This window comes from Echiichthys vipera (assembly GCF_963691815.1).
Source record: "Echiichthys vipera genome assembly, chromosome: 20".
NCBI lineage: Eukaryota > Metazoa > Chordata > Actinopteri > Perciformes > Trachinidae > Echiichthys > Echiichthys vipera.
In genome coordinates this window covers 21,668,057-21,740,145 of record NC_139845.1, presented here as the reverse complement: position 1 = coordinate 21,740,145, position 72,089 = coordinate 21,668,057, and the positions used below count along the sequence as shown (strand labels likewise).

At 42.2% G+C, this 72,089-nt stretch overlaps 9 protein-coding genes and 1 pseudogene across 10 annotated transcripts; 5 read left to right on the top strand and 5 right to left on the bottom strand.

Annotated features, from left to right (window-relative positions):
* Nucleotides 1-31,355: 31,355 nt before the first annotated feature.
* LOC310962916 (histone H1-like) lies at nt 31,356-31,935 on the top strand (annotated as a pseudogene). The gene has a single exon. The product of its transcript is annotated as a histone H1-like (transcript).
* A 1,819-nt stretch (nt 31,936-33,754) lies between these two features.
* LOC310962923 (histone H2B-like) lies at nt 33,755-34,129 on the top strand (the record flags this gene model as incomplete). Its single annotated transcript, XM_083935536.1, has 1 exon — nt 33,755-34,129. The coding sequence occupies one exon, from the start codon at nt 33,755-33,757 to the stop codon at nt 34,127-34,129; it is 375 nt and encodes a 124-aa protein (XP_083791662.1).
* Nucleotides 34,130-36,989: 2,860 nt separating this feature from the next.
* On the bottom strand, nt 36,990-37,373 carry LOC310962921 (histone H2A; the record flags this gene model as incomplete). The annotated part of the gene is made up of 1 exon (XM_083935534.1): nt 36,990-37,373. The coding sequence occupies one exon, from the start codon at nt 37,371-37,373 to the stop codon at nt 36,990-36,992; it is 384 nt and encodes a 127-aa protein (XP_083791660.1).
* A 382-nt stretch (nt 37,374-37,755) lies between these two features.
* Nucleotides 37,756-38,166, top strand: LOC310962918 (histone H3.2; the record flags this gene model as incomplete). The annotated part of the gene is made up of 1 exon (XM_083935530.1): nt 37,756-38,166. One exon carries the CDS (start codon nt 37,756-37,758, stop codon nt 38,164-38,166), a length of 411 nt encoding a protein of 136 aa, XP_083791656.1.
* A 2,443-nt stretch (nt 38,167-40,609) lies between these two features.
* Nucleotides 40,610-40,921, top strand: LOC310962924 (histone H4; the record flags this gene model as incomplete). The annotated part of the gene is made up of 1 exon (XM_083935537.1): nt 40,610-40,921. The coding sequence occupies one exon, from the start codon at nt 40,610-40,612 to the stop codon at nt 40,919-40,921; it is 312 nt and encodes a 103-aa protein (XP_083791663.1).
* Nucleotides 40,922-43,538: 2,617 nt separating this feature from the next.
* LOC310962920 (histone H2A) lies at nt 43,539-43,922 on the top strand (the record flags this gene model as incomplete). Its single annotated transcript, XM_083935533.1, has 1 exon — nt 43,539-43,922. The coding sequence occupies one exon, from the start codon at nt 43,539-43,541 to the stop codon at nt 43,920-43,922; it is 384 nt and encodes a 127-aa protein (XP_083791659.1).
* A 1,505-nt stretch (nt 43,923-45,427) lies between these two features.
* Nucleotides 45,428-45,838, bottom strand: LOC310962917 (histone H3.2; the record flags this gene model as incomplete). The annotated part of the gene is made up of 1 exon (XM_083935529.1): nt 45,428-45,838. The coding sequence occupies one exon, from the start codon at nt 45,836-45,838 to the stop codon at nt 45,428-45,430; it is 411 nt and encodes a 136-aa protein (XP_083791655.1).
* Nucleotides 45,839-47,214: 1,376 nt separating this feature from the next.
* Nucleotides 47,215-47,589, bottom strand: LOC310962922 (histone H2B-like; the record flags this gene model as incomplete). The annotated part of the gene is made up of 1 exon (XM_083935535.1): nt 47,215-47,589. The coding sequence occupies one exon, from the start codon at nt 47,587-47,589 to the stop codon at nt 47,215-47,217; it is 375 nt and encodes a 124-aa protein (XP_083791661.1).
* Nucleotides 47,590-49,380: 1,791 nt separating this feature from the next.
* Nucleotides 49,381-49,971, bottom strand: LOC310962915 (histone H1-like; the record flags this gene model as incomplete). The annotated part of the gene is made up of 1 exon (XM_083935528.1): nt 49,381-49,971. One exon carries the CDS (start codon nt 49,969-49,971, stop codon nt 49,381-49,383), a length of 591 nt encoding a protein of 196 aa, XP_083791654.1.
* A 2,439-nt stretch (nt 49,972-52,410) lies between these two features.
* LOC310962498 (histone H4) lies at nt 52,411-52,722 on the bottom strand (the record flags this gene model as incomplete). The annotated part of the gene is made up of 1 exon (XM_083934975.1): nt 52,411-52,722. The coding sequence occupies one exon, from the start codon at nt 52,720-52,722 to the stop codon at nt 52,411-52,413; it is 312 nt and encodes a 103-aa protein (XP_083791101.1).
* Between the last annotated feature and the right edge of the window lie 19,367 nt (nt 52,723-72,089).

Below are 72,089 nucleotides of genomic sequence, written 5' to 3'. Positions count from 1 at the left end.
CAGCATCATTTATCATGGACACAAAGGCATTTACCGCTATGATGCCGTGGAGCAGCCTCCACTGTAAGTCTCCGTGTTTTTTGCACAGTGGAGGCTTATAGAGAGACCTCCACTGAGGCCTGGATCCCAGGTCCAGCTCTAAAAAAGTCCTCCAAGGAGTGTCTGTTTGTCCATCGAGTTTATTCCGGTTAAGTGTCTTTACCAATAGTTTATAAAGCGTTTTTCCCGGTGCTCCCTCCAGGGAAACCGGGTGTGCTGCCTGCAACAGAGGCCCAGAGCAGTCTTTTAAGTCCAAAGCCAGAAAGGTGGCAGGAAAAGGGTCCTCCATGCTGGGGGGGGGGGGATCTGTGTGTGATGTTTTTTAAAAGCAGGGTGTCTTGACTGGTCAGTTTGTTTCTCCAGTGGTCAAGAACTTTTTGTATTACCCTGGTGGATCTCAGGCCCAGCTTAACAGCCAGCCCAGTAGGGTCCTCCAGCTGGGGCCCAGCTAGCTCCACCACCTGACCCAACGTGGAGACGCCTGCAGTCTGCAGCAGCCTGGTCAGGGAGGGTCCTGCCCAGCTTGGGTGGTCCAGCACCGCCCCATACAGGACGGGCTCCTGCAGTAGCCAATAAAGGGAGTCCGCCTGCTGCTGCCTCTCTTTTTTAAGCAGGTTCCAAACACTAAAAACACTTTTATAAAAACCAGGAAGAGATGGTGAAAGGACCTTTCCATCATTCATTAAAAACAAATTAAAATCAAGACCCAGGCTGTTAAAATGTCTCAGGATGCACCGGGATAAAGGTCTCCACAGAGCAGTGACGTGCAGTGAGGGTTGGGGTTGGGGAGGCACTCACTCACAAGTCAGATTTACAAACATACAGTAGAATGCCAATAGGATAGGATGAGAGAATAGGAGAGAATAGGAGATAATGGGATGCTGAAAACCATTTTAAAACACCAGTGCCACTGTATATTGCAGTATGTCTTACCTTTACTTGTAAATGACTTCTTGCTTTGACTGAAAGTCCAGCTTTGGACTTAGTATATTTATTATTTTCAGGGCGAGAAATGACACCTTGTCGCTAAGCTCTACAGCTTCGCACAGCACACTTGTGTTTACTTTTTGCACACAGGTTAGAGTTCACCGTGACCTGCTGGCTATTAGGCTGCTCACTATCGCCGCCTGCCTTGAGGCAGAGGTACTGCCTGCCTCAAGGCAAGCATTTTCCCTGTGGATTTATGTCACATCAATAAGATGTAAATATTACACACATACGTAAAATACATCACTGAACACCATGGAAGAGAAGACGTATACTTTTATTACATAAAAGTGTCCTCAACCATCATATTGGAAACATACACAGAAATGGGAACAAGCACGCGCCGTTTGCACGCGCTCAATCCAGTTTGTGAGTGATTGCGCAATCTGGAGGGAGGCTCGGCTGTCCGTGCCTCACCTCTCGTCTCCAAAGTGACTCCGTTTATTTAAGCAGGAAATACAGAATTTTCTGCAATTTTTACTATAAAAATGGTGAAAATACATTAAGAACCGCACCAAAATCATAGTCCAGAGGACAAATATTAATACTTGTGTTATTTTATTATTTTGTTTCTTTTTCCTCTCATGATGACAGGGGAGGCACAGCCTCACCTGCCTCCCCTGACTGCACGTCACTGCCACAGAGTATCCTCTGGCCCAGTCAGTAACCTTTGTATGAACTGTAGTCTGAAGGCAGCGCCTCTGCTGGCCAGATGGACCAGGCCCTGGCCACCCTCCTCTTTTGGAAGGAAGAGGACACTCTGTGGGACCCAGTGCATCCTGTCCCAAAAGAAATCAACTAAAACACGTTGTACCTCTGCCAGGAGAGAAACTGGGGGATCGACACAGGACAGCCGGTGCCACAGGGCAGACGGGACCAGGTTGTTCAGGATCAGGGTGCGACCTCTGTATGACATTTTTGGTAAAAGCCATTTCCACTTGTTGAGGCGCCCCTTCACCTTCATGACAACGTTCTCCCCAGTTTTTCTTTTTATGGGTCTCGTCTCCCAGAAAGACCCCAAGATACTTGAGTCCTCCTCTTTTCCAGTGAAGGCCCCCGGGCTGCCTGAGCCGACCCCCCAGCTATCAGTTAAAACATCAATGTCTCTTTGTGTATTGACCAACACGATAAGGTCATCAGCATAAACAGACAGTTTAAAAGACACATCACACTGGGGGAAACACACACCGTTTAAATTATTCCTAAGTTTATGGAGCAGAGGCTCGATGGCCAGAGAGTACAACATCCCAGAGAGAGAGCAGCCCTGCCTCACCCCTCTCTGGACGCCAAACGGAGCACTCAACCCGCCATTTATCTTCAGGACACTCGCAATGTCATTATAGAGAACCCGGATCATGGCTATAAAGCCTTGGTTGAACCCAAAGGCAGCCAGAGTCTGCCATAAATACTGGTGTTCAACCCGGTCAAAAGCCTTTTCCTGGTCTATGGAAATAAGACCAGTTTCTACAGCCAATGAACTGGAGAGGTCCAAAACATCCCGAATTAAAGTGACATTATCACTTATGAGCCTGCTTGGCACACAGTAAGTCTGGTCAGGGTGGATGACGGACGCCATCACCTCCCTCAGTCTCAGTGCCAGAGCTTTGGACAGGATTTTATAATCCGTGCACAGCAGCGAGACCGGCCTCCAGTTTTTCAGGTCCTGTAGGTCTCCCTTCTTCGGCAGTAGGGTGATGACGGCCCTCCTGCAGCTCAGAGGGAGTCTTCCAGTCAGGAGACTTTTGTTTATAACCTCCAGCAGGTCCTGTCCTATAATGGACCAAAAAGACTTATAAAAGTCAACAGGAAGGCCGTCCATCCCCGGAGCTCTGCCATTTTGTAAGCTGGTCAGCGCAGTGAGGAGCTCCTGCAGAGTCATCTCTGCTGCCAGCTGGGAGTTTGTGTCAGCACTGACCTGAGGGAGACCACTGAGGAAGCTGGTGTGCACATCTGGATTATTTGTCCACTCACTCTTAAATAGGTCTCTGTAGAAACCGGCAGCAAACTTCCTGATCTCAGAAGAGTCTGAGACTTCAGAGCTGCCACCCGTGCGTAAAGAATGAATGGTCTTCCTTTGTCCGTTTTTTTGCTCCAGCCCAAAGAAAAACTGGGAGGGCGCGTCCATCTGTGAGATGTTCATGAAGCGAGACCTGACCAGAGCTCCCTGTGCTGAGACACCCAGCAGGTTGGCTATGGCCGATTTTTTTAACTTGAGGGAGTCTAAATGCCCTCGATCTCCTGTAGAAGCTGCTAAAGACTGCAGTTCTCCGACCTGTCTCTCCAGATCCTTCATTGACCGGGTTAAATCTCTCGTGACATTGCGAGTGAACTGCTGGCAAAGTTGTTTGATTTCGGTTTTCCCAAAGTCCCACCACTGCTGAATGCTGGGGAAGGCAGGCCTGCTCTCTCTGTGGGAAAACCAGAACAACTTAAAAGCAGTTCTAAAAGCCTGGTCTTTTAAAAGGTTCGTGTTAAAATGCCAATAGGCGCTCTTTAAACGAACATTTTTAATAAGAACAGAGCAGGAGACAAGACAGTGATCAGTAAAACCCACAGGCTGAATAAAACACCTTTTAAAAATATTAAAATGGTGTTTAAAACAATAGAGGCAGTCCAGTCTGGCCAGAGATAAAAGGTTTCCCCTTGTGTGACTCCAGGTATACTGTCTGTGATTACTGTTAAAAACCCTCCAAAGGTCAGACAGCTCGTGCTCTTCTATCAGCTGTCTGAACCTGTGGGATGAAGCAGGGTGTGGTTCCGGATGATTCCTGTCTAAGGTTGGATTAACCGTACAGATAAAATCCCCCCCTAAAATCATAAAATCATCACTACCACCAGCTCTAACAGTATCGCTTAAAATGTTTAAAAATGCCACCCTATCCACCCCACTGGTGGGCGCGTAGACATTTAAAAACACAAGCTTCACACTATCAAAAACAGCAGTGACCTTTAATAAAACACCTGGGATGATTTCCTCAGTCACACACGAAACAGGTAAAAAACTTCTGGCAAATAAAATCCCCACCCCTCCACTAAGACTGGACTTATGACTTAAAATCACCTCCCCATTAAAAGCCATCCTCCAGTCACTCTCGTTATCTGCTGTGCTGTGGGTTTCCTGTACAAGCATCACATCAATTCTCCTCATCTCCATCAGTTTAAAAAGAGCAGCTCTTTTAAAATCAGCCCTGGCTCCGTTCAGGTTTAAAATGCTGATGTTAAAATCACACATTGGTGGAGAAAAGTTTAAAAAGAACAAAACTGTGATAAAAAACGTCAAGTAAAAGCACCTATGTTTAAAAATCATCTTCATCATCAATGATTTTTGCTTTCACTCTGACTAATAATTTTCTTAAACGATAGATTTCCTTGTCTGTGAGCACTTCTTCCGACTTTCCAGACTTCCTGGTGAGAGGCCGAGCTGACTGAATGAACAGTCTCAGGTCATCAAAGTGATCCTCCACTGCAGGAAGTCTGGCACCTTTTGTAATCTCTAAAAACTTTTTTATATTGTCAGGAGTGTACAAGTGAGTGTGCTCCTCCTCCTGAGTGAGGCAGAAGTCACTCTCTGCCTCTGCTGCAGCCTTCACCTCCTTCCCCACTCTCCTGTTCTTTGATGCAGAGGCTACACACTCAAGACTTTTTCTTTTTTGTGAGATTTTAAAAATCTCCTCATCAGACATTTCCTCATCATTAAATTCCATAATTGTTGTGTTATTATCACTGTTTTCAATACAACTATCAGTTTGTTTGTTTTCTTCACTTGTTATTTGTTTTTCACTTTCGGACTTTTCATTTGAAGCAAGATCAGCGCTCATGGAGTCCACCTCGACCGGGGCAGCCTCCGCGGGCGTCGGGGCAGACTCCGCTACCGCCGCGGGCAGCGGAGCGCCCCCCGGCTCCCCGGTAGCCACCGCGGCCGGCGCCGCCGTCTCAGACGGCGGAGCACTCTGCGCGGCAGTCCCGGGTGCCGGCCGGCGCTCCGCTCCCGCAGCGGCAGCCGCAGGCCGCCGCCCCGCCCCTCCAGCCGGGCAAGAGCGGACTAAATGCCCCTCCGCTCCGCAACCAAAACATTTCATGGTCTCCGACGAAGCGAAGACCATGTAGTTAAAGCCCTCCACTTTAAAAGAAAAGCTCAGGTTGAGATCACTTGTCGTGTCTTTGAGGATCATGTACACCTGTCTCCGGTGACACACGACATGCTTCAGCTGCGGTGACTTGCAGCCCAAAGACACCATTTTTATCGGGGAGACGAGCTGGCCATAGCGAGACAACTCTTTAGCCAGCACTTCATTCTTAATGAACGGCGGAGCATTGGAGATTGTTATCTTCGTGGACGGACTAACGAGGGGGAGAACGGGAGTGAAGGTGTCGTGTAACACTACACCGTTCTCCACCACTTCGCTAACCTTAGCGGTGCTATCCAGGAAGATAACAATGGCTCCGTTCATACGGGAGGCCGACTTAATACTACTATATCCCACCACTTCTCCCACTGCAAGCCCAGCTTCCTCCACAGAACATTGCACAGCCGGGATGAGTTTGACGGCATGACGACGGGTCAGCCGTTCAAACTCCGAGGCAGCCGTAGCTACCACCGGCATTATATTAAACAAAAATCCAACCACCAAACACCACAAAAAACACCTCTAACTAAAGACAAACTGTGAACACATAAACACACCAAACAAAAAGAAGGAATAAAGTTAGAAAAACTCACTCACACCGCTGAAAAAGTTCAGCACGCACCACGCTCTCAGCACTCACCACGCTCCCAGCACTCCGTCCTCCATTCACACAGAGAGAGAGAGAGAGAGAGAGAGAGAGAGAGAGAGAGAGAGAGAGAGAGAGAGAGAGAGAGAGAGAGAGAGAGAGAGATTCCATGGGAGACAGCAGCAAACAACATGAGCTCCTGAAGATTATCTCTTCTTTTTGTCTTGAAATTAGATAAACTTTCAACTTTTCCTTAAATTCTGAAGAGGAAACACTTCTAGAGGAATTACCTCCCAGAAAGAAGAAAAACTGAACAGGAAAACACCAAAGAAAACTTGAAAAAGCCATCTGAACAGAGGAGAGCATCAGAGAAGTCCAGCCAACTGACCAACTGACAGTTGGCCAAAGTGTCCAGAAGACAACAAACAGGAAGAGGAACACAGCCAGAGCAGGAAGTGAGTGAGGGCACCAGACACAACACAGCCTGCACCAGGACATAGAAGAACAAAAAATACCTACAAACTAATTTAAGTTAGTTTGGAGTTAATGCTAAAAGCTAACAACTAGCTAAAAGCTAACAAACAAGTTTGAAAAGCCTTAGCAACGGTTACTAAGGGATTGGAACAACAGCCATGCAGCCTCAGCATAGTCCTGGAGCCTCAGACACAGCTCACATAGAAGCAGTTCCTCTTATATACCCACAAGAGCTCAAAAATGAAAGTGCCAGGAAGGCACACAAACAGAAGACATTGAAGGAAAGACCAGAGACACTCTTCTCTGACTCCTTCAAGAATGGAGACACCAGCAACCTGATATTCTTCACAGAGCAGCCACTGGCATGGCACTCTGCTATAAAGACCCACTACCCCTCTGTGAAGAAGGAGGGCATCTGTAATGGCTGGAAGCTGAAGGTCAAAGAAGTGAGCTTGAGAGAGAACTGGTCCAGCTGAGAGAACTAACCAGCCATCAGCTGAGCCAGGAGGATGCCTACAACCTCAACACGGAGCTGAGCAGACTGAGACAGGACAGAGAACTGAACCAGACCGCGCTAAACACCCTGAGGTCTGAGATCAGAGAAATACAGCAGCACCAGGCAAACCACGTGGTAGCACTGAGCGCCCTGACAGAGGAGGTGAAGGAGCTGAGACAGGAAAGACAGAGCCACAGGAGAGAACTGGCATCTCTGTCACAGAAACACCAGGAGACAGACAGAGTCACCCCAAACCTATCAGGACAGCAGGACTCACAGCAAGACCACAACCAGGACCCTGGGAGCCCCACCCAGAGACACCAGGACAGAGAGACTCCACCCACTCAGAGACAACAGGACAGAGAGGCTCCACCCACCCAGAGACACTTCGACAGAGAGGCTCCACCCACCCAGAGACACCTGGACAGAGAGACCCCACTCACCCAGAGACACCAGGACAGAGAGACTCCACCCACCCAAAAACACCAGGAAAGAGAGACTCCACCCACCCAGAGACACCAGGACAGAGAGACTCTATCCACCGAGCAGCTCCACCCCAGCCAACTGGTGGAATCCACCCGTCCACCCAGACCGGCACAGCAGCCAGACATAGCCATCCTAATTGACTCCAATGGAAAATTCTTAAATGAAAAAAAACTTTTCCCCAACCACCAAGTGGCCAAACTCTGGTGCCCAACCAGCCAACATGCCATGGAGATGCTGTCAGAGGAGTGTCATTCACACCGGCACCAACGAGCTGAGGACGCAGCAGGAGAGAGTGTCAGAGTCACTCAAAGGAGTAATAGAGAAAGCCTCCAACACGTTTCCCAACAGTAGAGTGGTGATATCAACCCTGCTGCCCAGGAAAGACTTCCACCCTGATACCATCCACAGGATCAACAGCAGCGTTTCCAGAGACTGCGCCCTGAGGCCGAATGTCCAGCTGGCCCACCACCCCACCCTGGACATCAGCTGCCTTCATGACCACGTCCATCTGTTAAAAAACACAGTTCCAATCTTCGCCCGTACACTGAAGGACGTCGCTCTCAACCGAGACCAGTCCACCCCCCTCACAAGGAACAGGTCGGTCCGCAGCACCCCAAGACTGCCAACCAGACCATCCAGACCATCCAGACCACCCACACAGAGACCATACCATCTTCATACCCCTTCACAACGACCACACCAGGAGAGCTACGGACCCCCTCACACCAGACCAGGGCCCCTCCTGCCCCCAGGAGCCCCATCCCGGCACCGTCACCAGGAGCCACACCCTGCCCCACTGAGCTATGCTCAGGTGGTAAGGAGAGCAGCAGACCCCCCACTTACCCTCCCAACCTCCAACCTCACCCCCACACCTCCACACAGCCAGCTGAGAGACATCCATCACATGCTCAGCCTGCTCAGTAGACAACCCTAGAGTGTCTACCCACATATTTACTAAATTATAGATGTTAAAGGGTTATAATATTATTAGGTCTATTAACAATAAGGATTGGAAGTTTGTCTCATTTTACCACAGAAAGCTACATGTTGAGTTTAATACCTAATGATATCTAAGTCGTTTGTTATCTCACGTTGGAACATCCAGGGTCTGAGGTCTTCTGCTTTTGGCCTTAAGAGCAAGACCCCAGACTTTAAGAAAGAGTTGAAAAACGCAGATATCATTATTTTGCAGGAGACTTGGAATAGAGGAGACATGCCCACTGGTTGTCCTTTAGGATACAGAGAAATAATATTCCCATCAACCAAACTGAGAAGTGTAAGCCAAGGCAGAGATTCAGGAGGGATGTTGATCTGGTACAAGACGAACCTCACCCACTCAATTGAATTGCTCAAAAAAGGAGATTTCTCAATTTGGATCAAAATAAAAAAAGAGGTGGTCTCCACAGACAGAGACATATTCATGTGTACAGCCTATATCCCCCCACCAGAGTCCCCTTACCATAATGAAAACAGCTTCTCCATCCTTGAAGATGAGATCAGCTTCACAACATTAATTTTAACTCTTCATTTACTGATGTCTCCATGACATCTGAGCAACAGAGTCCCTGAGGGCGGCCCAGGTTGTGATGGAAAGCTTCAGAAACAACAACTTATTTGGAGCTTGTGCAGTGGTGGAAAGTAACTAAGTACATGAACTCAAGTACTGTACTAGGGTAAAATTTTGAAGTACTTGTACTTTACTTGAGTAATTCCATGTTATACTACTTTAAACTTCTACTGAACTATATTTCAGAGCGATTTATTCCACTTCATTTGGTAACTTTAGTTACTTTACTTGTTCCACCTCTGAGTTTGTGTAATTAAATGGTTTGAAACTTTTGTTTCCGAAGTTTAAGATTGAACATTAAAATTAAACGTATGTTTTTATTTTCAATCATTCGTAGAGTTTTCTGAGTAAATATATGTGGCTGGAGTTTAATTTTGAAGCACAGCTAATACGCTGTCCCGGAGGCTTTATTCTTTGCTGTGGCGAACTTCACACATTGAGCAAGATTTAAAGTTTTGAAAAAAACAAAACTTGTCCAGAACAAACTTGTGGCCACTGACTTCTGTGCTGTATTGTATATCAAATTGGAAAGTAAATGGCGCTCTACAAAATTGGAGGAATGTCGCTTAGTTTGGCAAGAAAGTCTAAAAACATATAGGAAGGCCCTCCGTAATGCCAGAGCAGCCTATTACTCATCTTTAATAGAGGAGAATAAGAACAATCCTAGATTTCTTTTCAGCACAGTAGCCAGGCTGACAGAGAGCCAGAGCTCTATTGAGCCATGTATTCCTATAACCATCAGTAGTAACGACTTCATGACCTTCTTTAATGACAAAATAATAACTATTAGAGACAAAATCAACCCGCTTGGCACCAATTCTTCAAACCCAGGAACCTTAGAAACAACTGTACGACCTGATATGTTCTTGGACTGCTTTTCTTCAGTTGACCTTAACAAATGTACCTCTACTATTTCAGCATCAAAGCCTTGTCTCCTAGACTCTATTCCAACTAGGATACTTAAAGAAGTGTTACCTTTAATTAGCACTCCTGTATTAGATATGATTAACATGTCTTTATCAGCAGGTTATGTACCACAGTCTTTTAAAATAGCTGTAATTATACCTCTTCTTAAAAAGCCCAGTCTTGATCCAGAGGTACTAGCCAACTATAGACCTATATCTAACCTTCCTTTTCTCTCTAAGATCCTCAAGAAATTAGTCGCCAATCAGTTGTGTGACTTTTTACATAATAATGAGTTATTTGAGGACTTCCAGTCAGGATTTAGAATGAATCATAGCACTGAGACAGCACTGGCAAAAATTACTAACGACCTTCTAATAGCTTCAGACAAAGGACTTGTCTCTGTACTTGTTTAACTAGATCTAAAAGCGCATTCACACTGTCCATCCGTACCGTGCCCAAACAGGCTTTACGGGTAAAGCCTAGTTCTTTTGACCATAGTGAGTGCAACCGCACCGCGCCTAGCGGCAGCCCGCTTGCCAACCACGGACCGTTTAGGAGAGGTGGGCTTTTGTAAAGCACATTTGCACGTGTACGAGCACGGGCGTGCGCACGTGTACGAGCACCAGCACGAGGCCTACAGCAGCTCTAATGTCATTTTATGTGCACCTGTTCGGACATAGAAAAAAAAAAAAGACGGACCATGCGCAGACATTTAAAACAATGGCGGCGAAAGGTTCATGTTGGTGTGATGTGGAGGGAGGGGTTTACTGCAGAATTGGTCGGATGAAAATATTCAAAAACAGTCGGAAAAGACGCAAAAAAACTCTGAGGTCTATGGAAAGATTTGTAAACAAAGCGACGCATCGCGATGACGTTGATCATTGCGTGTGCGTGTTACGACATGATGACGTATAGGCAGCAAGGAAGCATTCGCCGAGGTCCAGGTAGTGTGAGTACAAACGGGCCTGGCCCTGGGAGGGAGAGGGAGGGGGGGGACAAGTACCCAAAAGCCCGGGGCATGGTACGGACGGACAGTGTGAGTGCGCCCTTAGTGCTGCCTTCGACACTATTGACCATCGCATCCTGCTACAGAGACTGGTGCATCTAACTGGCATTAAAGGAGTAGCATTAAGCTGGTTTAAGTCGTATTTATCAGATAGATCTCAGTTTGTACATGTTAATGACAAATCCTCCATGCACACCAAAGTCAGTCATGGAGTCCCACAGGGTTCTGTCCTTGGACCAATTCTATTCACCTTATATATGCTTCCCTTAGGCAATATTAAAAGGAAGCACTCATAATACTTACTAATGTCTTTCTATTTATTCTTTGTATTCATACTTTTGATATTAGTAGCCTTAAGCTCTTCTTTACTTATTGTGTAAATTCTATAATATAGCATATCCTTCTGCCAGTTAAACTATTCATTTTGAAAAATACAAAAACATTTCCCCATAATTAGGCATTAAATGACTAAAATAGACCCACTGTTTTGTTCATATATCAAAAACACAACATTTTATTTATTATTCTATTTCTTTTACCCTCCTGTTGTCCTCATTTTCTGTATACACCCTGTGTCCTCCGGGTCAAAATGACTAAACCCCTAATATAAGCAGCTTAATTGAATTTAAACACCAAATTTCATCCTGCTTGAAGAAACAACTTGTCATTCACCACAAAATGTGTGAATAACTGCATTTTCCCTCTTCACTTCATTTCTATAGCTTAAGAAAAGAAAAAAAATGTGCAAAAAGGAGTTTTGAATGCATTTTTATTTATTTTATTTATTGTATTTATTTTATTTATTACTGGTCTTCAAACGGTCATCGGTCATCAAATGGTAGCAGTCTTGAGTAGGTGTGAAAGACTTTGAGTGGCATTGTGGCTCGGAAAATTGGCCTTCCACTCTCTGCATACCATAGACTAGCTGCAGCCTCACGTTGGGACCTGCACACCGGCTAAGATTAGCAGCCCTAAGTAGGCCTGCAGGTCAGTCTCATCCATCTTTTTCCAGCTGTCTCCGTATTTGCGAAAACCCTCAAGATTTTTTATCTCCAGGATTATTTTTTCTATTGCTGGTGTGATAAACAGGTAGAATGTAGAGACAATGTCATGGGCATGAGAACAGCATACCTTGTGGGTCCTGGGGTCATCTTTATGACGTTTTGTTCTGTAGCCTGCCGTGTTGGTCATATGCTGCTGAGGACCATGTTATCTTGCCATTTTTTGAAAGGAAAGTCTCTCTTCCAGCTTCAGGGTTTTCTTCTTCTTCTGAAGATGATTCATCATGCTCTGGGTTGTATTCCTCCCCATCAGCTTCTTCTGATACATCCTCCACTTCTTCTTTTGAATCAGAGTTGTCTTGCTGGACATCTGAAAAAATCAGCTCTAGAGCCACTTCAGCGTTATATCGCACACTCATGGCTTCAGCCCAGACAGAGTTCGGGGCCCTGTCATCTGCAGCACCTTTATAATCTCTGGAAATCCACAGAAAAGGAGCTCTGCAGTCTGCGATAACGCCTTTGTGTTGTTTACGTCTGCTACTGTCTTGTTCACGTCTACTACTGATTGATCTGAGACTGATCAAAGGCACAGCAGTCCGCGAGAAGACCACATGATTTGTCTTGTTTACGTCCGCTACTGATTGACTAAAACAACTAAAACATTCTGTGGTTTGTAAATAACTCTGTGACCTTGATTTCAACTCTTTTTGCCTCACAGGTCATTTTGACCCGAAGACCACCTTTGTACCTTTTTTTGTACAGTTTACATGGAAATGTGATTGAAAGCAACATTTCACTTTTTCTACTGTTGGTGCTGAAGAATAAAAAATCTTGTGTTAGTGTGTGTATTAGTAATGATTCAATTAATAATCATGTGTTAGCGTGTGTATTAGTAATGATTAATAAGAGTGTGATAATCAATGATTCAATTAATAATCATATGTTAGCGTGTGTATTAGTAATGATTAATAAGAATGTGATAAGTGTGATTATTAGGTATGATCATTTAAAGTGTGATAGTGATTAGTTCAAGCTCAAACTTTTCTGTTCCCAGCATAGCACATAAACTTTTGATTCAATCTGCATCTGCTTTCTCTGCACAGGAACAAGTCAAGGTCACAAAGACAAAGAACTAGTCAGCGCTCGAACAGGCATCTGGCAGATAGCGTAAGAGTTAGGAGAATTGCTGTCCGTGTTTTGTTTCCTTCACAGATAAAGAAGAAGACTCCTGTGGACACAGAGGGAACCCCTACGCCTGGGAGTCGAGATGGAGGTGTCCTGACGGCTGTTTCAAAAATACACACATGCACGCACAAGCGCACACATAACCACGCCTTTGTAACAAGTTTATATGCTGGAGTTTTTAGAATAGATATCAGAACTTCTTGCCTCTGATCACGGGTACTGTGTGCTCACAGTCACTCTAGATAGAGAATAGAACATTTCTCCAGACGTCTGTATCATCCGATGTCCTTCTGCTAATAAATGCCTGCTGGCGCACTAAACTACCAACGACTCTGCTGACTCCAGAAAGCCTCCTGTAGAATTTGAATTACGCAATATTTAACTCTGTTAGGTCCTTTTGATTGGTGTGAAATTCTGAAAAGTATTGTGTAAAATTCCTACAGAGAAACTTGGTGACCCCGGACGTGATTCTAACAAGGAGGAGCGGGCAAAAGGAGCTGCAGAGGTTGGACCGGTGACCACGCGGAGTCACTGGGAACCTCCTGGGGCCGACTGAACTTCTCCACAAGGGCGCCCACCACTCAGAAAGGTAAGCAGTCACCTATTCTTCTTAAGAAGTAAAGACTGTGATTCGGCCTATAATCTAAATTGGTGGAGAATGTCAGTATGTTTCCTAGAGGTTAATTTGATCCAAATTTAGCCGGGGGACTGACGATTGAAAAAAGGCCTGTTAAACTGATTTGGAATCAGTATAAGTAAAAGGTAAAGGAGTGTTGGGATCATAAATCCTGACAGGTCCTAGGCGCATAAACGGTGCTCAGTAAGACGTTCAGGGAACGCAGAAAGGCCGGAGGCTGTAGAGACCCTCGAATATACATTAGGCATTAAGGACTAAAAGCGCCACAGGGGGATAGCCCCTAGGTGAGCCTAGAAAGCCACCATAGGTCTGGGACCTAAAGGTTCTGGGAACCAAAGAAAAAAAAATGTAGGTCTGGGACCTAAAGGTTCTGGGAACCAAAGTATAAGAAATACTTAAAAACTGTGTTTATTTGTGGGATTGTTGTGTGGGAAGTTTCGAGGATAATAGAGAACACAAACAGATAAAAGTGTGAGTAGGTTTCTGTGATGGTGGATACACCCAGTCTGTAGCCGCTGATGGTGAAACACTGTCAGTAGAAGCTTGTTGCAGACATCACAGAAAAGCCTGACGATTAAACTCACCACTGGTCTTCTCTTATCTGGGGGTACATAAATAACAGGGCTGTGACACTCGGCTTTTGGTCATTAAAACCAGTGATTAACATCGTCTCACTCCGCTCTATCACGGTAGAGTAGAAGCTTGAGTGAGGGGAGGATCACTGGGGACTAGATCCACTGACCGGATAACGAGTGTGTGTGAATAAATAATAAATTAATACCTGTGAATAGTACTTCAACAGCTGAAATAACTATGACAGGCCCAGGATTAGGCTGGGATGAATACTGGCAGCGAGTAGTAGGCCAGGCCATTTCCGGATGGCCTACTCATTGTCGGGATAAAAAGAAACAGGAGACCAGATTGATAGATTTGAAGGAGTATTTAAAGACGTGTAAACGTTGGGGTGAGGGCGACCCAGAGAATATGATTGAAATTATACAGTTAGAGGAGGACAAGGCACGTGAAAAAGTAGTGGGAAATAGAAATAATAGTCTAAGTAGGTTGTGGCATAAGAGAAAACAGGAGGAGAAGGAACAAGAAAATAGGGAGGAGCGAAGAGCAGATTTGCATATGGCCGGAATGGCAGCGGAAGTTGTACAGAGACAGCTGAGAAATAGGGTAGAGAAGAAAAAGGCAGACGCAGGGCCTCCACCCTATCCAGGTCCAGTCTCGGCACCGTCAGCCCCACCCTCAAGCAGCATTTATCCAGAGTTGTCTTTACAGTTACCTACAATTGAGGCAGAAGGAAGTATGAAGGTAAGAATGAGAAGAAACGCAGATCGTGAGGATATTAAAAAGAGTGATAAAATGGGAGAGGAGGATTATAGTATAATAACAGGTGAATCTGAGAGGGTGAGACTTCAGACAGAAGAGGAGAGACAGTGGGAGGAGGAAAAGCGGAAGGAGAGACAGCGTCAGAGAGGAGCGCGAGATGAGGAAGGGAGGGGGCATGAGAGGGCACAACAGAAAGGAGGGGCCTTCGGAGAGCAGCTGGAGGAAGAGACAGTGGGAGCAACAGGGGGGGTAGCAAGACTGCCCTTCAATGAAAAAACACACACGAACATTCACAGACACCAAGCATGCAGACCCAAACATGAGACTGACTCAGACCATTCAGATCATGACTCTGACTATGACCATAGGAGTCAGGAAAGTGATAGACATGGGAAAAAGAAAGGGGGATTTAAAGATAAACACATTAGTTTGAAAATAAGCGTGGCTAGTTCAGATTCAGAGGTTGAAGGAGAAGATGAAGATATGTGGTCAGATTGTACGAGCCAAGGATCCGCTGCCTCACCAAAACAGGAGGCCTTGGTGAGAGAGAGAGGAAAAGGTGGGGCAGGAAGGCCCAAAAGTAGTGTAGTGGATGTGGAAGCTTACGTGAATAGGTTAGAGAAAATGGTAATAAGAAACAAACATGAATTAGAGTTAGCTCAACAGAGAATAGAAGAACCAGTATCATGTAGAACGCGTAGCGGTGTTGCTAAAGCATCCGGCATGATGCCGCTGGTGCTTTCGAAAGAGTCAGGACCACCAGTATATAAACCATTTAGTTTAGCCGACAAGGAACACATGAATGCACAACTACCACCACTTAGTGACGGAGCTGGAATGTGGTTACAGAAATTAGCTGGCCTAACCGTAGGCACAGAACTTACCATAGGCGATGTGAGAGGATTAATTGGACAGAAATACGGATTGGGGACAACAGACCAATTGGATAAAGATGCAAGGACCATCAACGTTCCTAACGAAGACCCTTACAGCCACCACGCCACAGCATACGGAGGAGCCCTGAGGAAAAGATTCCCACAGCAGGGTAGTCATCACACCGTAGCATTTGTGAGGAAAGAGGGAGAGGGACCAGCAGACTATGTGGAGAGATGCAGGAAAGACTGGCAGGAGAGATCAGGAATGAATCCAGGGTCAGATCCATTACAGGGATCGATGTTTAAAGCAGCCGTTATGAAGGGAACAGATAAGGAAGTACAGGCAAAGATGGAGGATGACCCCAGGGCAGACACAGAGCCACTACACATATGGATGAGGACACTTCAACATCACATGCGCAGAGCAGATGAGAGAAAAGAGGCAAGCAAGACAGAGGTAGAGAATTTGAAAATACAACTGACTAAATTACAGTTAGCAAAAGCTAGAGAGGAAGGCGCAAGTCACAAACAAGCAGCCAAAGCGAAGACACAAGCACAGATGAGCCAACAACAGGCCGAGCCAGCGCCAATGGGAATCCCCATCCCTGTTACCCCAGTTGTGGGCCAATTCTATGCAGGACCCCCTCCCCAAGGACCATGGAACCCGCCAGGACCATGGGGCCCACCACAATCACATTATAGAGGAGGAAGAGGACGAGGCTTTAATCCTCGAGGAGGTTATGGAAGAGGCAGGGGCGGACCACCGGGGGCCAGGGACAATGGGTGTTTCGTGTGTGGAGGTCATGGACATTGGGCACGAGACTGTCCACAAAACCAGAGGGGGCCACCAAGAGGGGGACCACCACCACAGCAGCAACAACAGCATGTGCCACCACAACCACAACTGGCCCCAGGTAACCAGTTGCCCCAAAGCACCGGGTATCCAGACCAATACTAGGGGTGCCCAGGGTCAAGGGCGAGGGGAGAGGCTGACCCCTTGCTACGGGGAGAAGTGAACGAACGAAGAGTGAACTTTTTAGTCGATACAGGAGCAACACATTCGACTCTGATACAACCTCAGTTCGGTCAACAGCTCTCCAGATATTCCATAGACCTGGTGGGATTTGGAGGACAGCCAATGCCACTCCCTTTCACAGAACCCCTCCCCACGAAAATAGCTGGTTACCAGTTTCATCAAAGCTATGTATATTCGCCACAATGCCCAATCTCACTGCTAGGAAGAGACGTCCTAGTCAGATTAAAAGCATCTATCCTATGTGGCCCACAGGGGGTGCAAGTTCATTTCCCTAATGGAGTAAAAATAGACTGTTCAGAGACAATTACTTCAAGATGTAACAATGGACAATGGATCCTAGGGGAAGATCCTGATCAGCAGCAACAGTCGGCCAACGTTTACTGGGCTCAATTGAAGGAAGACCCAGACCCGCCAATCACCAATGTTTTGAAACTGTATCAACAATGGACACCGTGGATTCACTCAGTGCACCCATATGAACCCGTCCCTGACGTTCCTCACTGTACTCTTCTCTATGACCGCACCCAAACTGAAGAAGTGTATGAAGAAAAATTTAGGGAAGTGGAGGGTTCCCCTTGGACACTGACTTCGGACTGTATATATGTATCAAAGAAAGGAGTAGTAGCACAAGTCCTGCTCACTGCAGAACAGGCAGAGTGGTACAACATGGGGGACACTGCAGCACCCCATATTAGCTTAGCATTAGGAACAGGAAGTCAAGCTAAAGATTTAGGGCCCATGGTAAAAACCGCCTCTCAGTTACAGGACTGGGAACAAACCACAATCCCCGCAGTCACATACTCTAAAGAAGGACAGGTGTATAAGATCACTCATCACACCACCTCACAATCAGAATTAGAGAAAAAGGTAATTACAAGAACACATGGCAGGGAAAGTACAGATCATGAACAGACAGAAACCATGTTAGGAAGAATACCTAGCACAGTGTGGGCACAGGGAAAGAATGACGTGGGACGATGTGAACCGACGGAGCCACCCAGATTCAAGGTAAAACCAGGACCGCCAGTGTGGGTACCCCAGTACCCTACAAATGTAAAAGCAAAGGAAACCATAACTAAAACCATAGAAGAACTCAAACAGAATGGAGTGTTGGAACCCTCCGACAGCAACTGGAACACTCCTATTCTACCAGTCCCAAAACCAGATGGCACTTTCAGGATGGCACATGACCTTCGATTAGTCAACAGAAGAATAGAAACCCCTCCTATTCCCGTTCCAAACCCACACACAGCACTAGCAGAACTCACTAGGGAAATGTCCCATTTCTCAGTAATAGACTTGGCTAGTGCGTTCTTTTCCATTCCCCTGGAACAAGATTTAAGAAAATACTTTGCATTCACATGGGAGGGACAGAGATATCAATACACATGTTACCCACAAGGAATGAATCTCTCACCCGGAGTGTTCAACAAAGTGTTAAATCAGCATTTAAAGAAGGAGGTAGCACTCCCAGAGAATACTGTTTGTCTACAATATGTAGATGATCTGTTGATAGCATCAGACAATGCAGAACATTGCCTACAAGCGACAGAATCAGTGTTAAAAGCACTAGCTAAAACAGGCTACAAAGCCTCGAGGAAAAAACTCCAGTGTTGCCGAACACAGGTGCAGTTCCTAGGGAGATGGATAACCGGAGAAGGAACCAGTCTCTCAGGAGCACACAGAGAGACGATTTTAAGACATCCAAAACCAGTGGACGTGAAAGGAATGTTGAGCTTCCTAGGACTGACAGGATACAGCAAACATTTCATCCCAGACTATAACAACAAAGCAGGCCCATTGAGAAGAATGGTCTTAGAAGCAGGGATGAGAAATCAGAAGGAGATTTTGAACTGGACTATGGAGGCCGAAGAAGCGTTCATACGACTCAAACAAGAGATGGCGTTAGCATCATCTCTACAGACTCCAGACTACAAAGAACCATTTTATCTAGACACATCAGAGAAAGACGGGACAATGAATGCAGTACTATACCAGAAAACACCACAAGGGAGAGCAGTACTGAGATATGTAAGCACACCATTAGATCACATGGAGTTGAGACAGCCTCCGTGTGTGAGACATGCAGCAGGATTAGCAAGAGTCCTAGAGAAAGTAGAACACCTAGTGGCAGGGCATCCACTTAAAATTTTGACCAGACATAGTGTAATAGCGTTAATCTCATCATCCGTTTTTACTCTATCAGGCTCTCGACTGAGGAAAGTAGAGGACAGCTTAATTGCGCCAAACATAACGTACACACACGAAGGAATTAATGCAGCGAGCTGTTTAGCAGTTCCAGATGACAAAAACCCACATGACTGCATTCCACTGACAGCGCAAGCCATTAAAGTGAGACCTGACTTGCATGCAAGACCATTGGACCGACGAGACATGGACTTGTATGTAGACGGCTGTTGTTTCAGAAAAGATAATGGAGGACTAAGCGCAGCATGGGCAGTGGTTACCAAAGATCAGGGAAAGTTTAAGACACTGAGTACAGGAGAAGTGACAGAAAAACCGTCAGCTCAGCTAGCGGAAGTGATGGCAGTGACAGCAGCTTGTAACCATGGTGAGGGAAAGAGAGTAAACATATATACAGACTCAGCGTATGCATGTGCAGCAGTGCATTGTCAGCTAAAAGAGTGGGAGAGAGCAGGTTTTGTGACAGCTTCAGGTCTGCCTATTAAGCATGAGGAGGAGATGAGGAAACTGACTGAAGCTCTTATGAAACCAGCAGAACTAGCGGTAGTAAAATGTAAAGGTCACAGCACAGAGAAATCAGACACAGCAGCAGGAAATGCAGCGGCAGACGCTGCGGCCAAGAAAGCAGCAGGGTATAGAGTACCATTGCTAATGATGCAGTCAGAATTAACAGAGCCATTATCCCCAAGATGGACAGTCAATCAGCTAGTAGCTCTCCAGCAAGAAGGCTCGCCAGAGGAAAGATCCATGTGGATAGGGAGAGGAGCAGTTAAAGATGCAGAAGGACTGTTTCGATGTCCACAGACAGGGAAACCAGTGTTACCATCCTCACTGGCGCCCTCTCTGTTGGACGAAGCACATGGACCAACACATGAGGGAACCAGACAAATGCAGAATACTATGGAAGGATGGTGGCATCCATTCATGACAGCTATGATAAAAAACAAAGTGAAATCATGCCCCATTTGTAACACCTATAATGTAGCGCCAACATTTTCACCTCACCCAGGGGCTCGTCCAAAATTGACAGGGCCAGGAGAGGAGATATGTATTGACTATACAGACATGATTGATGCATGCAGAGGTTTTAGATACTTGTTGGTTATCTATGATAGATTTTCAGGATGGGTAGAAGCCGTACCAGCAAAGAAAGAGGATGCACAGACAGTGTGTAAGTGGTTGACTAATGAGTGAATCCCTAGACATGGGATGCCCCGAGTAATCCATTCAGATAATGGCAGTCACTTTCGATCGAAGGACCTTAGACGGGTTGAAGGGTTGTTTGGGCTCAAACATACTTATGGCACCGTGTACCACCCCCAGAGTCAGGGAGGAGTAGAAAGATGTAACAGGACTCTGAAAGAGAAAATAGCTAAAATGATGGTAACTACAGGTTTATCATGGTTAGACTGCTTGCCTATGGCATTGCACTCTGTTAGGGCCAGTGTGAACAGAGAAAAGAAGTTTACCCCTTACGAGTTGCTTACAGGTCGCACCATCCCCGGACCAAGACACCAGGAACCACTAGAGCCAGGGGCCACACCCGGACTAGCACGGTCCTACGTGACTCAGCTCCAAGGCTGGGTAAAGACATTGGCAGGAAGCCAAGGGGGGTCAGGACCAGCACCAGCCCCACTGACTTTGCTAGGAGAACCTTGGGTGTATGTAAAGACATTGAAAAGAAAGTGGACACACCCCAGGTGGACAGGACCCCATAGGGTAGTGGAGCGAACCTCCACAGCAGTAAAAGTGCAGGACAGTGACAAGTGGATTCACCTTTCAAGGTGTAGACAGGGGGAGGAGCCCAAAAGGTCCCTAGACCAAGTCAGAACAGATCTAACCGAACAGGGTTAAGGGACTTCTGTAAATACATATAATCCATTATTGACTCACATACACCATTAAAAAAAAAAAAAAAAAAAAAAAACACCACAGTATATAGAGTGAAAAAAAAAATAAAAAAAAAGAGAGCACAAAAACAAACATTGTGTGTGTGTGGACACTTAGTGTGTTTTTTGTAATATTCATTATTTTAGTGGTAATCTATCTTATATGTGTATGGTTTGATAGTTATGGAACTTGGCAGGCCACGTCCGTGGCATCCCTTTAGACACCCAGGATTTTGTGGTCTCAGAGGAACATTATGTTTCCTCCTAGGAATCACCCTAGTAGTAGTACTCCCGCTGTTACTTCTCCATGATTACAAAACCCAGTTGCAATCTAACAGTACCGTCCCCACTAAAGCCCCAAGTAATGTGACTCATGCCAAGAATCGTACGACCCGTTCAACGTCAGAAAGTGAACAGAACTCCGCCCCCTGCAGTCAACCACAGGCTCACAAAAGCATGACACAATTCTGTCCATATCTCAATCACATAACTACGTTTGGCGTACAACTCAGCACACTGTATGGGAAAACGGGGAAGTGGGGATCGACAAACGCAGGTCAATATCATCCCAGTGGCTGGTACTTAACTAATGATCTCAAGAATACGGGGTGGGGAACATGCTTCGCAGACGATGGGAGAGTGGGGTGTAAGCCCAGCACCACTAGTGCAAAAGAGGCGAAGAAAATAATTACAATGCGGGTCACAGGGTCAGGGGCCAGACACACCCTTAAATTGACATTCAATCTAACCGGAGTAAATCAACATAACGGGTGGGATCTCCTGTTTTGGGCCTACTACAAATCAAGCAAAGACCCCTCCTTTCAGATTAAGGTTAAACCACAGATGAGGAACACCACTGCTCGGAGGAATAGCCAGCTTTTGGTTAACCAGGCCGCTACCGAAAGGGGGGAGGTCAAAGTAATAGTATGGGGTGACCAAGATGATACAGATTTTGATTTCTTTGTTGCCACGGGGATTTCTGGTAAAGGTAACAACTGGCTAATGTTAGCTCAACAGGCAGCAGTGGGAGCAAGCACGAGTTGCTTGGTGTGTATGGGACCTAGACCTCTTTTACACATTGTACCAGCCACAATAAACGCCACTTGTATGATTAACCTTATGACACAAGACAATCCGACTCAGAACTGCTCCAGATTTGATAAAGTGTACCCACTGACTCCCCCGACACAAAGGAAGCCGTTGTTTTCTACTATAATACCACCAATGAATTACACATGCATTAATTTCACAGGAAGTGTACCGCTATCAACATTTAATATCTCCCTATGTCAGACGGTCATTCTGTATAACAAAAGTCAAAACATACTGTCTAGAGCCGACATCTGGTGGTACTGTGGGGATAGGAGACTGTATGATATCTTCCCGGAAAACCAAATGGCCGTTTGTGCTCTAGTGTCCCTTATCCTTCCGGTTAAAGTAATTCCCATGGACGGTACTGACATTAGTAAGGCAGTGGAGCTGTCAGGTGTATCATTGGTCAGGAAAAGACGTGACTGGAAACAGGAACCAGACCCTACGTATATTGATGCTATTGGTGTCCCTAGGGGCGTTCCGGATCAATATAAGTTAGCAGATCAGGTAGGAGCTGGGTTTGAGAACATACCAGTGATAGCTGCAATATTCCCGATCACTCCCAATAAGAATGTTGACAGGATCAATTACGTACATTACAATGTGCAGAGATTAAGTAATTGATGCAGTGAAAGATCAGCTGAGTGCAACTTCCATGATGTCCTTCCAGACTCGCATTGCAGTAGACATGTTGTTGGCAGAGAGGGGGGGCGTTTGCTCTATTTTTGGTGATCAGTGTTGTACATTCATCCCCAATAATACAGCGGCAGATGGTAGTTTGACAAAAGCCATAGAAGGTCTCAGAGTATTGAACAAAAAGATGAAAGAGCACTCAGGTGTGGACACAAGCATGTGGGACAGCTGGATGGGTGTTTTTGGAAAGTACAAAGCCCTTGTGTCCTCCGTATTGGTGTCAATTGCTGTGTTTGCAGCTATTTTGACCTTGTGTGGCTGTTGTTGCATTCCATTCCTTCGCTCAATGACTGAAAGGATTCTCGAAACGGCTATAAAAAAGGAAGGGCCCAAGTATCAAATGTTAGCCACAACAGACACAGACCCTTGCAATGAGATAGTCCCATTGTCTGACCTGCCAAGAAGAAATGATCACTCTAGTGAGTGATCAACAGGGGGAATTGAAGAATAAAAAATCTTGTGTTAGTGTGTGTATTAGTAATGATTCAATTAATAATCATGTGTTAGCGTGTGTATTAGTAATGATTAATAAGAGTGTGATAATCAATGATTCAATTAATAATCATATGTTAGCGTGTGTATTAGTAATGATTAATAAGAATGTGATAAGTGTGATTATTAGGTATGATCATTTAAAGTGTGATAGTGATTAGTTCAAGCTCAAACTTTTCTGTTCCCAGCATAGCACATAAACTTTTGATTCAATCTGCATCTGCTTTCTCTGCACAGGAACAAGTCAAGGTCACAAAGACAAAGAACTAGTCAGCGCTCGAACAGGCATCTGGCAGATAGCGTAAGAGTTAGGAGAATTGCTGTCCGTGTTTTGTTTCCTTCACAGATAAAGAAGAAGACTCCTGTGGACACAGAGGGAACCCCTACGCCTGGGAGTCGAGATGGAGGTGTCCTGACGGCTGTTTCAAAAATACACACATGCACGCACAAGCGCACACATAACCACGCCTTTGTAACAAGTTTATATGCTGGAGTTTTTAGAATAGATATCAGAACTTCTTGCCTCTGATCACGGGTACTGTGTGCTCACAGTCACTCTAGATAGAGAATAGAACATTTCTCCAGACGTCTGTATCATCCGATGTCCTTCTGCTAATAAATGCCTGCTGGCGCACTAAACTACCAACGACTCTGCTGACTCCAGAAAGCCTCCTGTAGAATTTGAATTACGCAATATTTAACTCTGTTAGGTCCTTTTGATTGGTGTGAAATTCTGAAAAGTATTGTGTAAAATTCCTACAGTGCCAATCTAGGAAAAGTCATAAAATTTCAGGTTAAAAAAATATCGTTTAGGGGATTTTTTTATTTTTTTTTAACACAGTGGTGGGTCATTTTGACCCGAGGACAACAGGAGGGTTAAGTATTTTCTAATTCCTGCAAAAATATCTGCAATAAAAATCAAGAATTTTGTAGAATTTAGTTCTGGAAATGCTGCACATATTTCATATTTCATTTCATTAGAAAATGCCTTTAAATCTAACATTTAGAAAACGCCTGCTCATTATCGTCTCAGTGTTTTCTTTTTTTCTTTTTTATGCAGATAATATTCTTTAAACTTCACACCAAAGGAAAAAAAAAATCTCATCAGTCCATCTGACTAGAAACCAGTTCATGAACTCTACCACAAGTCAATGAAGTCAGTGGTTGGTTTAAATTCAACAGCATTAGCAGTAACTTGTATTTTTCTGTGGACGTAACTACAAAACTAGTCCTGCTTGAGTTTATCAGCTGCTTGAATCTGACCCCCAATCAGGATAATTTATGTTTGAGGTGATTTCACTGTGATATTAGTGTGATGTTCTTTAATCATACGTTACCTAAATTAAGAGTTCCTTACATTTTATACTTAATATTTAAATTTTAGTCTCTTTTTAACCTGGAAATCATTTCAGTTTGCTCACTAGTGTGTGCTTATGTCACATTTTATACTGACTGAGGGGGTTTCCAACAGAACCAATGACCAGCCTTCACCACACGTTTTGGCACCGACCAACATTTTTATTGTTTAGAACTTTCTTTAAAAAAAAAAAAAAAAAAAAAACAGGCCATCAATGTCAAATCTGTACTGTAAAGCCTTTTTTTTTTTTAATGACCTTTACTGAATGTTTTTTTTCATTTCTAAATGATTTTTCTCAACATCTGGACAGAGATACTCAGCATCTAAAGTTTAGGTTTCAATCCTAGGATGACTTTTTCTTTCTATATAAATCTACAATGATTTGTATTGTGATGACATGGGGAAAATCCTTATGAAATATAATTTCCCAGTTGTAAATAACACAAAAACACACATCACATAAGTTTATGTAGTCTCAACTAGAAAAACAAACTCGGTTGATATTCAACAATGTAAAGTAACTTGGACTAGACTTCTCTTTATTGATCCTTTGGGATGAACTCCCACAAGGAAATTGAGTTTCCAGCAGTTTACAAAAACACATAAAATACAGTATAGGATAACCAATAAACTCTTACGGTAGTTTGTTTTATACTTTCTGTATTTATTTAGCTAACAGCCCAGAAGTGAAGTGTGTTGCCGTCCCCCACATCCAGACAATGTGTGACAAAGTGCTCATTCAGTGTCCGTATGATTTAAGTGTCAAACGTAATGCACATTCTACAGGTTTAGATTTAGTTAGCCAGAACTCTTTCTGCTGTAACTTGCATAGTTTCCATTAAGAGTCCTTTTACCGTACCATGTTCACCTGTTTAGCATGCAGACCATAATCAGTAGAACTTGCATGTTTACATTCGTCATAAATTAAAATAGTCTGTACTCTGTCAGCCCACAGAGTTCTACCAGTTATACCTGAATGATGTTTTAAACCTTCCTACCTCTATGTTTAATGAAGGTCTGAACAGAGGCTGTATGGGGGAATCTGTCAGACAGTGAACGCACCATAGAAACTACTATTCACCCACATGCCCTTCTAATGCAGCACAATAGTCGACCTAAATGAAGGCGCTCTTCTTTAGAAATGCTCCACAAGTTGAACACAAATGAAAAAGCTCAACAGTCGAGTTTTAGAGTGATCACTTCTTACTGTCCTCTGAAGTGTTGATTCATTTCATTCAAAGACATTAAACATAGTTTACAACCATTTATGTCAGAACCAGACTGGCAAAGCCAGACTGGCAAAGCTATAAATATAACATTCATACATGAACAAACATCATTACAATAATAAAGCTGATTGTATTTAACATTGTCATAATAATGGAAGTAAAATCAAAGTACAGCAGAGCCTCTGTTTGATCAGTAACTAGATAGTTTTCCCATGATAACTAGATAGTTAATTTGAGATAATAAATGAAACGTGATAGTCCTGAGATTTCCATCACTCCGGACATGTGATGCCTCCTAAAGACTTCTCAAATCTTGAAGAACACTGAGGAAAACGCTGACACATGATTTCAGACCCAACAATTCCCCCGTAGAGTACTGTGGCAAAGAAAACCTTCCCCTCTAACAGGCAGGAATGTCAGACAGACCCATATCTGTGGAGGACGGACATCTGTCTGCACCGGTTGGGGAGGAAAAAAAGAAGAGAGAAAGAGAGAAAAGAGAGATGGACAGAGAGAGACAAGGACAGACACAAAGACAGAGACAGACACACTTCCAGTAACTATGATAATATCTATAGTACTGTGATTATGACTTATATGTTATGGGAGTTAATACAGCAGAATAGTAGAAACAAGCACAGCTAAGGTGATAGAATATAATAATAATTATGGTGGCAAACATGATCAATGATGAGTAGCAGCAACAGCAGCTACGACACAGCGAGACATACCACTGATGGTGCCTCTATGGCTACAAATTCCATAGTTTATTAGACTAGTGATAGTATATATGACTAATAGTTATAAATGAAGCAGGATGTGTCATGCAAGACCACGGCGGCAGCCACCAGCGCAATCAGCAGAGACCGGCGAGACAACAAAGAACAAACAACACCGGGGAAGAAGTTGAATTAGTAACAGGCATTGATAAGACATGAATGAAACAGACAGAGGGGAGAGAAGCTCAGAGTATCAGGAAAAGTATTATCCCCCAGCAGACTAGGCCTATAGCAGCAGAATTAAGCAGAACAAAATCATTTAAAGAATAACAACATAGCTGAGGGCTCGTAAATTTTATCTAAAAGGAAAGTTTTAAGTTTACTCTTAAATAAGGGGACAGTGTCTGCCTCCCGAATAACACTTGGGAGTTGGTTCCACAGGAGAGGAGCTTGGTAGCTGAAGGCCCTGCCTCCCATTCTACTTTTGGAGACTCTAGGAACGACGAGTAGCCCTGCATTCTCAGAGCGCAGCGATCAAGTCGGATAATGCGGTATTCTGAGCTCTTTAAGATACGACGGAGCCTGACCAATAAGCGCTTTGTACGTAAGGAGAAGGATTTTAAATTCTCTTCTAGATTTTACAGGTAGCCAGTGCAGAGAAGCTAATACAGGAGAAATATGTTCTCTTCAATTTGTTCTGGTTAGTACACGAGCTGCAGCATTTTGGACCAACTGGAGACTCTTAACAGACTTATTGGAGCAGCCTGATAATAAGGGGTGCAGTAGTCCAGCCTAGAAGTAACAAATGCATGGACTAGTTTTTCTGCATCTTTCTGAGACACATTAAATATATCTATATCACCATATAGATTTGTGATGGTGATCCATATTCTCCTGCTCCTCTGACATTGTTACACTGAACAATGTTTCCTGCTGATGATTGATGAATGATTTAAAAGACTACACTGTTGTTGGTTTTTATCAAGATCTGAAATGTTATCACGAGATAATAGATAAAATAAAATGGATGTGATGTTTGACCCTTTAGGGCTACCGTAGTTTACTGAACATCTGAATCGTGTTATATTTTGGTTTGAATCTAATAAAATCTTTACTTCTCCTAATGGATGACAGAACATCTTCATTTCTACACGTTTGTGAAACGATACAACTGATAGAAAGAATAATAGTTGAAGGGGAATCTACTGTAAGATCCTACAAAGTAAAGTCACAAGTATTTAAGGAGAACGGAGCAAACACTGGACAAAATCTAAGGAACAAACATTAATGAGACCAATTCATCTTTCACTGTTTCAAGTAGTTATGTGTGATTAATTATATTTTTTCTTATGAGCCTAGTAATCAAAACCTTAACTTTCTGTGTCTAATGATCTACTCTCACTGCAAAACCCTAATTTTCCCTATTGACACCAATACTTATTCTTACTAAATGTTCCTATATGTATATGCAAGTGTATGTATGTGTTGAACATTATCATCATGTTCATTCTAAGTTCAATTAACGGTGTCATCTAGTGTGGATGTTTTTATCTTTAATTTCTAATTTGTGATTTTCAAATGCTCTGACCTTCCTCCGCTGTCTTTATGGCCTGTTCATGGGGGAACTATGAAAAAACCCCAAGCAGAAACACGCAACCAGGACTTCTCTGGATCTTGTCCCAGTCTCCTTCTTTCTCTCCTTCTGCTGTTGTCTTGATGAGGCCATCTTTGTCCAGGATTCTGTGCCCCATTCTGCTGGTATAGCGAACCAAATGGCCAGTCGAATGTTGCGTTCACACCTCTCCAGCTCCCACCTCCTTGCAATCTTTTAGTTCCTCTGGCTGCCATGTCCTGAACACAAGCTCTTCAGTGTTCAATTCAACTGAACATCTAGCCGTGGACATCTGTTTCCTTTTCTTCAGGCCAGTAGTCAAAAAAGAAGTTGCTGTTTGGAGAGAGAACTTTTCTGGAGAAGCAATGCTAACTTTTTCCTTGTTTCAGTCTGTTTTCCTTATTTACTGGTTTTGTGACAACTGACACAACAGATGCGGGTTCAGTCTCCCCTCCCCCTCATTGTCAGAGTCCTTCTGGGAATATGCATATGGGCTTGATGGAGGGGCTGCATGGCTTGGACACATTAGGAGGAGGCCCTGTCTTTTATCCCTAATCTCTGCTCCTCATCATTCATTCACTTCTCTTTCTGTCACACATACTTATTTCTTTAATTTCTTGTCTTTCTATAACTGAGTTTGCTTTCCCTCCTATCTTTCCCTACTCACTGTCCCTTTCTCTCTCATCACTTTACCCTCTTCACTATATATGTACCTAAACATGTGCCTCATAAAAGACGAAAAAACAAACAAACCAAAAAAAAAACTCTTAGTCTAGTAATGCCAAAATGGAAGCTCTCAACCACATTAACCCATTTATCTGCTATAAATTTAGCAGGATCTGTAAAAATGTTAACTTACCCATTTGTTTCCCATTTTTTTATTGACTCACTGGGATGTGCTTTTACTTTCAATGGGCTTATTGTTCACTCAGACAGATTTCACACATGCTGATCTTTCCATCCGAACATGGTTAGATCTTATCACACATACAATTACTTTGGATAATCTTTCAGCCAGGTGGTTTGTACGACACATTCGTTCAGAGCAACGCACCCTTTAATATCCAAACTGGATATTTAGACACTGAAATGAGTTACCCCAAAGTTTATTTTTCTTACCACATTCATACGCCCATTTTATTGTAGTTGGGATTCCCTACACTCATGCAAATTATATTTGCATTTTAAAAATTTCTACTCCTTTAAAGAATTGATTGATCATTCATTTTCTCCCTAAATGCTTGCATGTATTTTCCAAAACACTTCTCTGTTCTCGTCAACAGGGGTCAATGCCGGTAATGCCGTTCTAGTAAAGGAAGCTTCTACACAGACTCAAGTCTGTGCGCCTTCACTCTCAGGGTTACCCCAGAACGTGCATCACTTTTCCCATTTCACATAAAAACAGCTACAGAACTATACCGCCCTATGTTGTCCCACAGAAATGTGTATTCCTCAGAATACAGTCTGATGTCAAAGTGGATATACACATGAACCTTCCACACTTCTTTAAACACACATATGAGTCCCAGACCTGACTTATAGCAATATTGCGATGCCTCTACATATGACTCCCAGACTCGGCTTATAGAATTCGGGGTATCCTCAGTTCCCCGGGCCTCTAACCCAGTAACCTCCTAGGTTTTGTCCGTATCCTCGTCAGAATAACGGTGGGGTCAACCAGGACCATTCTCAGTTTACCATTCTCTCAATTTAAATAGTTTACTCACTGTGGCGCAGGCAAGACACAATGTTTTAGAATGCCCAATGTGCTGAGTTTCGATTAAACAGGTTCTGCTTACCTTTACTAATGTGCCGGATTGTGTCTCACGCTGTTCCCTGTGAAGAAACCTTTTTGGGTCGAATTTACCTTCTCCTCCTTCCGATCCCGGACGAGCCCCCAAATTGTTGAGATCAACCTGCAGTTACCTCCCCCGGTCCGTTGATCAGAGGATAGAAGAAGAGATTTTGAGACGATGGCTTGAGATCACACCAATATCTTTATTGGAGCACTTTGCAAAGCGGAGACAAGTTCTGATACAACTCAAACCAGGTCATACATCAGACGAGTCTGTTGTGGTCTAAGAGTAGCGGCTTTATATACCCTGGTGGGCTGATGGTAACGCCGTAAAGGTAAAAAAGGCGGCAATGGGCGTTAATCTGCCTGGCAACACATTATAACAGTAAAAGCTGAGTCAAGGAAATTAGTGCATGTCCCTATATGGCTATCTAGAGAGACAGATGTGTCTGTGTTTGCAACACACAAAATTGTTAGTTAATGAGTATGTGTGTGTGTGCCTAAAATTAAGAAATGAGCATTCCTCTGTTTTTTAGAATCTTAACGAGGTGATGGGTGAGTGGGCACGAGATCTCTATTGTGCACACTCTACAGCTCTGAACTCTCTTTTCTGTGAGGCTCTGTGATGCAAGTTATTATCTACTCAACCAGCAAGGACTAGTCTCATTCCAGGGGTTTATGTACCATGACCCCACTGTGCACCAACTTCAGTTTAGCCATTTCAAAAGCCACATGAAGAGAGCAGCTCATTTCTCTATCTTCCACAATATCTAATAAAATATAGAAATAATAATAATAAAATATAGAAAGCACCTCAGCGTTAGAGACACATGAAAGTGTTTTCTGTATTTCCTTCTTCACTTTTCCAGCCAGAGAGCCGCAGGTCTCCACACAAACTGAAGCTGATCACATCGATTTCACTCAGAATGTGACTTTATTTACATCTTTATCTCACACATCTTTCATTATGAACCTGTTGAATTGGGCTGGTAAATCTACACAGACACTCAATCTGGAACAGGAGTCTAACTGTCCAACTGGCCGAGGCACGGACCGTGTGTTTACCTCCACCGGAAAAGTCCTTTATTCAAACGAAATAAATCACGGTTTTGTTACATCCAAACACGTCTCTGCTAACTGCGACAACACTGAAACATGTGATACAGATCACTTTTACACCCTTTCAGAGACCAAATGTGCAGTAAACTCGCCGCGAGTTGTCCAAAGTGAGCGTGTATCAGAGAGGTTTGAAGCCTCCTGAGATGAAATCAAAGAGTCCTTGTGATCAAACACGAGCTCAGTTTGAAGAGAAGAACCTTTTCTCGCTGCTACAGTAAAAACCGTGTTTTAAAAAGGTTATTTTATATGAATTTAATCCCCAAACTGTGGCGGAGAAAAAGTGTCGCCACATTTCGGCAGGGCGGCGGAGCGGCTGTGTGAGTTGACTCTCCACGGTTCTCACGTGCTTTATAACATCCACCTCCTGCCCTCAGCTCAGTCACTCTCAGACGAACACAGCACACACGAAGATGGCAGAAGAAGCTCCAGCAGCAGCTCCGGCGAAAGCCCCCGCGAAAGCCCCCAAGAAGAAGGCTGCTCCCCGCCCCAAGAGGGACGGACCCTCCCTCCCGAAGCTCATCCTCAGCGTCCAAGGAGCGGAAAGGCATCTCTCTGTCCGCCATTAAGAAGTTTCTGGCCGCCAAACACATCGACGTTGTTAAGTCCAACAAACGCATCAACTCCGCGGTGACTTCTCTGGTGACCAAAGGGACTCTGACGCAGACCAAAGGGACCGGGGCCTCTGGATCCTTCAAGCTCACCAAGGTTGAAAAGGCGGTCGCCAAACCAGCGGCGAAGAAAGTGGTGAAGAAGAAATCTCCCGTTAAAGCCAAAAAGCCTGCGGCGAAGAAGACCCCGGTGAAGAAACCTGCAGCCAAGAAAGCAGCAGCTAAGAAACCGGCAGCCAAGAAGTCTCCGGTGAAGAAGGTGGTGAATAAGCCTGCAGCCAAGAAGAGTCCCAAGAAGGTGGTCTCCAAAAAGGTGGTGAAGAAGACCCCTGTGAAGAAAGCTCCGGCAAAGAAAGCTGCAGCAAAGAAATCCAAGAAGTGAAGCAGCTCCTTAATGCAGCACTCCGGTGCATCTACAGGCTCTTTTAAGAGCCACCACAGATTCACTCAAGAGCTTTTTCCTTCCAACAACTTCTCCACTTTCTCTTTTTCTTTATTTACATCACAAGATCTCAGAGTATCAGCATGTGTAGTTTCACACGTTGATGCTTAAACTTAATATTCCTTTACACAGTTAAAGACCCATTATGTGATACATGGTACATGACATCACTGCATGTTGGTGGGTAACACAGTAACACAACACATAAAACAAATGATGGCTCCATAATAACAATAATCATGATGATGATGATGATGATGATGATGATGATGATGATGATGGGTTCTGTGAATGAATCATTTCGACTCTGAAAGGTCCAAAGTCGTCCTTTCTAACTCCACACTGTTCTGACAGAATCTGTTTTTAGAGCCACCATAGAAACAACTGAACAGTGTTTTCTTCCAAATCACTGACTCAAGGAGAACTCCAGACATTTGTGTCCATTTGGGAAAATGTGTCTTCTTCATCTGCCATCAGTTTGGCTCTGTTGGTGTGTGTCTTAATACTACTGGAGCCCTAACAGCTCATGGATCACATACATTTTATTTCATCTGTTTTCCGTGATAACAAGAGAATTACTTTGAGAGTTGGAGAATCTGTGTAACAATGTCAGAGGAGCAGGAGAATATGGATCACCATCACAAATCTCTTCAATCAAGGCCGACACATGAAACAGCTTCATGGCACCTTATTACAGAGAATGTTCACATCAGTGTGCGTCATCTAAGAAGACGGTTGGTACGGCTTCAGCTTCATCAGAGGAGCAAGTGAAGAGAACCTGAGGTCCTCATTAACTACATAGTTTTTGCTGCACATAAATAAACAGATTCCAGTTCAATTTCTTAACAGCAAATCAACTGAAATCATGTGTCAGTGTTTTCCTCAGTGTTCTTCAAGATGTGAGAAGTCTTTAGGAGGCATCACATGTCAGGTGTGATGGAAATCTCAGGCCTCTCACGTTTCATTCACTATTAAATGAATAATCCTGTTATCATGGGGAAACGGAGGAAATGAAATGTATGTTATTGATGATCATTCAGGGCTTCTGTGTAATATTATTTTTGGGTTCATATTCTAATTGATCAATAGAAGACTGAAACAAATGTACGACCTTCTTGACTCAATAAGGACGGAAGTGTCCACTTGGCAAAAACTGCTCTAAGATTTTCTGCATAAATCTCTAAAACAATTTCAGCCCTGCTCAGAAAACATTCGGTCATTTTTAGGACTCAAACACTTTAATTATCAGTTTGATTATTTGTTGTTATTCATGAAAAAAAAACACCAAACTGTTATTTTCCATGAAACAAATGTTTGGCTGCTGGGGGATTTTATAAACTCAGTCTTCCATATGTCAGTGATTAGCATTAGATGAGATCAGTTCTCTTGAATCTGTTTATCGGTGATATTTCTAAAAAGTTCTACTTGTATAACTGGATGTATGAGAGAATTTCGGATATTAATGATAATTATGACTTTATATATTAATATTTTGAAACACTAACTTATTGTTTAGAGAAATTTTCTCATTATGAACATACTTTTTGTCACATTAGCAGAAATAGGCTTCCATATGTAAAACCATAAAGATCTATATTTTCATCACCATCTGGTTTGTTTGTGTCGGCGCATGCTCAGTGTCGGTCACACAGCTAAGCCAATCCGAGACGCGCAACAGCACACTGATATTTGCATATAGGAGCGTATAAACAAAGCAGCAGCAGAGCAGAGAATCATCTGTTCTTAGAACAAAACAATCATGCCTGATCCAGCGAAGCCTGCGCCCAAGAAGGGCTCCAAGAAAGCCGTGACAAAGACCGCCGGGAAGGGCGGCAAGAAGAGGAGAAAGAGCAGGAAGGAGAGCTACGCCATCTACGTGTACAAGGTGCTGAAGCAGGTCCACCCCGACACCGGCATCTCCTCCAAGGCGATGGGCATCATGAACTCCTTCGTGAGCGACATCTTTGAGCGCATCGCCGGTGAGGCCTCCCGTCTGGCTCACTACAACAAGCGCTCCACCATCACTTCCAGGGAGATCCAGACCGCCGTCCGCCTGCTGCTGCCCGGGGAGCTGGCCAAGCACGCCGTGTCTGAGGGCACCAAGGCCGTGACCAAGTACACCAGCTCCAAGTAAAACTGCTGCTGGACCAACAACACAAAGGCTCTTTTAAGAGCCACACACTCAGTTCACTGAGAGCAAAGATTTCAATCAGTTACAAGTGCTCATAGTTTAAATATATAGTAGTTCAGTACTTGAAACTTACAGGTCCAACCACCAACAGCGCCATCTCCTGGATGATTGATGTCCTATTATTCTCAAAGCATCAGATGAGCATCAGAAACTATTCTAAGTTTCTTGTTAATCTGACTTATAATTGCTGAGATATGATGAATTCTGTATACCAGCACCACCTAGTGGTTTGTTGTTGTGAAATCTAGTAGCCGGCCTCATTAAGACATAGAAAACTAGATTACTAGATTAGTTTTGTGTCCATCTGACACAATTTTAGGAAGATTCTCAGCACTTCCTCTTTTGACTAATCTACAGGAAGTTGTTCCATTATAACTTCGGCATTCTTTTGATAGCTTTTGGTCAGGCCCATCCAAACATTGGATGTACCAAGTCTCGTCTTGATCGTACGTTCGGCCTAGAGGAGTTTGAAAAAGTGGCTTTTGCATATATCACGATGCTGCAAGAAAGGCGGAAATGGGCGTGGCCTATATCCCGAGATTCAAAAGCCTGAATGTAAACATTTTGAATGTGCGAGGTACGGATGTCGGAGGTAGAGGCAAAAACGCGTTCAACTTGATTATAGCGACACCTGCTGGTGAATATGTGTCCTTCATCTTAGGAGGGCAAGGGCTTAAATTAAATGTTGTTATTTTACTCTAATAATTGACCCAATTCGTCCCTAACAGAGTTGACCGAATTTATGGTTAGTATGATGTTTTTGAGAATAAATCTCTTCAATCATATAAGTTTGAGGTCAGAAGACAATTTGTGTTCTATCAGACTAAAGAAGTTGAATTACAAAAAATAAAAAACAAGTGTTTCCCGTGTTTTGTCAATACCTGAAATGTACCCGCAGTATATATATATATATATATATATATATATATATATATATTTAAGAAAAGTAATGACATTTTTTTCCTCTCACACTCTTCAGTCTCATAAGATTCTCTTATTTGTCTAAATTAGAGGTCCAATAGTGAACGCACTGAAATCAAAAGATAATTTGTTATTTTTAAAAAGATGTTCTGACATTTATTAAAAATGTAATTTCCAGCACATCTAAATATATGCATATTTCTTAACAATGGAAGGACATATGTCACCTCACCAATATATATATATATATATAATTTCTTTCATACCTAGATTTGACAGTTAAAACCTTTTTACAACTACTATACATTTGTAGATTTAATTAAAATAACATCTAACCGCTAACCGTAACCTATTTACAACCTGAAATATAAAGTTGGCCTGGCTAGCTACTGTTTTTTAAATATTATGTCATATTTTGCTGGCCAGTGGAATCGACTGTTACCTATGCGGCTCATGGTTTTAACAAGATAAACATCCTGTATGATGCCTGGGTACGCATCTCCGTCATAACTGATGGCACATCATTGACCAATGCGCCCCTCATATGAGTCTTGAATGTGCTGCAGACTTCTATTGTGTGATGTGTCAGGATGTGATATGCTGGTAGAGGGGCAAGCTTCTTCCCATGGCTGAACTAGGTGCAGCCATCAGGTGCTAAGCAAAAGCAGTCGCTATAGTCCTGACACCTTTTAGCTGTTGTCTTTGGTGGCATCTTTAAAACATACAGACATTTGTTTTAATTCAAAATCTAAAATGGAATTACAACGGTCATTGTTTTGTTCCATAATAATAGAGTTTAAATGTAATTTCCACCACTCTCTTGTCTTTTCCACTACAGAGGGGATTGGGGTTGAAATGACATTTCTACAGTATTTTATGAAAAACTTCAAAGTAGCTTTACATATTAGCTTTGATTTGATTGCTAGCATAATATGCACACAAAATCCATGTATTTCACTAAAAACGTATATCCTCTTACAAACTTTCACAGAGTTACAGCGTGTTTGTAAATGATAAACAATAATTATATATCCTGATTAAGCAACATTTACCTTGATTTCTCTTGGAAAAACACTCAAGGTGAAAATGCACATGTTATATTTGAAGTGAACGCCACTGTCGCTTTTCACTTCCTGAAAAACAACCAATCATATCTGTGTCTAATGCTTTTAGAAGGTAAAATACATTGGTGTGTTGGAAATGACTATGTGACAGCTAGATATGATCCAAAACGTAATGCTGGCAACTGCCAGACAATAAATACTAAAATACTTTTTTATTATATGAGTATTAGTCTATTTAAGTACATTTAAAGTTTTCAGATATGTCATGTTTTTAAACTTTATTCTCATTGTTGAAGTTGGTATATCTTGGTGAGGGACAAGGGCAAAATAGTGATATTAGACTTTAAGGATGTTAAAAAGTTGTAAATAATGAAATAATAATGGACCAATGGTGTAAATATTTAAGATGGTGTTATTCTTAATTTTACAATTTAGGACATGAAAGTGGGTGTAGAATTGCATATACAGTATATGAACTACTACAATTTATCTTAGTGCATTTGGAAAATATTAGAACTGATTGTGTTGTTGTGCTGATTAAATGTTCTAGCAGCCAAACAATATCAAATAAAACACATGGCAGGTATTTTAATGAATGACCATGATTGAGCTCAATAGATGTCTTGTTTTTTTCTCCCCCCTTTCACTCTGATGAGTCCTTTATTAGTGGTATGACAGTCAGTGGTCGAAGTTTTGTTCATCAAATAACATAAGTAAACATTTAACAGTTAGAGTAGGAGCTGTGTCTTTAGTGGTCGTGTGTGGCTCTTAAAAGAGCCGTTGTTGTTGTTGTTGTGTCCCTTGAAGGTTCCGGGTGTTTACTTCTTGGCGGCCTTCTCGGTCTTCTTGGGCAGCAGCACAGCCTGGATGTTGGGCAGCACGCCGCCCTGAGCGATGGTCACTCCGCCCAGCAGCTTGTTGAGCTCCTCGTCGTTGCGGACAGCCAGCTGCAGGTGGCGGGGGATGATGCGGGTCTTCTTGTTGTCGCGGGCAGCGTTTCCAGCCAGCTCCAGGATCTCAGCGGTCAGGTACTCCAGCACAGCCGCCAGGTAGACGGGGGCGCCGGCACCCACACGCTGGGCGTAGTTTCCCTTCCTCAGGAGCCTGTGAACACGGCCGACTGGGAACTGGAGCCCAGCACGGGAGGAGCGGGTCTTTGCCTTCGCTCTGGCCTTTCCGCCGGTTTTGCCTCTTCCACTCATCGTTGGATGCGTCTTCTAGAGTCGATACTAGAAAATGTGACAACGACAGCCCAAACACTCCTTTATATGTCCGCGGAGCGCGGGACACTTGGTGCCAGACCAACCAGAAGAGAGGCTTCCAGCAGAGCAGCAGGGGGCGACGCGCGCTCGATTTTGGCGGACACTTTGAAAGGCTTGTCCGCCAATAAGAGCGGAGACTCGGGCGGGGGTCGCCCCTCTAGGCGGTGCTGAGCTCCAGGAGGAGCCCCTCACCAATCAGGAGCCGCAGGTCTGAAGCTGCGTCACCACTTTCACAGCCGGTCCCACAGTTTAAGAGCCGCGTGTCTCCTCGTGTTTTCCAGGTTTCTCTTGTGAGTCCAGACCCCCAGAGAAAGAAAGAGTCATGGCCAGAACCAAGCAGACCGCCCGTAAATCCACCGGAGGAAAAGCTCCCAGGAAGCAGCTGGCCACCAAGGCTGCCCGTAAGAGTGCCCCGGCCACCGGCGGAGTGAAGAAGCCTCACCGTTACAGGCCCGGTACCGTGGCTCTGAGAGAGATCCGTCGCTACCAGAAATCCACGGAGCTGCTGATCCGCAAGCTGCCCTTCCAGCGCCTGGTGAGAGAAATCGCTCAGGACTTCAAGACCGACCTGCGCTTCCAGAGCTCCGCTGTCATGGCTCTGCAGGAGTCCAGCGAGGCTTACCTGGTCGGCCTGTTCGAGGACACCAACCTGTGCGCCATCCACGCCAAGAGGGTCACCATCATGCCCAAGGACATCCAGCTGGCCCGTCGCATCCGCGGAGAGAGGGCTTAAAGTGTCCGCTGCTCCACAAACTCCAACGGCTCTTTTAAGAGCCACCTCAGTCCTCACTGAAGGCTTCATTCCTCTGCTGCCAACACATGTCTCTGCATCACTGACAGCTGCTCAGGAACGGACCAGCAGTCCAATGGGCCTCTACAGCCCATTTAATATACGACAGGGTGTTTATTTATTTACTACACGTAACATTCCTTAAGTAAAGACAACACTGAATCTAACAAACTATAAAAAAGAGAAAAGATAAAAGTTAATTTCAATAGTCATTCACATGTGAAAGTGAGTAGGAATAACTATATTTAATCCTACCCCTAAACAATAATCTCTTACAATAATGCTCTCAGATTAAGTTTTGACATACTTCAAACATCAAATCCAAATGTACATATTTGCCGTTTACATATATGTACCATACACACACCTGATCAAAGCCCTTCTTCATCCCTGTATTTAGTGAGCATCCATATCTTTATCCTGTCTTTAAATGGGTAATGTGTGTACACTGCTGAAGTTGAACATGCAAACTGTTCCACAATTTCACACCATAAACTGAGATTCAACATTTTTTTTCATCGTGTCTATACTTGATTTTTTTAGATTTCATTTCCCCTGAAGTTATAGCACCCCTCTCCATCATAGAACATTTTTAATATTATCTGGTAGAAGATTATATCTGATGATTTAAACAAAAACAAATACATATATACTGTGTGTATATATATATAAACTGCTCTTGAACGCACCACTCAGTGAATGCAAAGGTTCTTTTAAGAGCCACCACAGATTCCACTGGAGTGTGTCTTCCTACCAAACTACACTGTTAACATGTTATTCATAAGATCCACTAATATGAAATATCCACATATCCACATCTTCTTAGTGCTGTATTAGAACTACACAACAACCAGTGAAGAAGTCAAGCTGGTAACAAGGTAAAATCAACAGACAAACACACTGACTCTCTAACTGATCAAGTGTCTGAAGCTCACATCATGACTTTTCAAAGCACAGTGGTCCTAAGGGCTGGGGAGAGGGCTTTAACATGGAAGTGGATGAGACAATATAATGCAGGCTTTGTGGGTCCAGAGGAGAGTGGATGACAGAGATCACAGTTCCTGTATTCTGCCATATTTTATATTCAAATGTTATATTTGGATTTTATATGAAAATGTGACAGATGTGTTTTTATAAAGTTCTCTTAATGTTTTGCGGCTCCAACAAGAAAGTAGATAAGAAAATATAAATACTGTAATAACACAATTAAATATATCAGTTGATTTTAACATGCATTGTGTTTAATATTTACATGTTTTATACAACAGAAAAACTAAAGCGTTTAAACTCACACATCAAATCAAAGAGCACTGTTTGTGTCTTTCCTTCGTTACTCTCCACCAGAGAGCAGCTCTCCACACAAACTGCAGCTGCTACATTACAATCATATGTGTGTGATGGACTAAAATAAAGCTTTATTCATGTTCACAGGAGATATGCACTTGTTGCAGCAGCACAAAGACACAAACAGTTCACATGAATAAAGACAGTGAAGGAAAAACACAACAAGAGAAGCTCACAATAGAAGAAGTCCGAGAAAAAGATTCCAATGTAAAGTGACACTGGAGTGATTATTCAAAAAGCACAAACATTTCAACATAATGTAATAAGAGATAAAAATGTACTAATATAAGAAACGTTCAAAACAGGATTATAACACAGAATATCAAAAATACAGTATAGTATGGGCATAATGTAATAAAGTGTAGCCACAGTTTGTAATAATAATTACAGATACATGAATATGTTTGAAATAGTCATGTGTTTAGTATCATATATGAAACAATCAACAGTGACTATACAATAAAACATCAATAACAATAATCCAATAATGTGAACATTCAGACATGTATTAATATCTGTGACATAGGAAGCGTCTGTTCTTCTCTTCAAGACCTAAAGTGATTTCTAAAGTCAAACTCAAAAGGTGTTTTTTTCGGTGTGTTGCTTAAAGTCTAAGTGTCATATCTGCACGTGTCCTCTGGATTATCATCACTCTCATGTCATGGAGCCTTTCTCCTCCTGGATCTACAGGAAGAGTCCTTTGTTAACCACATGTTCTCATCATTTCCATACACGGACTTCATCTTACAGCCTGTTGTGATAAATGCTGTTCAAAGGTCAGGAATATGAGGCTCTGAAGCTTCACTGTGAACCTCACAAACATGAAAGGACACTAAAGAGGCAGGAAGACACGAGGACACCAAGAAAGAAAGAAGAAGCAAAAAGGAAAGAACAAAGGAAAAGAATGGGAGAAGGGCTGCAGACTTTGGCACCGCCCACCGAAGCTCGCGACACATGTCCTCTATCGCGTCCGCAGTTCAGATGTAAATACAGCCGGTCGGACACCACAGCCTCATTCGGTTCAAACACACTGAGAAGCACGATGTCTGGCAGAGGAAAAGGCGGGAAAGGACTCGGCAAAGGAGGCGCTAAGCGTCACCGGAAAGTTCTCCGTGATAACATCCAGGGCATCACCAAACCCGCCATCCGCCGTCTGGCTCGCCGCGGCGGAGTGAAGCGTATCTCCGGTCTGATCTACGAGGAGACCCGCGGTGTGCTGAAGGTCTTCCTGGAGAACGTGATCCGTGATGCCGTCACCTACACCGAGCACGCCAAGAGGAAGACGGTGACCGCCATGGATGTGGTGTACGCTCTGAAGAGGCAGGGCCGCACCCTGTACGGCTTCGGAGGTTAAAGCGATGACGACCTGACGGAACAAAACCCAACGGCTCTTTTAAGAGCCACACACTTGATCTGAAGACACGCTTCCTCTCCTCAGTCCCATCCAACTCCGTCACCTCTGGTTCTTCACTGAACCCAAAGTCCCAACTGTTTTTATTATAATATTACATAACACATAACATAGTACTGGCAGAACAGTATGGCATCATACGCGCGCGTGTGTGGTCAGTTCTCCTTTCAGTAAACAATACACATTAAATCATAAGGACATTAACTAAAAATGCATAAATACTTAAGATACAAAGGCACAAAGAAAAAAGACAATAAATAAGGCAAAAACAAATCCATGTAAAGAACTTACATTAATACGTGGACCATACTGTTATACATCTTTAACAAAGGTCATGTAACTTATCTGTGGTGTAATTACATTTGTTATTCATAATTTGGACAGACTCAAAATAGTTACGTAATCCAACTTTGAAGGGATTAAAGTTTGGTGGAGATTTGGAGGATTTAGCTTCATGGATATGATGCTTCCCTTGAAGAGTAGTAAGATTCAAATCACTGTATTGTTTAGTTTTGGTTTTCATAACAGGAAGAAAGTCCAAACTGAAGGATCCAAATGAAACGGGTCATGACGATCACGGGACTAAAAGCCTGAAGTGGAAACAACACAGATCCATTGTCTCACATTTCTGTTCCAAGTGTTGCTGCGTTAGGAACAAAACAGTTTGTTCTGTTTAGTGAAAGATCCATTTGTCTCATTAATATCTTTTCATTTAATTTAGCTCCGTTCTCCTTAAATACATTTGAACTCTGACCTTGAATTTGATCTGTTCTGATAATTTGTGCACATAATGAAATTAAATGTTATCTTCTATCTCTTTAGTTGGTTTTGTAGATTCTGTGTTTTTTGTTTTCTGTTGTCTTTATTTTGTTCATGCATTTTACATGCTGGGAATAAATACAAAAATGTTGAATTCTCAAATCGACCATTTTAAAATATATTTTTTTCAATCAAAAATGCTAAGACTCTTCGTTCTGTTGGGATTTCTAACAATTCAGGTAAACTAGATATAATCTAATTATTACATTTAAAAACATCAAGTGTACAGAAAAGTGTGAAAAAATGTTGAATTTAATATAATTCAATTCATGGCGTGATGTTCAGCGTGGCTCCTAGAACTTGTTGCTTAAAGGAAAGAGGAAGTCAAAGCTTTCGTACTCACCAAAGTACTTTAGTGTCCGTCTGTGTCCGGACACCGACAGAGCTGCTGTCTCATTCCAGGGCCCTGAACCTGTCATTATCGTGTGTGTGTGTGTGTGTGTATATATAATAATAATAGTAATCAGTGTTGTGTTTTCAGAAAACACAAAATCCAAACATCTGACTGCAACATAAACTTCTTTTTTTTTATCTGTCCATGGAGATTTTATTACACTAAAAACACAGGACACTAGTTATATACATAGTTTCAAACATTTAAAAACAAAATACAAGTTACATTTTGGCACACCGGTGTGAAATCAAGGTTCCTACACCTTTTCCACATTCAAATTTAAGGACTTTTCAAGCTTTTCAAGGTGCGTTTCCAGCTCCTCACAGCTGTGGTGAACTACATGTTTGTGTCCAGAACATACTTTATATTCAGTTTACTTAATAATGCACTTGATCATCACATTAAATTAGATGTAATTGTGCTTTAAACAACCACAATTATGTTTCAGGACAACTCTCTACAAAAGGAATCAAGTCTCAAACGAAAGTAATTTTTCATGCAAATGTCAGAAAATGTGGTTTCCAGTGTCATTTCTTTGTTTTTTTACTTAATAGTAAATATGCCATTCCAGGTGATCTGAATTTAAAGCACTTTAGAACAGATGTCTTTATTGTCTGTGTGGCAGAGCAACAACATTGGAGATGCAACTCGGCTTGGTGTGTGGTGTAAAATACATTTTAAATAAAATAAAAAATGTTTTACAATTACAGACAATTTATAAACGGCCAATATAACTTATTGTTAAAGTGCAAAAAGTGTCCATTAGACATATTGTTCCTTGACGGATCATACAGAGGCTCTGATGGACTTTGATTTGGCCTCCATTAATACGACAGAATGACTCATAATCACCTTTATTATCAACAGGAATCATTTTAAGTATTTTATATATTCTCTTGTACTGACAGATTAGATAACTGTCATAAAACTATCAACATTGCAGATGATCATAGGAATCAAACACTTTAAACTTAACTGCTGTGCTTTTTGATTTGTCCGTCTGTGTTCAACTTTTAACCATTTCTAAAGAAGAGCGCCTTCATTTAGGTCTACTACCGTGTTTTTACCAAACACAAAGGAAACTTACAGAAGAAGAAAGGGAACAGGGTCAACAACAACAATAGGAAAATCATTCAGCTGTTTTCGGTTCAAACTGCAGCCTTTATTTTGAAACACCGAGCAGTACTTCCGGAGGTCTTGTGGTAAATACAGGAATTCACTGTCCTTCTTTGTGATTGGACCCCCATGGATACGCTCCCTCTAACCAATCAGAGAGCAGCTGGGTAAATAAAGCAGCGGTTTCGGCTTCACTGTAACATTTATTCTCTCACTCGAGGAAACGTGAAGATGTCTGGACGCGGGAAAACCGGAGGTAAGGCCAGAGCAAAGGCGAAGACTCGTTCTTCACGTGCCGGGCTCCAGTTCCCAGTCGGCCGTGTTCACAGGCTCCTGAGGAAGGGAAACTACGCCCAGCGTGTGGGTGCCGGCGCCCCCGTCTACCTGGCGGCTGTGCTGGAGTACCTGACCGCTGAGATCCTGGAGCTGGCTGGAAACGCTGCCCGCGACAACAAGAAGACCCGCATCATCCCCCGTCACCTGCAGCTGGCTGTCCGCAACGACGAGGAGCTCAACAAGCTGCTGGGCGGAGTGACCATCGCTCAGGGCGGCGTGCTGCCCAACATCCAGGCTGTGCTGCTGCCCAAGAAGACCGAGAAGGCCGCCAAGAAGTAAAGTGGACACTGGCTGACTGCTGGAAAACCCACACAACGGCTCTTTTAAGAGCCACAAACTACCACTAAAGACAATCCTCCTTTTAGCTTTAATTAAACGTAATGATTGAGGGAACATTGTAGAATTGAAATCTGAAAGTTATACAATTTTGAACGGAGAGCGTGTCATCGTGAAAGAGAGGAAAAGCTGCATTTACGCATAAATTCATAAACAAAAAGAACAAAGGGGATTCATCAGCGAGTAGGAGATTCATCCGACATAGATTCTTCTCTAAATTGTAGCTCCACTATTTCACGTCATACCTTCATTTAATTGTATTTGGTCAGAGGAGGATGGCCAGACTGGTTGGAGCTGATAGAAAGGCAACAGTAACTCAAACATCCACTGGTTCCAACAGAGGAATGCAGGAGAGCATCTGTAAACAGACAACACGTAGAACCTTGAGGCGGGTTGTCTACAGCAGCAGTCGACCACACTGACACGTTATTAAGCACCAATATAATAAAGTGGCCGGTGAGTGCATTACTGTACTCTCCATGATTCAGAATATTTCCCACAAATTACTTTAAACTTGACTTAGCTCTAACACAAGATGTTTCCCTAAGTCACCGTGGAAATGACACATCATGACAGGTTCATTTATTGATAAAACAATAAACACATGTCTACAATCAGGAGTGGTTCCAGCAACTTTTGTATTTTTACATTAAACCGTCGATGTCCGCAGTGGTACACGTGTAGCGTCTAACCAAAGATGAGCACGTTCAAGTTAAATGTACTATACATTTGGCAGCACAAAAGCTATTGTGTGTATATGACGTCATGATTTCACTCCAACAAATTAATTTAATTTCACAATTGGCTTTTAACGCTCAGGCCATCATCCTCTACAACTCGTCCCTCAGGGGGGAGGAGGAAATAAAGAGGACGACAGGGAAGGAGGAGGAGCCACTCACTGTGCAATTAATAGTCATTTCATACACACCTGTAAACTTATCTTACTAATAGTAATAATTTAATGTTAGTCAATTTCTGTCATACATGTTTTATCTTTAAATGTTCTCTACATTTATCAGATTTGATTTTCCATGAATTGTATTTGACCTGGATTCTTAAATCTACCTCATGATTAACTAAGAGTTAAACTACTCACAATCTCTGTATCCATCAAGCTAAGAGTTTTAGTTATCATACTTTTAATACCTCCCTCATGTTTTATAAGCTGCTGGAAAATCAATTTTTCCTCGCAGGAGTCAATAAAGAGAAGCCCGAGTGTCTCATACTTACAGTCAGCAGCAGTTTGTCCAACTATTGTTTTTATACCAGACTCAGCAAACGGCGGATGTTCACGGTAGTAGATGTGTTCTGTAAGTTAAATATAAGTGTAGTTCTGCACTGATCAACAGTGTGATTCTATGTTATGGGATAATTCAGGTCTGTTGCTCTCAGTTTGTTTGTATGTGGCTCTTAAAAGAGCCGTTGGAGTTTGTGGAGCAGCGGACACTTTAAGCCCTCTCTCCGCGGATGCGACGGGCCAGCTGGATGTCCTTGGGCATGATGGTGACCCTCTTGGCGTGGATGGCGCACAGGTTGGTGTCCTCGAACAGGCCGACCAGGTAAGCCTCGCTGGACTCCTGCAGAGCCATGACAGCGGAGCTCTGGAAGCGCAGGTCGGTCTTGAAGTCCTGAGCGATTTCTCTCACCAGGCGCTGGAAGGGCAGCTTGCGGATCAGCAGCTCCGTGGATTTCTGGTAGCGACGGATCTCTCTCAGAGCCACGGTTCCGGGCCTGTAACGGTGAGGCTTCTTCACTCCGCCGGTGGCCGGGGCGCTCTTACGGGCAGCCTTGGTGGCCAGCTGCTTCCTGGGAGCTTTTCCTCCGGTGGATTTACGGGCGGTCTGCTTGGTTCTGGCCATGGCGGCTTCTGCTCTCTGTGTTCAGCTGAAGAAAGAATGAAGTCTGCATGAGAACAGAGGCTTTATAAGGGAACCGCCGGAGACACGGCATCCGCTGATTGGTCCAGCTCGGGTGACTCGCGCGCTGTAGCTGATCAGCTATTGGACAACAGGGACTGAACTAAAGCGCGCGCACAGCGGCAGGGAAAACGAGAGAGAGAAAAGTCCTGTTTCCAAAGTTCTCACTTATATTTGAACTGTTCACACTTTTCTACTTTATTTACAGGTCTATGTGTCAGTTATTTTTAGATTAAATTTAATTGACGGAGAGACAAAATGTAAGGGAAAAAAACTATTATAATCTTTAAGCACATTACTGTGACTAATAAATACAATTTATATAAATACGAAGGGTTTACAAAAGTTGTCTATATATAAGTTAAATACAAAGAAATGCTATAAATACACTTTATTAGTATTGGATAATATACAAGGGGTTGAATATGTACAGTATAAGAATATTATATTTGTATGTATATATTCAACTACAATGTTGCATTTGAATTGAATTGACAGAGAAAGTAAGAGAACAATTCGTAGTCAGAAACGTGTTCTTTAATTGAGTTGATCCACGTTATTACTAGGCCTCTAATCTACTGTAATCTGGAGGAAAATGCGCTTTGTACTCCATTAAGATTCATTCAAAAACATGTCCATTTACAATTTAATCCACTGAACATGGATACTGTTATGGAATATGTTATTCCTTATTCATCACTAACATTTTACACATATGAGTCATATTGTTATCAATATGAAAGCAAGTTTAGATACTTTATATACAGACGGCAGCTTTGCCGGATTGAACAAAATCAAGTTAAAAAAAAAGTAAATCTTCATTTTCTTACCTGGTCTATATTTGATTTACTCCTGGGTAGATTATTTACCTGCCAATAAAATTTGTTCAGTACAAATACATTCCACCGCTCCAAGACACGAGATTTATTACAGCACAAACTCTTCACTGCATCAATAGCAATGGATTCTTAATCCATGATGTGTTCAGTGATCTACCCAATTTAGACAGTTGTTGTAAAGTAGATATGTTTCACATGTGTTTGCATGTAATTTAAAGAGTTTCATATTTTCAATGTGGGACCTCACATACAAGATAAGCACTTCAGGTTTTAAGTCACCAAGTAAGCTACAATGTGTGGAATGCAATGATATTTATCGCGATAACAAGTTAATCTTAATATGTAGTTCCTTTCTACTAATGTGACACTAAATAAGAAATATATTATTTTAACAATTCTGAGTGATTAAAATCCTTGCTCTCAGTGAACTGAGTGTGTGGCTCTTAAAAGAGCCTTTGTGTTGTTGGTCCAGCAGCAGTTTTACTTGGAGCTGGTGTACTTGGTCACGGCCTTGGTGCCCTCAGACACGGCGTGCTTGGCCAGCTCCCCGGGCAGCAGCAGGCGGACGGCGGTCTGGATCTCCCTGGAAGTGATGGTGGAGCGCTTGTTGTAGTGAGCCAGACGGGAGGCCTCACCGGCGATGCGCTCAAAGATGTCGCTCACGAAGGAGTTCATGATGCCCATGGCCTTGGAGGAGATGCCGGTGTCGGGGTGGACCTGCTTCAGCACCTTGTACACGTAGATGGCGTAGCTCTCCTTCCTGCTCTTTCTCCTCTTCTTGCCGCCCTTCCCGGCGGTCTTTGTCACGGCTTTCTTGGAGCCCTTCTTGGGCGCAGGCTTAGCTGTGTCAGGCATGATTGGGTTGTTCTGGAAACAGATGATTCTCTGCTGTTCTGCTGCTGCTTTATTTATACGCTGCTATATGCAAATATCAGTGTGCTGTTGCGCGTCCCGGATTGGCTTAGCTGTGTGACCGACACTGAGCATGCGCCGACACAAACAAACCAGATGGTGATGAAAATATAGATCTTTATGGTTTTACATATGGAAGCCTATTTCTGCTAATGTGTTAAAAAAGTATGTTCATAATGAGAAACTTTCTCAAAATAATAAGTTAGTGTTTCAAAATATTAATGTATAAAGTCATAATTATCATTAAGACACGAAATTCTCTCATACATCCAGTTATACAATTAGAACTTTTTAGAAATATCACCCATAAACAGATTCAAGAGAACTGATCTCATCTAATGCTAATCATTGACATATGGAAGACTGAGTTTATAAAATCCCCCAGCCACCAAACATTTGTTTCATGGAAAATAACAGTTTGGTGTTTTTTTTTCATGAATAACAACAAATAATCAAACTGATATTTAAAGGGTTTGAGTCCTAAAAATGACCGAATGTTTTCTGAGCAGGGCTGAAATTGTTTTAGAGATTTATGCAGAAAATCTCAGAGCAGTTTTTGCCAAGTGGACACTTCCGTCCTTATTGAGTCAAGAAGGTCGTACATTTGTTTCAGTCTTCTATTGATCAATTAGAATATGAACCCAAAAATAATATTACACAGAAGCCCTGAATGATCATAAATAACATACATTTCATTTCCTCCGTTTCCCCATGATAACAGGATTATTCATTTGATAGTGAATGAAACGTGAGAGGCCTGAGATTTCCATCACACCTGACATGTGATGCCTCCTAAAGACTTCTCACATCTTGAAGAACACTGAGGAAAACACTGACACATGATTTCAGGTGATTTTCTGTTAAGAAATTAAACTGGAATCTGTTTATTTATGTGCAGCAAAAACTATGTAGTTAATGAGGACCTCAGGTTCTCTTCACTTGCTCCTCTGATGAAGCTGAAGCCGTACCAACCGTCTTCTTAGATGACGCACACTGATGTGAACATTCTCTGTAATAAGGTGCCATGAAGCTGTTTCATGTGTCGGCCTTGATTGAAGAGATTTGTGATCGTGATCCATATTCTCCTGCTCCTCTGACATTGTTACACTGATTCTCCAACTCTCAAATTAATTCTCTTGTTATGACGGAAAACAGATGAAATAATATGTATGTGATCCATGAGCTGTTAGGGCTCCAGTAGTATTAAGACACACACCAACAGAGCCAAACTGATGGCAGATGAAGACACATTTTCCCAAATGGACACAAATGTCTGGAGTTCTCCTTGAGTCAGTGATTTGGAAGAAAACACTGTTCAGTTGTTTTTATGGTGGCTCTAAAAACAGATTCAGACAGAACAGTGTGGAGTTAGAAAGGACGACTTTGGACCTTTCAGAGTCAAAATGATTCATTCACAGAACCCATCATCATCATCATTATTGTTATTATGGAGCCATCATTTGTTTTATGTGTTGTGTTACTGTGTTACCCACCAACATGTAGTGATGTCATTTACCATGTATCACATAATGGGTCTTTAACTGTGTAAAGGAATATTAAGTTTAAGCATTAACATGTGAAACTACACATGCTGATACTCTGAGATCTTGTGATGTAAATAAAGAAAAAGAGAAAGTGGAGAAGTTGTTTGGAAGGAAAAAGCTCTTGAGTGAATCTGTGGTGGCTCTTAAAAGAGCCTTTAGATGCACCGGAGTGCTGCATTCAGGAGCTGCTTCACTTCTTGGATTTCTTTGCTGCAGCTTTCTTTGCCGGAGCTTTCTTCACAGGGGTCTTCTTCACCACCTTTTTGGGGACCACCTTCTTGGGACTCTTCTTGGCTGCAGGCTTTTTCACCGCCTTCTTCACCGGAGACTTCTTGGCTGCCGGTTTCTTAGCTGCTGCTTTCTTGGCTGCAGGTTTCTTCACCGGGGTCTTCTTCGCCGCGGGCTTCTTGGCTTTAACGGGAGCTTTCTTCTTCACCACTTTCTTCGCCGCTGGTTTGGCGACCGCCTTTTCGACCTTGGTGAGCTTGAAGGATCCGGAGGCCCCGGTCCCTTTGGTCTGCGTCAGAGTCCCTTTGGTCACCAGAGAAGTCACCGCGGAGTTGATGCGTTTGTTGGACTTAACAACGTCGATGTTTTTGGCGGCCAGAAACTTCTTAATGGCGGACAGAGAGATGCCTTTCCGCTCCTTGGACTCGGCCACGGCGCTGAGGATGAGCTTCGGGAGGGAGGGTCCGTCACTCTTGGGGCGGGGAGCAGCCTTCTTCTTGGGGGATTTCGCGGGGGCTTTCGCCGGAGCTGCTGCTGGAGCTTCTTCTGCCATTTTCGTGTGTGCTGTGTTCGTCTGAGAGTGACTGAGCCGAGGACAGGAGGCGCATTTATAAAGCACGTGAGAACCGTGGAGAGTCAACTCACACAGCCGCTCCGCCGCCCTGCCGAAATGTGGCGACACTTTTGTGTTTTCTCCGCCACAGTTTGGGGATTAAATTCATATAAAATAACCTTTTTAAAACGCGGTTTTTACTGTAGCAGCGAGAAAAGGTCCTTCCCTCCACACTGAGCTCGTGTTTGGTCACAAGGACTCTTTGATTTCATCTCAGGAGGCTTCAAACCTCTCTGATACACGCTCACTTTGGACAACTCGCGGCGAGTTTACTGCACATTTGGTCTCTGAAAGGGTGTAAAAGTGATCTGTATCACACGTTTCAGTGTTGTTGCAGTTAGCAGAGACGTGTCTGGATGTAACAAAACCGAAAAAACGTCAGTATTGTGATTTATTTCGTTTGAATAAAGGACTTTTCCGGTGGAGGTAAACACACGGTCCGTGCCTCGGCCAGTTGGACAGTTAGACTCCTGTTCCAGATTGAGTGTCTGTGTAGATTTACCAGCCCAATTCAACAGGTTCATAATGGAAGATGTGTGAGATAAAGATGTAAATAAAGTCACATTCTGAGTGAAATCAATGTGATCAGCTTCAGTTTGTGTGGAGACCTGCAGCTCTCTGGCTGGAAAAGTGAAGAAGGAAATACAGAAAACACTTTCATGTGTCTCTAACGCTGAGGTGCTTTCTAGATTTCATTATTATTATTTCTAGATTTGATTAGATATCATTATTACACATAACTACTTGAAACAGTGAAAGATGAATTTGTCTCATTAATATTTGTTCCTTAGATTTTGTCCAGTGTTTGCTCCGTTCTCCTTAAATACTTGTGACTTTACTTTGTAGGATCTTACAGTAGATTCCCCTTCAACTATTATTCTTTCTATCACTTGTATCGTTTCACAAACGTGTAGAAATGAAGACGTCCTTTCATCCATGTTGAGAAGTACAGATTTGATTAGATTCAACCCTCAGACTCTCAGCTGAACCTGAGCTTGGATTTGATCTGTTCTGATATTTTGTGCACAGAATGAAAGTAACTGTTATTTTCTTTCTTTTCATAGTTTCTTTAGTAGATTCTGCTTTGTCTGTTGGTTATTTGTTTTCTATTGTTTTTATGTTGTTGATGAATTTGACATGTTCGTATTAAATAAATACACACAAACATGTTGACCATTCTATTTTTTAAAGTAAAAAATGCTAAAAGTATTTGTTCTGTTGGAATTTCAAACAGTTAATTTAATCTAAATATAATCTAATGTATCATTACATTTAAAAACGTCAAGTGTACAGATTACACATGTGAAATTATAAAAAAATGTCTCATTTAATTCAATGTATGGCGTGAAATTGTGGAACAGTGTGCATGTCAAACTCAAGCAGTGTCCACACATTATCCATTTAAAAAGACAGGATACAGATATGGATGCTCACTAAATACAGGTGTGTGTGTGTGTGTGTGTGTGTGTGTGTGTGTGTGTGTGTGTGTGTGTGTGTGTGTGTGTGTGTGTGTGCGTGTGTGTGTATGCTATTTAAATATGCAAATGTTAATATAAGAACAAACATTAATGAGACAAATGGATCTTTCACTAAACAGAACAAACTGTTTTGTTCCTAACGCAGCAACACTTGGAACAGAAATGTGAGACAATGGATCTGTGTTGTTTCCACTTCAGGCTTTTAGTCCCGTGATCGTCATGACCCGTTTCATTTGGATCCTTCAGTTTGGACTTTCTTCCTGTTATGAAAACCAAAACTAAACAATACAGTGGATTTGAATCTTACTACTCTTCAAGGGAAGCATCATATCCATGAAGCTAAATCCTCCAAATCTCCACCAAACTTTAATCCCTTCAAAGTTGGATTACGTAACTATTTTGAGTCTGTCCAAATTATGAATTACAAATGTAATTACACCACAGATACGTTACATGACCTTTGTTAAAGATGTATAACAGTATGGTCCACGTATTAATTTAAGTCCTTTACATGGATTTGTTTTTGCCTCATTTATTGTCTTTTTCCTCTATGCCTTTGTATCTTATTAGGTATTTATGTATTTTTATGTAATGTCCTTATAATTTAATGTGTATTGTTTACTGAAAGGAGAACTGACTGTTTACACACACACACACACACACTTCTATCTTTGTCAGCATGATGCCATACTGTTCTGCCTGTGTTGTGTTTGTTCAATCTGCTACTAAAAAAATAATAATAAACTTAATCAATGAACACAGTTGGGACTTTCTTCTGTGTTCAGTGAAGAACCAGAGGTGACGGAGTTGGATGGGACTGAGGAGAGGAAGCGTGTCTTCAGATCAAGTGTGTGGCTCTTAAAAGAGCCGTTGGGTTTTGTTCCGTCAGGTCGTCATCGCTTTAACCTCCGAAGCCGTACAGGGTGCGGCCCTGCCTCTTCAGAGCGTACACCACATCCATGGCGGTCACCGTCTTCCTCTTGGCGTGCTCGGTGTAGGTGACGGCATCACGGATCACGTTCTCCAGGAAGACCTTCAGCACACCGCGGGTCTCCTCGTAGATCAGACCGGAGATACGCTTCACTCCGCCGCGGCGAGCCAGACGGCGGATGGCGGGTTTGGTGATGCCCTGGATGTTATCACGGAGAACTTTCCGGTGACGCTTAGCGCCTCCTTTGCCGAGTCCTTTCCCGCCTTTTCCTCTGCCAGACATCGTGCTTCTCAGAGTGTTTCAACCGAATGAGGCTGTGGTGTCCGACCGGCTGTATTTACATCTGAACTGCGGACGCGATAGAGGACATGTGTCGCGAGCTTCGGTGGGCGGTGCCAAAGTCTGCAGCCCTTCTCCCATTCTTTTCCTTTGTTCTTTCCTTTTTGCTTCTTCCTTCTTTCTTGGTGTCCTCGTGTCTTCCTGCCTCTTTAGTGTCCTTTCATATTTGTGAGGTTCACAGTGAAGCTTTAGAGACATGGCTGCAGATCCTGCCCAATAAAAACACAAACCAAATATCGCACCCCGGGGTGCCGAGCCTTTGCTATTTTAAAAAAAAGGAAGACAAAATTTTTTAGAAGAAGAACAATTACTTTATTTATCCCGCAACAGGGAAATTTAATTTTTTCACTCTTATTATTAATCATGTTACACACACAGGTCTGAAATACACACATGCACAGACAGGACCTATACATGCAATTAAGGAGAGATGTTAGAGCGAGGGGGCTGCCAGTGACCAGTGCCCCGAGCAGTTGGGGGTTCGGTGCCTTGCTCAACAGCAGCTCGGCAGTACCCAGGAGATGAACTGGCACCTCTCCAGCTACCAGTCCACGCTCCATACATGGTCAACACAGGGACTTGAACCAGCGTCCCTACAATTCACAGCCAAGACACCTAAGGACTGAGCTACTGCCACCTTTACACGTTATATACACTCAAAAAAGAACATAGAAAAATAATTACATATGCAAAGTTCGTTAAAGTGGGTATCAAGTCCAGGAGGATTTATAAAGTGCTGTGTTATAAGTTCAGGGAGCTCCATGGAAGGAGCTGTGTTTTGTCCAGAGTTCGTCTCCTCCGGAGCTCGGTGAGCGCCTGTTTGCACACGGAGTCACTGTCAATGACTGTCTGGTGAAGGCTCATGAAGCATCGTGTTTTCCAGAGTCTCATGCACACGATGCAGATGATCAGCTGAGTCAGTCCCTTGTGTTTCTCCGTGTGGCACTTTTCTAAGATACAGTACATGACAGATTTATAGGACACCTTAAAGTTTACCCCGTACTGTAGGAGCCAAATGCTTCCTAAGAGAATACATTTTTTGGTGCTTATTCATTTTATCATTTATTTTGGTATTGTTATTGCATATTGCATGCTTAACATGGGCCTGTCACATTAAGAACTGTCTTTTTCGATGTGCCGAAAGTACCGGTGTGCGAGTGCAGCGTAGAAGAAGAGATAGTGGTAAACTCTTTGGAAAGGTGGAGGCACGCGGTTTTCTGACCGTGTTAACACGTACTTTGGATGCTAGTTTGTGGACCTTTGGATCGTTGTTCTGCCTCAAGAAGCGGATGTATCGGTGTAGCGGTGTTGATCCATTTCATTCAAAGACATTAAACAAAGTTTACAACCATTTATGTCAGAACCAGACTGGCAAAGCTATAAATATGACTTAACATTCATACATGAACAAACACCATTACAACAATAAAGGTGATTGTATTTAATTGTGTCATAATAATGGAAGTAAAATCAAAGTACATCAGAGCCTCTGTTTGATCAGTGAAGGAACAACATGCTGCAGTCAAACACATGGAAGCCCTAAATAGTCATACATACATTTTAAATCCTCGGTTTTTATAATAACACGATATTTTTCTCCGTTTTCCCTTAATAACAAGTTTATTAATTGGATAATGAATGAAACGTGAGAGGCCTGAGATTTCCATCACACCTGACATGTGATGCCTCCTAAAGACTTCTCACATCTTGAAGAACACTGAGGAAAACACTGACACATGATTTCAGTTGATTTGCTGTTAAGAAATGAAAGTGAAATCTGTATATTTATGTGCACATTATTAAACTCCTCCCTGTGGTATTTATCTTGTAATATAATAATGTTGACTATAAAAGCTGTTTAAAAAATACACACATGCACACTGATGTGAACATTCTCTGTAATAACGTGCCATGAAGCTGTTTCATGTGTCGGCCCTGATTGAAGAACACAACACATAAAACAAATGATGGCTCCATAATAACAATAATCATGATGATGATGATGATGATGATGATGGGTTCTGTGAATGAATCATTTTGACTCTGAAAGGTCCAAAGTCGTCCTTTCTAACTCCACACTGTTCTGTCTGAATCTGTTTTTAGAGCCACCATAGAAACAACTGAACAGTGTTTTCTTCCAAATCACTGACTCAAGGAGAACTCCAGACATTTGTGTCCATTTGGGAAAATGTGTCTTCTTCATCGGCCATCATTTTTTACTCTGTTGGTTTATACGGCATAATATTATGAAACAAAGTCTCATGATACATTTTTGGTTCATATTCTAATTGATCAATAGAAGACTGAAACAAATGTACGACCTTCTTGACTCAATAAGGACGGAAGTGTCCACTTGGCAAAAACTGCTCTGAGATTTTCTGCATGAATCTCTAAAACAATTTCAGCCCTGCTCAGAAAACATCACATAATCAAACTGATATTTAAAAAGTTAGAGTCCCTAAAATGTCTGAATTTTACTGTTGTTATTAATGAAAGAAAAAAAAACACCAAACTGAGTTATTTTCCATGAAACAAATGTTTGGCTGCTGGGGGATTTTATAAACTCAGTCTTCCATATGTCAATGATTAGCATTAGATGGGATCAGTTCTCTTGAATCTGTTTATGGGTGATATTTCTAAAAAGTTCTAATTGTATAACTGGATGTATGAGAGAATTTCGTATCTTAATAATTATGACTTTATATCTTTATTTTGAAATACTAACTTATTATTTTGAGAAACTAGGACTTTATTTTGACAAAGTTTCTCATTATGAACATACTTATTTTTATCACATTAGCAGAAATAGGCTTCCATATTGTTTGAAAGGCTTTTACTTCCCTGAGTAAGTGTCATTTAGGAGCCTCTACCCATACTTCCTCACCAGAGAGAATGGCGTCCCTGAGTTAAGTTTCGTTTTGTCATTGCCTGCTGAGAGTAAGCGATGGAAAGCAGTGCGCATCATCTTGTGCCTATTATTCCTGTGCCTTCCCCCCCGTGTTTCTCCTGTGAGTGATACTCCGAGTATTGAGTTCTTGACAGAAAGTAAGTGTTTGCTGCTTTGTTATTACTTTCATGTGAGTTTAATAACGCTCCTGTATGTGCCAGTTCGATGGTAATATTTGCTAGCGCAGCATGAAGCTAACCTAACGTAGCTCTTTCTCAGCTGCTGTGTAGTTGACTGATGGCTCTTCACGTGAGAGAGGAATGTCCGTCACGTGTTTATGTTGACATTAGGTAGTGATTCAAGATTCAAGAAGCTTTATTTATCCCGAGGGAAGTTATTGTGCAACAGTTTCAATACAAAGATGGGAAAGGGTCAGAGTAACAATAAGCTAACATAATCAAATTAAAATAACGCTAACGTGAAATGAATCAAACAATTAACTAAGTGTGACAGAGTGCAACAGACATTGTGGTTAAGTGTAGGTATATACAATATACAACAATACGCAGCGTGCAGTTTAGCAGCAGATTGAAATAAAATAAGTACAAACTAAATAAGTAAGAAGGAGCGATAAGTAATAATAATAGTAATAACAGTGTTAAAAATGTAGCAGCATTTCCTACAGAACTAAGTGACAGTATAGCACAGTGAAGTGTAGCAGCCTTTCTTACTGAAGTAAGTGACAGTAAAGCACAGTGAAGTGTAGCAGCCTTGTTTACTGAAGTAAGTTACAGTAAGTTACAGTAAAGTACAGGGAAGTGTAGCAGCCTTTCTTACTGAAGTAAGTTACAGTAAGTTACAGTAAAGTACAGGGAAGTGTAGCAGCCTTTCTTACTGAAGTAAGTTACAGTAAAGTACAGGGAAGTGTAGCAGCCTTTCTTACTGAAGTAAGTGACAGTAAGTTACAATAAAGTACAGTGTAGCAGCATTTCCTACAGAACTAGGTTACAGTAAAGCACAGTAGTAGCACCAGTAAGTTACAGTACCACTAAATAAAGTGATGTAGTGGTGATATAAAGTGACAGTGAAGTGTAGCAGCCTTTCTTACGGTAGTAAGTTACAGTAAGTTACAGTAAAGTACAGTGTAGCATAATTTTTTTACTGGGATACGTTACAGTAAACCACAGTAAACCACAGTGAAATGTAGCAGCAGTAAGTTACAGTACCACTAAATAAAGTGATGTAGTGGTGATATAAAGTGACAGTGTAAAGTGTAGCAGCATTTCTTACTGAAGTAAGTGACAGTACAACGGAATAAAGTGGTGCAGTGATGATATAAAGTGACAAAGTGACATTTTCCCAGGATGCAGTGTCTCCACTGTTCCTTACCTGACCTGTAGATGAATTATAGAGTTTGATGGCCACCGGAAGAAAAGACTACCTCCGGCGTTCAGTATTACACTGGGGGAGAATGAGTCTATGACTGAAGGTGCTTCTGCTAGAGGTCAGCAGATGGTGGAGAGGGTGAGAGTTATTGTCCAGGATGCTGTGCAGTTTAGACAGCATCCGCCTCTCAGACACAGCCACCAAAGAGTCCAGGTTGGCCCCACAGAAGCTTTATTTATCTCTCGGGATAAATAAAGCTTCTTGAATCTTGAATCTTGAGGACGGAGCCATTCTTCCTGATGATCTTACTGATTCTCTTGGTGACTGCTGCCCTCAGTCTGCTGCCCCAGCACACAACAGCAAAGAAGATGGCACTGGCTACAACCGACTGGTAGAACATCCTCAGCATGGTGTTACATACATTGAATGACCGGAACCTCCTTAGGAAATAGAGACGACTCTGGCCCTTCTTGTAAACAGCCTCAGTGTTCTTGGAGCAGTCCAGTTTGTTATCCAGGTAATCTCCAAGGTATTTGTAATCCTGGACAACATCCACAGTCACGCCGTTGATGGAGATGGGTGTGGGGGCAGATTTACTCCTGCGGAAATCCACCACTAGCTCCTTAGTCTTGGTGCCGTTTAGAATCAGGTGATTAGCTGCACACCAGTCGAGGAAGGAGTCCACAACGCCCCTGTATTCCTCCTCCTTCCTCTCACTGACACAGCCAACAATTGCAGAATCGTCAGCAAACTTCTGCAGGTGGCAGGACTCAGAGAGGAGCTGAAAGTCTGAGGTGTACAGGGTGAACAGAAAGGGGGAAAGAACAGTTCCCTGTGGAGCTCCAATGCTGCTGACCACAGTGTCAGACACTCCATCCTGCAGTCTGACATACTGTGGTTGACCCGTCAAGTAATCTGTAATCCAGGAAACCAGGGGAGGGTCCACCTGCATCGCCGTCAGCTTACGTCCCAGCAGAGCAGGCCGGATGGTATTGAACGCACTGGAGAAGTCCATGAACAAGATTCTCACTGTGGTTCCCAGGTGGGCGCAGGCACGGTTGAGCAGGAAGATGATAGTGTCCTCCACACCTAGTTTCAGCAGGGCTGGAGGTTTGGAGGTGGATGGTTGTGGAGGAGCAGTGGGGGGGTGGTCCAGAGCCCTTTCATCAAATCTGTTGAAGAACAGATTCAGCTCATTGGCACGTTCAGTACCACCTCCTACTGTGGAGAAACCAGATGGTTTGTAGCCAGTGATGCTCCTCATGCCGCTCCACACGTCCTTTAAATTGTTCTGCTGCAGTTTGTGCTCCAGCTTCCTCCTGTAGGTGTCTTTGCCCTGTTGAATCCTCTCCTTCAGCTCCCTCTGGACTTGCCTCATCTGCTCTCTGTCCCCATCTCTGAAGGCCCTCTTCTTCTCATTCACCAGGACCTTGATGTCTCTGGTGACCCACGGCTTGTTATTGGGGAAACAGCGTACAGTCACTGTAGGAACAACGCTGTCCACACAGAAATGTATGTACCCTGTTATGCAGTCCGTGAGATCGTCAAGGTCCTCTCCATGTGAATCACAGAGCAAATCCCAGTCTGTAAGTTCAAAGCAGCCCTGTAAAGCTTCATCAGTCTCCGCTGGACTTGGGGCTTATACAGGGGCTGCAGGTGGATGAAGTTGTGGTCTGATCTTCCAAGAAGTGCATTTTATGACCTGCGAGTGGAGCCGTCGCACTCGTTTCTGCCTAATATGAACTGTGTAGCATACAGCCATGTTGTTATGAGTAAAGACTGTATGTAATTTAGGTTACCATTTTCCATTAGATAGATAATTGGAAGTATTTGTTTATGCTGAGGAGCATTGTTTGAGTTGATTGTGTATTATACTGTATAGTGAATTGTTTGTAATTTGTATACAGCCTTTCATTTCTTGTTATATTAATAAATTACTTAAGGTGATTATTTTTTTCTAGACTGATGACAATACAGAGTACTGGAGAATTGGAAATAAATACGGCTGGAACAGTCTAAGAAGAATTACATCTCCTTCTCTTCATTCCTGTGTCCTGATTGACACACCATTCTTGTTTACTGTTAATCGCATACAAGTTAGCGCTACTTTGTTACCTCCAAAACACATATATAAAACCATTAAGATCTATATTTTCATCAACATCTGGTTTGTTTGTGTCGGCGCATGCTCAGTGTCGGTCACAAAGCTAAGCCAATCCGAGACGTGATATTTGCATATAGGAGCGTATAAAGAAAGCATCTGGAGCAGCAGAGAGTCATCTGCACCAGAACCAAGCAATCATGCCTGATCCAGCAAAGCCTGCGCCCAAGAAGGGCTCATTCTGATGAGTTGAGTTCTACAGGTCCAAACAAAAAAACTGACTCGCTCTTCGGAGCCTTACCTCATTGCGCCCGGCTGGGCAGCAGCCACCATGGCTCCCCCACAATATTCCTCTAAGTTCAGCCAGTTCTTGGGGGCGGTAGTAGCTCAGTCCATAGGTGACTGTGTGTGTGTGTGTGTGTGTGTGTGTGTGTGTGTGTGTGTGTGTGTGTGTGTGTGTGTGTAAATTGAATTTCCCCATTCGCGGGACTAATAAAGGAATTCTTCTTCTGTGTCCGTCTCAGGTACACGGAAGAAGACGAACCTCCTGGCAGAGACAACGTCGGAGAAGTCCTTCTCTTTGATTCATCCTGGATAAACCCTGTTGATGTTTATTCATTCATAGCACTTCCTAACAAAAAGGATTACGAGATCTGCTTCTTTAAGGAAGCTCCTCTGTGTCGGTTCCTCGAGGTTCAGGCCTTAAACGCCTCGGACTCGGGCTGGGCCGTTGAATCCTCAATACAAACAGACATAATTAACTTGGTAGTTAAATTCTGGACAGGCCGCATACCTGACCAAGACATTGAACTGTATCTTCACAGATATGGCAAAATCATACAACCAGTAATTAAGCCTCTTGACAAATTTGGGGTCTGGTACGTTGTACGCAGAATCAAAGTCCGTCTGAAGAGAGATTCAGACGGCCACATACTCCAGATCCCGACTCCATCTCCCTCAGTCTGTACAGCGGTCGCATTATATATCCCGGTCAGACTACGTCCTGCTTCATCTGTGACTCCACGGATCACCAGGCGAGGCAGTGACCGACCATAAAATGCTGGAGGTGTAGCAGCCTCGGCCACAGAGCCAAGGACTGCTACTCCGAAGCATCCTGCAGCTTGTGTGGCGAAAAAGGCCACACTTTCTTCACATGTCCACAATCATATGTAAATAAAACCAAGAGCTCCGGTCAGTGGGGGAACCCTGTCGCCCCTCACTCCGCCCCGCAGGGTGATCCCCCGTCTGAAGCACAGCAGCAACCAAAGCAGCAGCAGCAACGACAACAGCAGCAGCAGCAGCAACGACAGCGGCAGCAGCAGCAACCGCAGCAGAAACAACAGCAGCAGCAGCAACACCCACCAGAAGTCTTACAACAGCAGCAGAAAACGCATTCCGGAGACCTGCAGCAGCCTCGAGGCCAGTCCTCGGCAAAAGTGCCTCCACCAGATACCTGCTCCCGACCGGAGTCCCAGCATACTGGCCCGCGCCCAGTGCTCCTCCAACCGGCAGCCTGCAGACGCCTCTCTGGAGGACTCCAGCCCGTCGGGTGAGGGCAGCTTACAAATTGCAAGCCAGTGTGAAAGCAGCTTCAGCGAGAGCTGCAGCTCTGACATCAGCTCTACCGGGCTGACTGATGCTCAGTGAGCCCGCGGCTCCCCGCTGCACCTGCAGGTTGAAGCAGAGAGCTCGTCTTTCTGCAGCAACTCTGACTCCTTCTCTCCTACTCCTGATTTCCCTCCTCCTGAGCGAAACGATAATAATGATTATGATGATGATGATGAAACTCCATTTGTAGAAGTAAAGAAAAAAAGAAAAGAAGAGCTCGTAGCTCATGTGGTCAAACAGATAATAAGTGTCTCGATGACAAACCCACACCATAGTTTCTCTTCCCCCTCTAAACATCCATGACCTTCCTTAAAAGTTTCATCCTGGAATGCCCGTGGTGCCCATCCAGTCCAGTTCTTTTAGACAGAGAAAAATGAAATATTTTTTAAAAACGGACTTTGATATTTTATGTTGTCAGGAACTGAGACTGAGCACCAATACAGACGTAGCCCAGGTATCCAGCATGTGGCACAAAGGTGTAAGTGTTATCTCGATTGGGGAAAGTAAGGCTGATGGAGTGGGGATCTTTTTTAAAACTAACAACATCCTTATTATCCGTAAAAGAGAACTAATTCCTGGTAGACTGCTCATGGTAGATCGTTTTTACAAAAGGAGAAAAACATCAAATCATAAGTGTACACTGCTCCTGAAAAACCCAAAAAAATTCAACTTTTCAAAAGTCTAAGAGAACTGCTGCTGGTCGGTTACAAAGTCATCTTATGTGGCGACTTCAACACAGTGACTGACTTTAACGACAGAGTGAGTTCTACAGCCTTCAAACTGAGCCATGAAGGTAAACTTTTAAGAGAAATGTGTCAAGAATCCAAATTAATAGATGTTTGCAGATATCTTAATCCTGTTGGGATCGAATACACCCGGTTCGATTCTCTGACAAAAACCCGGATCGACCGTATTTATGTGTCTCAGCACTTTAAAGTTATACAGTATAAAACAATAATTAATGATTTCTCTGACCACATGTTGATCCAAACGTCCTTGTCTTCTGGAGCCTCAGAAACCAGAGGCTTCTGGAAACTAAACTCCCAATGTCTCAAAGATCCAGACTTATTAATAGAATTAAAACAAGAAATCCATAAAACAATACAATTAAATATTAACTAAATCCGACATTGAATTATGGGAAGTATTAAAACATCGCTTAAAAGATTTTTTCAAATTTAAATGTAGAGAAATAAATAAGATAAAGAATATAAAATATAACACTCTAATGGAACAATATATAAGTCTTAAAGAAAAGATCAATCTCTGATAATGAGCTTCTGTCAGATATAAAAACACAAAAATAATAATTCTTGATTAAAAGTATCTATAACATCTATAAACAGACAAATCTAGATAACAGAGGGAACTTGATACACACCCTGAAGACAGGACAACAACAAACCAAAAATAAATTCATTTAAATCCATAAAAAACTTAGACTGATTTCATATACAAATTTCAACACCTTAAAATAGACTAGACTGGCCTCCCAAGTAAAATGATCTTCAACAAAATCAACGATTACATATACAGAGGGTACATCAGTTACAAAAATATAACAAGAAGGCTCAAATTTTTTTTATTTAAAAAAATAGAAACCTGTCAGAGAGCATCCGAGCATGCGCTGGCTTTTATCTGTGAACAGACTGGCAGTCCGCGCTGTTGTGTCTTGGAGTTGTAATGTTAAAACAAAAAAATGCCCGATGGACAAATGCAACCAGAATGAGACATAACAGCACCTTTTAATGGACTGTTACAGAGCGAAGGAGGTGTGGGACAAAATTAAAGTATATGGGGTAAACTTTGATCTGAACTATAGATCTGTAAAGTACTGCATTCTGGAAAACTGCCCCACAGCGAAAAACAGAGAACTGACTCAGCTGATCATATGCATCGTGTGCATGAGACTATGGAAGACACGATGCATAAGGAGCATCCACCAGACAGTCATTGGCAGCAACACCGTCTGCAGACAGGTGCTTACTGAGCTCCGGAGGAGACGAACCATGGACAAAACACAGCTCCTTCCACGGAGCTCTCTGAACTTGTAAAAACAGCACTTTATAAAACCCCATAGACTCGATACGCACTTTAGCTAGCCTTGCACTATGTTACGGCCTCCAAACAATTAAATAAATTGACTAGCGGCTCAAACTGGAGACCGAAACATAAAAGGACACCAAAGAGGGTAGAACTTTTAACGTTTTTTATTAAACAACTTCTCCCAACAGGAAACAAACATTCCTGAAGGACAACTAGCAAAATACAAATAAAGATCTTACCAAAAAAGAAATCAGCAAACCCAAAATGGGACCTGGAGATGCTGGCCAAACTCAGCAAAAATGGAGGGGGGACCAGGCCACCCCTTATAGGGACGTCGGAGCTGGCCCCCCTCCCTACCTAACAAAACCAAATTATAAACTAAAAACCAAACCAAGAAAGAAGGCTGCCAGCCAATCTCCAGGCCAAAAATAAAGCAACTACTAAAACAAAGATTTTAACAAATCATAATGTGGGCCCAAAGGTGCTGGTGGGTCTGTGTCTCTCAGGGGAATGGTCTTGCTGGCTTCATATAGCAGGTTGGCAATCAGGGAGTTGATCGGCTGCAGGTGTGTCAGCCTGATTGCCAGCCTGCTGAGAAAAGGGAAAACAGGTTAAGGCACATGAAGGAGATCTTTCATGGCCACACGCAACACACTACTTTGCTCATGTCACTTAATCTTCTCAAGATTGTGTGTAGCCTTTGTTAAAAATGTCTCTGCAGCCATCTCCAGGAATGCTCTCTGAGTCGGTGATCTCCCCCTGTGGAGAAAAAGAAGAGGGGGAGCTCGACATGGCCCAGAGTGCAAACTTATTTATGGAGATTTCACATATGAATATCAACACCTTTAAATAGATTGGACCGGCCTACCGAGTAAAATGATCTTCAACAAAATCAACAATTACAGATAAAGAGGGTACATAAATTACAAACATATAAAACAAAAAGAAGGCACAGCATTTTTTAAACTGTTAAAAAATAGGAACCTGTCAGAGAGCATAAGAAACATGCTCTGGCTTTATCTGTAAACAGACTGGCAGTCAGAGCCATTGTGTCTTGGAGTTGTCACGTTAAAACAAAACAATATCCGATGGACAAATGCAACTATGATGAGACACAACAGCATCTTTTAATGGACTGTTACAGAGCAAAGGAGGTGTGGGACAAAATGAAAGTGTACAGACTAAACTTTGACCTGACTTATAAATCTGTCATATACTGTATCTTAGAAAACTGCCCCACAGCAAAACACAAGGAACTGTTACAGCTGATCATCTGCATCATGTGCATGGGACTCATGGGAACATATGCTTATATGGCACGTTTTTGGAATAAAATATTTATTATGAAAAATACTAAATATTACACTGCGGTACAGAACGAAATATTATACAAACCAATTGTCTGCTTTCATATTGCGTCAGTAAGAAAATCTTAACAACATGATTTTTTGGGAGTTCATATTGTAAGATTAAGCCGGTGTGGGAAATAGACTGTGGTAATAATCTGAAGTAGTCAAAGGCTGTCCACAGGAGGTTGTGAGGGACAGAGCCAAAGGCATTCCCAAGATCCAGGAACCCCACGTGTAGATCTTTCCCCTCCATCTTGGCAACCTGAATCTGATGCCAGATGAAACTAGCGTGTTCCACACATTCTGAGAAGCCTGAAATGCCTGCTTTCTGAATTGACTTGTCAATCATGTTTCTTTGCAGGTATCCTGCAAGCCTATGAGCAACCATGCTGAAGAAGAGTTTTCCCTCGAAATTTAAAAGGCTGAGCTGACGGAACTGGGCGATTTCTGATGAGTCCATTGCCTTGGGAATAAGGATCCCTCCAGCTCTCCGCAAGGATGTTGGTATCTACTTATTTTTCCACACAACGTTCATCGGACTTAGTTTCTCAGAACAATGAGTAAGTTTCTCAAAATATTGATTTAATTAATTAGGGTTTGGAGTTGTTAGTTAAAGCAAAATAAGGTACACTTCACAAATTTGCGTGTGGGCCCTGATTCTGTGGACCCTCAATCATGGTTGCAGATCACCAGCAGCTATGGAAGGAAAACTTGTGGAAAAGGTTGTTACTTTTGTGTAATCCCCTAACCCTAGGTTAGACAACCCTAACTATCTTTAACAATAAAAACACTAACCCTGACTAAATTTAACAACCCTAGAGAAACTAAGTCCATTTGAAGTAGTAACTCTTTAGTTTGTTAAAAACCTAACCCTACTTATTAAAATCATGATTTTGAGAAACTTAGTCTTTCTTTAGAGAAACTAACTCATGATTCTAAGAAACTTAGTCCTCATTTAGAGAAACTAAGTCTATTTTGAAAATAGTATGTCATTATTTTGGTGAAACTCTAACCAAATCTAAATAGCGATGTAAAATTGGAACGATTCAGGGAAGATTAGCATGGCCCCTGCGCAAGGATGACACGAAAATTCGTGAAGCGTTCCTTAATTTGCTTTAACTAACAACTCCAAACCTCGATTCATTTAATCAATATTTTGAAAAACTTACTCATGATTCTGACAAACTAAGTCCATTTTGAGAAACTAAGTCATTAATTTGAGAAACTAAGACATTGTTTTAAAAAAAAAAAACAACTGTAATTATAAAAATAATTAATTTTAAGAAACTTACTCATTGTTCTTAGAAACTAAGTCTTTCTTTAGAGAAACTAATTTTATTTTCAAATACTTGGTCATTATTTTTAGAAAACCCTAACCCTAACTATTAAAATCAAACAATCATCATGATTTGTAAGAGGAGGAAAAGAAGCATCGTTGCAAAACTAGAGAAACCATCGCTAAACAGGGGAGGCGGTCTACTTATCTCCAGTTTACAATGCTGCCCTTTCATCGCTTCGGGAGATTCAACAATATAACCTCAAAGAACAACTGTTCACAAATGTCCTCCTGTGACTCCAACGACTGTGGTTCAGACTCAATAGAGCACTAATGAAGTCTCCACACCAGATAGTTGGACCAGTCCCAGCCTCACCTCTGATCCAAGAGGCTTCATCAGTTCATGTACGCATCTGACCAGGCTGGTCCTGGTCCTGGTCCAGTCCCAGTCTTGGTCCAGTCCCAGCCTGGTCAGATGCGTACATGAACTGATGAAGCCTCTTGGATCAGATGTGAAACGTCTTCCTGACAAAGAACCAAGTCCAGTGGCTTTTGACTGAAACTGCTTTGGGGAGAACGACATGGACACATGAGAACATTCACAGGCTGATTAAATTCATTATTTTGAGAAACTAAGTCTTTTTGCAAATTCGTGAAGCCTTCCTTATTTTGCTTTAACCACTCCAAACCCTAATTAATAAAGTCAATATTTTGAGAAACTTACTCATGATTCTAAGAAACTAAGTCATCATTTAGAGAAACTAAGTCTATTTTAAAATACCAAGTCATTAATTTGTTAAAACCTTAACCCTGTATACGATTCTGCATGCTCACACTCAATAGCGCCACCTGTGGACACAACACATATTCAAATTACTTCACTGAAACGTGTTATAGTCAACTTTTTGGGGAGTAGCTATCAAGTCATTATTAAGATAAAATTATTCTATATTGAAAAACTAACTCATTATTTTTAAAAACTAACTCATTATTCTGAGAAACCAAGTCCTCATTTAGAGAAACTAAGTCATCATTTAGAGAAACTAAGTCTATTTTAAAATACTATGTCATTAATTTGGTGAAACCCTAACCACATCTAAATAGCGATGTTCTTGTGTCCAGATGACACGTTTTTTTCCACGAGTTTTCCCTCCTTAGCTGACAGTGATCTGTAACCATGAGTGAGCATCCACAGAATCAGAGCCCTATGAATACCCCTCAGATCCAGGTTATTTTTGTGTTAGTTCGCTAGCACATATACTAAAATTGGAACGATACAGAGAAGATTAGCATGGCCCCCGCGCAAGGATGACACGCAAATTCGTGAAGCGTTCCTTATTTTGCTTTAACAACTCCAAACCCTAATTAATAAAGTCAATATTTTGAGAAACTTACTCATGATTCTAAGAAACTAAGTCATCACTTAGAGAAACTAAGTCTATTTTAAAATACCAAGTCATTCATTTGTTAAAACCTTAACCCTGTATACAATTCTGCATGCTCACACTCAATAGCGCCACCTGTGGACACAACACATATTCAAATTACTTCACTGAAACGTGTTGTAGTCAACTTTTTGGGGAGTAGCTATCAAGTCATTATTAAGATAAACTAATTCTATATTGAAAAACTAACTCATTATTTTTAAAAACGAACTCATTATTCTGAGAAACCAAGTCCTCATTTAGAGAAACTAAGTCTATTTTAAAATACTATGTCATTAATTTGGTGAAACCCTAACCAAATCTAAATAGCGATGTTCTTGTGTCCAGATGACACGTTTTTTCCACGAGTTTTCCCTCCATAGCTGCCAGTGATCTGTAACCATGAGTGAGCATCCACAGAATCGGAGCCCTATGAATACCCCTCAGATCCAGGTTGCTTCTGTGTTAGTCCGCTAGCACATATACTAAAATTGGAACGATACAGAGAAGATTAGCATGGCCCCTGCGCAAGGATGACACACAAATTCGTGAAGCGTTCCTTATTTTGCTTTAACAACTCCAAACCCTAATTAATAAAGTCAATATTTTGAGAAACTTACTCATGATTCTAAGAAACTAAGTCATCATTTAGAGAAACTAAGTCTATTTTAAAATACCAAGTCATTAATTTGTTAAAACCTTAACCCTGTATACGATTCTGCATGCTCACACTCAATAGCGCCACCTGTGGACACAACACATATTCAAATTACTTCACTGAAACGTGTTGTAGTCAACTTTTTGGGGAGTAGCTATCAAGTCATTATTAAGATAAACTAATTCTATATTGAAAAACTAACTCATTATTTTTAAAAACTAACTCATTATTCTGAGAAACCAAGTCCTCATTTAGAGAAACTAAGTCTATTTTAAAATACTATATCATTAATTTGGTGAAACCCTAACCAAATCTAAATAGCGATGTTCTTGTGTCCAGATGACACGTTTTTTCCACGAGTTTTCCTTCCATAGCTGACAGTGATCTGTAACCATGAGTGAGCATCCACAGAATCAGAGCCCTATGAATACCCCTCAGATCCAGGTTGCTTTTGTGTTAGTTCGCTAGCACATATACTAAAATTGGAACGATACAGAGAAGATTAGCATGGCCCCTGCGCAAGCATGACACGCAAATTCGTGAAGCGTTCCTTATTTTGCTTTAACAACTCTAAACCCTAAGTAATAAAGTCAATATTTTGAGAAACTTACTCATGATTCTAAGAAACTAAGTCATCATTTAGAGAAACGAAGTCTATTTTAAAATACCAAGTCATTAATTTGTTAAAACCTTAACCCTGTTTACGATTCTGCATGCTCACACTCAATAGCGCCACCTGTGGACACAACACATATTCAAATTACTTCACTGAAACGTGTTGTAGTTAACTTTTTGGGGAGTAGCTATCAAGTCATTATTAAGATAAACTAATTCTATATTGAAAAACTAACTCATTATTTTTAAAAACTAACTCATTATTCTGAGAAACCAAGTCCTCATTTAGAGAAAATAAGTCATCATTTAGTGAAACTAAGTCTATTTTAAAATACTATGTCATTAATTTGGTGAAACCCTAACCAAATCTAAATAGCGATGTTCTTGTGTCCAGATGACACGTTTTTTCCACGAGTTTTCCTTCCATAGCTGACAGTGATCTGTAACCATGAGTGAGCATCCACAGAATCAGAGCCCTATGAATACCCCTCAGATCCGGGTTGCTTTTGTGTTAGTTCGCTAGCACATATACTAAAATTGGAATGATACAGAGAAGATTAGCATGGCCCCTGCGCAAGGATGATTGCAAATTCGTGAAGCGCTTCTTATTTTGCTTTAACAACTCCAAATCCTAATTAATAAAGTCAATATTTTGAGAAACTTACTCATGATTCTAAGAAACTAAGTCATCATTTAGAGAAACTAAGTCTATTTTAAAATACCAAGTCATTAATTTGTTAAAACCTTAACCCTGTTTAAGATTCTGCATGCTCACACTCAATAGCGCTACCTGTGGACACAACACATATTCAAATTACTTCACTGAAACGTGTTGTAGTCAACTTTTTGGGGAGTAGCTATCAAGTCATTATTGAGATAAACTAATTCTATATTGAAAAACTAACTCATTATTTTTAAAAACTAACTCATTATATTGAGAAACCAAGTCCTCATTTAGAGAAACTAAGTCATCATTTAGAGAAACTAAGTCTATTTTAAAATACTGTGTTATTAAGTTGGTGAAACCCTAACCACATCTAAATAGCGATGTTCTTGTGTCCAGATGACACGTTTTTTCCACGAGTTTTCCCTCCATAGCTGCCAGTGATCTGTAACCATGAGTGAGCATCCACAGAATCAGAGCCCTATGAATACCCCTCAGATCCAGGTTGTTTTTGTGTTCGTTAGCACATATACTAAAATTGGAACGATACAGAGAAGAAAGTAAGTCATCATTCAGAGAAACTAAGTCTATTTTAAAATACCAAGTTATTAATTTGTTAAAACCTTAACCCTGTATACGATTCTGCATGCTCACACTCAATAACGCCACCTGTGGACACAACACATATTCAAATTACTTCACTGAAACGGGTTGTAGTCAACTTTTTGGGGAGTAGCTATCAAGTCATTATTAAGATAAACTAATTCTATATTGAAAAACTAACTCATTATTTTTAAAAACTAACTCATTTTTCTGAGAAACCAAGTCCTCATTTAGAGAAACTAAGTCATCATTTAGAGAAACTAAGTCTATTTTAAAATACTGTGTTATTAAGTTGGTGAAACCCTAACCACATCTAAATAGCGATGTTCTTGTGTCCAGATGACACGTTTTTTCCACGAGTTTTCCCTCCATAGCTGCCAGTGATCTGTAACCATGAGTGAGCATCCACAGAATCAGAGCCCTATGAATACCCCTCAGATCCAGGTTGTTTTTGTGTTCGTTAGCACATATACTAAAATTGGAACGATACAGAGAAGAAAGTAAGTCATCATTTAGAGAAACTAAGTCTATTTTAAAATACCAAGTTATTAGTTTGTTAAAACCTTAACCCTGTATACGATTCTGCATGCTCACACTCAATAACGCCACCTGTGGACACAACACATATTCAAATTACTTCACTGAAACGTGTTGTAGTCAACTTTTTGGGGAGTAGCTATCAAGTCATTATTAAGATAAACTAATTCTATATTGAAAAACTAACTCATTATTTTTAAAAACTAACTCATTTTTCTGAGAAACCAAGTCCTCATTTAGAGAAACTAAGTCATCATTTAGAGAAACTAAGTCTATTTTGAAATACTATGTCATTCATTTGGTGAAACCCTAACCAAATCTAAATAGCGATGTTCTTCTGTCCAGATGACACGTTTTTTCCACGAGTTTTCCCTCAATAGCTGCCAGTGATCTGTAACCATGAGTGAGCATCCACAGAATCAGAGCCCTATGAATACCCCTCAGATCCAGGTTGCTTTTGTGTTAGTTCGCTAGCACATATACTAAAATTGGAACGATACAGAGAAGATTAGCATGGCCCCTGCGCAAGGATGACACGCAAATTCGTGAAGCGTTCCTTATTTTGCTTTAACAACTCTAAATCCTAATTAATAAAGTCAATATTTTGAGAAACTTACTCATGATTCTAAGAAACTAAGTCATCATTTAGAGAAACTAAGTCTATTTTAAAATACCAAGTCATTAATTTGTTAAAACCTTAACCCTGTTTAAGATTCTGCATGCTCACACTCAATAGTGCTACCTGTGGACACAACACATATTCAAATTACTTCACTGAAACGTGTTGTAGTCAACTTTTTGGGGAGTAGCTATCAAGTCATTATTAAGATAAACATATTCTATATTGAAAAACTAACTCATTATTTTTAAAAACGAACTCATTATATTGAGAAACCAAGTCCTCATTTAGAGAAACTAAGTCATCATTTAGATAAACTAAGTCTATTTTAAAATACTATGTCATTAAGTTGGTGAAACCCTAACCACATCTAAATAGCGATGTTCTTGTGTCCAGATGACACGTTTTTTCCACGAGTTTTCCCTCCATAGCTGCCAGTGATCTGTAACCATGAGTGAGCATCCACAGAATCAGAGCCCTATGAACAGGGCAGTTGCTAGGAATTCTGGGCCCCCTGAAAGAATATCGGTGTGGGCCCCTCTACCCTATTCCTTGCCACCTTCAATTGTATTGTTTTTCAGTGTTCTGCTGTGGGGTCAAACTCAGATGAAGCAGGCACTGCTGATTCTGGAGCAGCAGAGGATAAAGGTTTATTGTTAAATTATATATATTGTATACAATAATGGTGGGCGTCAGTAGCTCAGTCTGTTGGGACTTGGCTTGGGAACCAGAAGGTGACTGGTTCAAATCCTAATATGGATAAAATATTTTTAAACCATTCAAAAGTCAGTGTAAACTATCCAAAATTCTAAATAGTCTTTTTTTTACTTTGTTATTGTCAAAAAAACAGAACAACAACGACAAATCTTTGAACAATTAACTTTTTTTGTATTTAGACTATTCAAATGTCCCACTAATGACACATTTTACAAGACCACATTGAACACATCATGAAAACGTAACTGACCTTCGTCAGATGCTCATAATTACTGAGTAGAAATTGAATGGGTCATAATACAATTGAATGCAGCCTCTGAATGGGCGCTTACTGGAGCACTGTCCGACAGTGTTATGTGCGAAACACACGGTCACGGTGGTAGCCCCTAAATTAGTAACGTTCAGTTATAGCTACTCTAGGAACCGTCGCTCTACAATGACCTGGCGATTTTTTTTTAATGAACTGGCGACCTGTCCAGAGCGGGGCCCGATGACAGCTAGCGTAGGCTCCAGCCTGCGCCCCGTCAAAGGTAATATTACAGACATTAAATGATTGAACAAGCAGGCTAATTGTTTAAGCCGCCCTCGGTAGTTTACTCTCACCATTCTTAAAAAAAAAGGTTTTGATGTCTTGGGCCCCTGCTCTGCTGTTCCTACACCTGACCTCTTTCTCAACTCTTTTCTGGTGTCCAGACTTGTGTTTTTTGGGGGGCATACTGACTCTGCTGCAGTTAGCTTCTCTACCGGCTAGCACTTAATTCCGATGAGGAAGAACCCCGGGAAGAAAGAGCCGCGGTGTGGACCAAACCATTTTCTAAGA